Source organism: Haliotis rubra, unplaced genomic scaffold (genome assembly GCF_003918875.1).
Source record: "Haliotis rubra isolate DU_JTF1 unplaced genomic scaffold, ASM391887v1 Scf674, whole genome shotgun sequence".
Lineage (NCBI taxonomy): Eukaryota > Metazoa > Mollusca > Gastropoda > Lepetellida > Haliotidae > Haliotis > Haliotis rubra.
This window is the reverse complement of record NW_025767384.1, coordinates 474,935-547,023: the sequence shown is the minus strand read 5'-3', so window position 1 is coordinate 547,023 and position 72,089 is coordinate 474,935. Positions and strand designations below refer to the sequence as shown.

At 41.5% G+C, this 72,089-nt stretch overlaps 1 protein-coding gene across 1 annotated transcript; it reads right to left on the bottom strand.

The window, feature by feature from the left end:
* Positions 1–39,888: 39,888 nt before the first annotated feature.
* LOC124257823 (dopamine beta-hydroxylase-like) lies at positions 39,889–66,443 on the bottom strand. Its single transcript, XM_046691963.1, has 9 exons — positions 66,430–66,443; positions 66,237–66,369; positions 58,172–58,304; positions 48,624–48,722; positions 47,648–47,827; positions 46,584–46,750; positions 46,109–46,361; positions 42,311–42,407; positions 39,889–41,321 (listed from the first exon to the last, which is right to left on the bottom strand). The coding sequence occupies exons 1-9, from the start codon at positions 66,441–66,443 to the stop codon at positions 40,628–40,630; spliced, it is 1,770 nt and encodes a 589-aa protein (XP_046547919.1). The 3' UTR covers positions 39,889–40,627.
* Between the last annotated feature and the right edge of the window lie 5,646 nt (positions 66,444–72,089).

Genomic DNA, 72,089 nt, shown 5'->3' with positions numbered 1-72,089 from the left:
GGTTGAAGGGATGGTGTAAATCCAACTAGGGTCCATGCAGGTAGCAAAGGCACTGTAAGTCCCCATGGTCCCTAGTATGGTGATATACCTTCAGTTGTTGGCGATCTATAGCCCAATTTTACATTGTATTGTCCAGAAATAATGTTCTACTTTTAAAAACATATGCTAGCTAGTTTTAACTCAATCTGTGATAATCTAGTGGTTTTACTGTCCTTCGTTGACAGAGTTTTATATATTATATGTATGTACTATACATTTAAAACTAGTTTTAGTCACGATATGGCTGAAATATTGCCGATGTGACTTTAAATCTTAACTCACTAACTCACTCAAGCATGTCCTGCTTGACTGCATTGATTTTTCCATCACGAGGGATAAATACTTTAATGTCAAAACAATTACGGATCTTTTTTACAATGTTAATCATCATTTAGTAATTGAATTTTTAAAGGAAATAGAATTATTGCATAAATTTTGAATAATATGTTCTGTAAATAGATAAATGGTATTTTAAACATGGTAGTATGAATTTGCAACTGCGATTGTTAGTGGCTGTATCCTCAAAGGAGGTTAAAGTATCGTAAAATTATTGTCCTCCTGAGAGGGTACGTAAGTCCCAAACACTTTCAAAGTCAATTTCGCACAACCATACTTTTTAATCGTAGTATTTCTGTTATTTTAACTTTCGGCTAAGTCTTCCTACATCGCCAGCGGCTGAAGGGATGGTGTAAATCCAGCTAGGGTCCATGCAGGTAGCAAAAGTAATGTAAGTCCCCATGGTTCCTAGTATGGTGATCTACCTTCAGTTGTTGGCGATCAATAGCCCATTTTTATATTGTTTGTTCAAATATATTTTTCTGCTTTTAAAGATATATGCTAACTAGTTTTACCTAAATCGTGATAACCTAGTAATTTTACTGTCCTTCATTGACAGGGTTTTATATATTATATGTATGCATTATGAATTTAGAATTAGTTTCAGTCACGATTTGGCAGAAATATTGCCGATGTGACTTTATATCTTAACTTAACTGTAACTGTAATTATATGTTCACAGTTCTTCCAGTTCGCACCTTGTGGAATATATTCGTTACAGTATCTAAGAGTTTGGACCTTAAAACTGAGAATTCTTTTTCTTGTTTTCTACTTAAATACAATGAAACAAAATTTGTCAAGGATTCCACAAAGAATCATCTACGGAGAAACCTGGAGGCAGAGTTTGTTGAATCACTACATTTCTTTACAGTAGGTAGACGTGTATATGTCAGATATATTATTGCCTGAAACACTGGCATCTGATAATGTCAACCTGAAGAACCAACTTGATTCCACAACCGAACGACAGAATATCAAAAACAAAATGACTGATATATAGCTTTGTTCATGAGAGAAGAAATACGTAGCAGTTTTCAGGACAGTTTTGACAACATTGATAGACAAGAAGAAGTTCCATCTGGAGCAGGAACAACACATCGCGCGAATGGGATAATTGTCCAGCCACCATCTATGTCATGCACACCTCCACGACCTGTACCAGTCACTTTCAACAGAGAGAAAAGGCATGGCATTGAGCCTTCTAACAAGCTTCTAACTATCTACACTGTTGGAAAAAAAGTGTTCCCCTCCCGTGAAACCTGATCTCAATCTTTCTCAAACTCCCCATGACCCAACCATCTCAGCACAACAACACAATCTGTTATGGATCCTTGTTAGAAACCTTGAACCATCTGATCAGGTAGTAAAGTCATGGACAATATACTGTGAAGAGAAGAACCTGAAAACTGACAATTTAGGCTATTTACCTACAATCAATGCTTCAGCAACAGACATGTCGACAGTATAAGAGATTCTTTGACAGTCTATTGCTATTCAAACATCGTTTGAGTTTCCGAAAGTTGCAGTGGTTTTGGATCAAGTCCTATTTGCAAAGGCAACTGAGATAGTATCGAGAGACAATACATGCTTCAGAAATGTTGTGGTATTGGTAATGATGGGCAACTTCCACACACTTTGCAATTTGATGTCAATTAGTGGAAAGATGCTGGACTTCAGTACCTTGTTGTAGAGTCAGGAATAGTTGCTGAAGGATCGATTAAGAGTATATAAGAAGGCAAGCACTACAACCGAGCCGTTCGTCTTCACAAACTTACTCATGAAGCAATGATGAGATTGATGAGGCTGTAATTCGTGGAATGGCTTCAGCAAACACACCCTGATGTTCAAAAACTGTAACTTGTCATTGAAAAAATGGGTGAGCTCCATCAATGTATGAGTCATGAAACCCAAAGAGAAATTAGTGAAACGATGCTTGACTTCAGTACCCAAAGAGAAATCCTTGAGAGAAGTTCCTGGATAGGATGTAAATCTGCAAATTGTTCACAACCTATCTCAGTGTTTTGCGCCACGAAAGGGGACACCTAGCAGCCATTTGGGTGACCAATATCGATTTGGTGGAAATCTTGTTTGGGCTCATACGTGTAGCTAGAGAAGGCAATTGGTACCTCCACCTCGCTTGTATTCGTGACATGATATGTTGGTGCTTTACCATGGACAACACAAACTATGCAAGATACCTTCCTGTTTACTATGCACAGATGACTCGGTTCCAAGAAACATCTCCAGAGTTGCACAACCATTTCCATAACAGAGGATTTTCAGTTCAGCTTAGCAATACAAATCCTTTTGGACGATTTGCTGTTGACCAAGCCACAGAGGAAACAGTCGACAAAGATACGCAAACGGCCGGTACAACTCGAGGCTTCAGCATGAAACCAGGAACTGTGTCTCGATACTATCTGACAGCAGAGCACAGAGCCCTGCGGCGACTTCGTCATCAAGTGCCTTTCAAATCGCAAAACATGTGCCATGCAGACCTGGAGAAAACACGAACACAGAAGGACGAATGTGATGTCCAAACACTTGTTGACATTTTCTGTAGTGTTTGGACCAATCCATTTGTTGGTAATCATACAGAACTGATGTGTATATCATCAGGGACTGCAGCAACATCTCAAGTATCACTGGATCTTTTGACTGCACACCAGAAAGGACTAGATGCATACAACAAATCCCAGGAAAAACTAGGGAAGGCTTTCATAGCACACTAAAGAAACTCAAATTGAAAACATTCACCGACATGAACAAGAAATCACCAAAGGTTCCCGACAAACACATTGTGTGGAAGGCAGACAAAAGTGTATTTAGAAATATGGTGCTCATTGCCAAAAAACGAAAATTGGACATGAGGAATGTCCCCTGTCATCTTCTCGCACCGTTGTCATGGTCACTGGCAAATGGTGATGGAACACTTAAAAACACCCAAAAAGCCATGCTGGCAAGCAGTCTTGAAACCAAAGTGTCTTTAGCTGAAACCACTCCAAAACAAAGTGCTGCACTTATTGATACCATGGCAATCCTCCTGAATCTTCATGGCGACTGCCATACTATTGATGAGCTCCCCAAGCATTCCAGACATCACAGATAGACATCACTGTGAGAAAGATACCATTAGGAATCTACTTAAGCGGATGGCAGGACCTCCAGCTCCAGTAATTGTTTTGGAACTCATTGGAATGTTTAAGAAGCTGTCGACCATCGGATTGTGCATGTCTGTTGAATGGTATGAAGTGTTCAGCAGCATGCAAGCTGGTAGACTGCTCCGGTATGGCAAATTGTAATGACAACCATGATGATAATGACAACAACAATCATGATGATAGTCAGTAACCACCCATGGCAGTGAGCAAAGAATCCTTAAAATTCATGTGTAGGTTTTATTACATTGTAAACCTCAAGACTCATGAAGTAATTCAATATCTATATATCAACATCTCTTTCAATGATACCACTTGTTGAGATTTTGTGACTATTTGGTATTTAGAGAAAGGTATTTCATCGGAGTGAGTGAAGGAGTATGCTTTTCACCGCTTTTTAGAAATGGGCTTCACACATTGTACCCAAATGGGGAATTGAACCAGTGCCTTTGATGTAACAAGCGAACACTTTGACCACAAGGCCGTATTTGGAAGGAAGCACAATCATTTGAAAAACATGAACATTTAAACCTTAAGACAGAACCATAATGTTTGAATGTACAGAATCTGTAATCTTCAGAAATAAATCCTGTATGTCCAAGAAAGTTATTCTTATGTCTATTTTTTAACAGTTTTTCAAACACTAATATATGCAATGATCTACAATTCTTGCAATTAGATATAAAAATGTGTGAAATTCAATACTGAACACATTTTACTCTAACATAACCTTCTTCAAGCTTACAGTTTGAGCCGGGTCATTGTTTTCAGAGGGTGATGGTCATATTTTACTGAAAGGCTACCATTTAGTGAAAATTGGAACCTGCGTTATAAACCTGATTAAAAGTCCATTTTAATTTAGATTTGAATATTAAATGGAAACAAATGTATACTTAGAGACATAGACTTTCTAATTTGTGTAAGTTCTCCTCTAGGTGATCATTATTTACCCCCGAAAATAACAAAATATCTGCATTTTGGGTGGAAAATCCTATTTTTTCATACATTTATCCCAAATTTGTAAAACGAATCATGCTGAAGCCCCACAAATTACATAAAAATGTAGGAAATTGAATACCGAACATATCCCCCTTCTTCATTTCTTTGTCTAATGCTTATAGTTTTAGCTGTAGCATTGTTTTGTAAACAGAAGGTCCGGTTCAAGAAAATGGCGGTCATCTATAAAAATGGCCGCCAAAAACCTATTTAGCTGGGCATGGGAGGTGTCCATCACGTAATTTCATTACATACCTTAAGCTATATGAAAATCATAGTGACTGTTTGCCCCTCAATTTGGTAGTCAAATCTCATCTGGCTCATGGACTAATAGCCGGTTCGGCTTGGGGCCGGTTCGAGTGTATCCCATGTCGCCTCAAGCATACAGTCACCGTGTACAGTCCACAGCTGTTTCCAGAACCTTTCACTGGCATCCATGGGAGGCCGTTTATCATGCTTATCATCACCCTTTGTTTTTGAGTTGCCTGTAGAAGTGCTTTTCATTATTTCTAAAGAGTTTATTCTGTTTGATGAATTTATTTTTCTTTCCCATTTTTTTCTTTCTTTCAGTCCAAATATTTAAGTTTGCTTTCAGAAAATAGACAATTTGAAGCCGTTTTTTTTCTTTCGTTGTCTTATACTGTAATTTTGATTTTCCTCCAAATTAACTTTTGTCGTTTAGGCATGGGGTTCCCTGACGATCCTATTTTAAGGCATAGTTCTATCCAGGAAATGTTTTTGCTAGTTTCAGTAAGTTGTACTAGAAACCGGGTTTTCTTTGGCGTCTTGAGGTGTGCATGTTTTTTAACTGATGATATTTTCAATAATACAGATGTTAAGCACTGATGTTTTCCTATATATTCTATGTGAGTGAGTTTAGTTTTAGGCCGCTTTAATATTCCACCAGTATCACTGCAGGGGACACCAGAAAAGGGTTTCACACATTGTACCCGTGTGGGGAATTGAACCCGGGTCTTCGGCGTGACGAGCGGATGCTTTAACCACAAACCTATCCCACCGCCCCAGTTTAAGATGATTATTTCACGACGGTAAGCCAAACACTAACTACCTGAATTTTTGCAAGACCATGGAACGCATGATAAATAATCGACTTGTTTGGTACTTGGAAACAAATAACCTTATAAGAGACATTCAATGTGGTTTCAGTAAAAACAGAAGTACTGTCGATCACTTACTACGTTTGGAATCATTTGTTAAAAACGCACTAATTAATAAACAACACGCTGTGTCTATCTTTTTTTGATCTTGGAAAGCATGTGACACTACGTGGAAAAAGATTTACATGGCTTCGAATTGCGAGGCCGCTTGCTTCAATTTATAGTTAACTTTTCAATGACAGACAATTTCAAGTCCGTGTGGGATCTACCCAGTCTGATCATTACAATCAGGATCAGGGTGTCCCATAAGGCAGTAATTTGTCTGTCACATTGTTTAGTATCAAGATCAACAGTTTATCCAAGGTTTCGTAATGATTCAATAGATGGATCACATTTTGTGGATGATTTTAATATTTCTTGTCCTGGTAAAAAACGCCGCACTATTGATAAACTCTGTCAAAAACGCAACCCTGTATTTTAGAGATTTTGATCTGAAGTTTTAGGACGACACGGCATTTTTATTATTTAAGACAGAAGTCTGAAATTTGGCAGAATAATAACCCAGATGGGCATGTTTAAAATTGTCATTTCAAAAGTCATCTCACAGACACCAGTTTGTCACCAGGGGGCGTCTTTCTCTCAGTATCTCGTATGAGCACCACGCGCTGCAATCACTGCACGGCATCTCCTTGGACAAGAACGGATAAGACGCCGGATTCTTTCCTGGGGAATGGCTCTCCACTCCTCCTGCAGTGCAACGGCGAGCTGTTGCAGCGTCTGTGGCGGCGGCTGACGTTGACGTACGCGTCGATCCAGAGTATCCACAGGTGTTCAATAGGGTTGAGGTCTGGTGATTTAGAGGTCATGGCAAGACATTGACGTTGGAATTCTGCAGAAAGTTCATTGTTGCACGTGCAGTATGAGGCCGGGCGTTGTCCGTTGAAAAAATCTGTGTCTGTTGGTCAATAATCGGGAGAAGGTGAAGCTCACGTGGTTGATGTAACGTTGGGCTGTCAGGTTCCTGGAACGATCACCAAGTCTGATTTCTGGTTGTATGAGATGGTTCCCCAAACCATGACGCTTTCTCCGCCAAATCTGTCCACCTGTCGGACGCAGATGGGCGCAAAACGTTTATGACGTCTCCTATACAGACGCTGTCTTCCGTCGTGACGTTGCAAAAGAAAACGTGATTCATCAGAAAACCAGATTCGCCTCCAGTTTTGTAAAGTCCGTATCCTTACGTTGTTGCACCACCTGAGTCGTCGGCGTCGATGTAGGGGCGTAGTACAGGTCCAACAACTGGTCTACAGGCACGTAAACCCGCTTCTTTCAGACGGTTCCTAATCGTTTGAGCTGACACTCTCCTCAAACCTGGTATTTGTGTGGCAGTCACGGTTGGTAGGGCATGCCGATTACGCAGGTGATGGACCCGGATGTACCGATCTTGAAGGGGTCGTGATTCTTGGCCTTCCACTTCTCGGGCGATCGTTGGTCAAATTGAAGTTGTTGTAGCGGCTCCAAAGTCGGGATATCGTTGTTTTGTGAACATTTAGGTGCCGTGCAACAGTTCCAAAACTTTCTCCGGCTTGAACACGACCAATGGCGATATTTCGGTCGGCAGCACTCAATCGTGGCATTTTAACACAGCTTTTCGGCGACAAATGAATGAATATAATACGGAAGCACATGGGCTTTTACACCCCTACATTAACTGCCATTTTCATGATTTGCATGTGTTTTTTGTGCGAAGTCACCATGAGGGTCATTTCATGCGTTGTGACGGAATAAGCAATAAAATACACTTATGCGTACAAATGCAGTTGTTTGGATGGTAATCTTCATTAATTACGTGTATCATTTCAATACATTCGAATAAAATTTGGTTTGGAAGCAATAACTTCATTCAAACGAATTTTCATATCTGAGGACAGGGGTTGCGTTTCTTTTGACAGAGTTTATGTATTGGCGACAGAAGAGAATCTAGCCATAAATTAAAAGCACACATATTCTATGATTCAACACGTGGCAAGCCTAGAATTACTCTAAATGTGTTGGGACTTACGTACCCTCTCAGGAGGACAATAATTTTATAAGACTTCAACCCCCTTTAAGGGTACAGCCACTAACAATCGAAGTTAATCATCTAAACTACCAATTATAAAACCTTATCTATTTACAAAACATATATCAAAATTCATTTAACAGATCTTTTTTTAAAAAATCAATGATTAAATGATAATTAACATTACTAAAAGGGTCCTTTACTGTTTTGACATTAAAATATCTATCCCTTATGATGGAGAATTCAACACAGTCAAGCAGGAGATGCTTGACTGTGACTCTCTCATCACAAGGGATACAAAACGTAGGATCCTCACCTTTTAATAGGTACTCATGAGTATATCTTGTGTGGCCAATGCAACATCGTTGCATGATGACCTCTTCAAGTCTGGATTGACAACCCAAGTAGGTGTAACCAATATAGGGTTTTATTTCATGTAATTTATTAATACCCACCTGGGTGTCCCACTTCTTCTGCATCAGATCCCAGATGTAAGTTCTAATGCTAGCTTTGTAATCAGAGTATGGAATAAGAAGTGGTGTCACAGATTTGTTGAGTGCTGCCTTAGCAGTAAGATCAGCCAGTGTATTCCCAGAAATGCCAACGTGGCTGGGTAACCAACAAAAGACGATGTCGCATTGGCCAGTAGCAAGCTCATTATACCATTCAATAATTTCTAATAAAAGTGGATGTTTACAAGAAAGATTTTTAAAAGCCTGAAGACACGAAAGAGAATCAAAAAAGATGATGTATTGTTTATATTTACGGTGTTTATTTATATATTGAAGAGCCGTTAATATGGCGTTAGCTTCTGCTGTGAAAATAGAGCTATTATTTGGTAGTCGAGAAGATATTGTTCGGGATCCAATGACAGTGGCACAAGCCACCGCGCCACCATCCTTGGATCCATCTGTAAATAAGGTTTTATATGCATTATATTTATTTCTTAATTGACTAAATTCTTGTTTATACTGTAAATCATTAGCAGTAATAATGAATGGTTTAATTCTGTGTCCAAGAGGCGGAACAAGAGAAGACTTCTTGTTATACAAATCCTCATAAAGAGGATTGAAGACACAGTTAAATGCAGGGTTAGATTCGTTAGAATATAGTTTGGTAATATATTGTAAAGATAATTTTATACGGCGTTGGGTAAGAGAAGGCTCATCTGCCTCGACGTAGAGACTATCAACTGGAGAAGTTCTAAATGATCCAAGACAAAGTCTTAGTCCTTGGTGGTGGATAGAATCAAGTAGTTTAAGGTTGTTCTTGCAAGCTCCGCCATACGATGGAGCCATAATCAAGTTTAGATCGCACCAGTGATCTGTATAAGTGAAGGAGTTGAGTAGTTTGATCCACTCCCCACTTTGAGATTGGAGACAACCTTTAACAAATTGAGTACCTTCAGGCATTTAGCTTTAAGGGATTTATTATGTTGCAGGAATGTTAAATGGGAATCGAAAAATTAGGCCCAAGAATTTGGCCTCCCTTAACACTTTGATAGGAGTACCATTTAAAGATAAGTTCTGAGTCCTTGCGAAAGCTTTATATTTCACGGCAGAAATGTATATAAAAATTAGTTTGGATTTTAAAAATTCTAAAGCCGTTTTCAAGACACCATGTATTTGATATCTTGTGCTCCTTTAACCGTAGTTGCCGTTCAATAGTACGCATATTTTTCCACGACAAGAAATAGTTAAAATCATCCACAAAAAGTGATCCATCAATTGAATCGTTTAAGACCTTGGATGAACTGTAGATCTTGATACTAAACAAAGTAGCGAATAACATACTGCCTTGAAGACACCCCCAACTCTGATTGTAATGATCGCGACGGGGTTGAACCCACTCTCGGACTTGAAAAATGCCTGCCCCTTTAAAAACTGTGATATAAAGAGGCAAGCGGCTTCTAAAACCAAAATCATGTCAATCCTTCAAAATGCCATGCTTCCAGGTCGTATCTTAAGCTTTCTCAAGATCAAAGAAAATTGTTACAGCATGTTGTTGTTTATTTACTATAACATTTTTAACAGTTAGATTCTAAACGTACCAAATGATCAATGGTACAACGATTTTTCCCGGAAACCGCGGTATTGAATGTTTGTTATAAGGTTATTGGTTTCAGAATTCAAGCTAATCTATTGATCACCATATGTTCCATGGTTAACAAACACAGCTAGCTAGAGAGATCGGCCTGTAATTCGACAGATCTGTTTGATCCCCTTGCCAGGTTTTGGCATTACAGGACTACAATGAGCATTACGCCATGAAGGAGGAAATTCTCGAGACGTCCATATTTGGTCAAATATATCTAAAAGTGCCATCAACCATGAAGTTCTTCAGTAAGCGTCAAAGTAGCTGGTAATGTATATTGTCATCACCCGCAGAAAATATCATGAGCTTGCTCAAGAGCAGTATGTAACTCATGTAAAGAAAAACACTTCGTTATATCTTCACTGTTAATGGTGATTCGAAGAAATTAAGTTTTGTCTTTCCACTGTTGTTTCTGATATCTCTCTGAAACTCAGGACATATTGTTGCCGATGATGAATTTTTGGCGCAGCTTCACCAATTTTATTTGCAATGTTGCATTTGTCAGTTATTAAGTTGTCACCATCTTTAGATGATGAACAGCAGCAGATTTGAGCCTTTGCCTTTTATTCTTCGAACCATGTTCCACACTTAGGATGCAATTAATTCTTGGCGGTTACAGTTTCTCCATGATTAGCTCTTGTTTCGCTTTATAAGTTCGTCGTGCCTTGCAAGACTGTTAATAATGTTAACATTGTTCAAATTATGAATAGTAGGATGCTCGGTGAAAATACATTTTTGCCTTCTCCCTACATTTCCCTGCGTTTGCATTCATCGTTAAACCATGGTTTACGAATGTGAGGGATTTACAGAGGACCTGAGAATTGTTTGTTGTTCAGCAATTACATTCAGTTGAGCGAAAACATGTATTGGATCTGATACATTTTAAAATTGTCCCGTATTATTTTCTCCACTATCATATTAATTCATATAAGGACCAGTTGACCTTGGTGATGAAGGTGGATCATCATCGGTCTGGATAGCTTTCAGGACAGTAGGGAAGTGATCGCTTCCACAAAAGGTCATCATGAACAAGACCATTCAAACTCGTAAACATTCGCATCCTGCGAGGGACAGATCAAGTGAAGAATAGGTTCCTGTAGCAGGGTGCAAATAGGTGCTTGATTCATCATTAAACACACACATAAATTATTATCCAGAAATAATATCTTCAATTACATTACCTTTGTTGCTTGTACCTGTACCAGTCCTGCCAGAGGCTTGCAACCACTCAAATCGCCCATGATGATGGTGGGCTTAGGTAGTTGATCATATATAGATTCTGGAAGACTGGATTGTTGAAGAGCAGATGAAGGTGGAATGTACAGCGAGCACAAGGTAAATGCAGTATTGCAATGTAATACTTGGATAGCCACGTCGAGAGATTAGTATTTGGGTGAACGTCACCATGAATGACATTATTTCTGGACGAATATAGAAGCTAACTCAGAACCTTTGTCCCTGGAGGAGAAAAATGAGTGGTGACATGTGTGCTGCCTTAAATCAAATGTATCGTTAACATTTAAGATAAGTCTCTTTGTGGGCATAATGCCGGACGGTTCCAAAGTCTTGAGATATCAGCTTGTATCTCAATTCAGAATTATTTCTAAGTCCTCTGCAGGTTCCATAATTGAATTATATTTGATAAATGATTCATGGTGGGTCAATAGGGTGATCGTACGCACGCGAGATTTTACGACCAAGCACTCTTCTGAGAACTCTGTGATGATCGAGTGACTTCCATGTCCAGAGCACTAAAGGGAGCTCTGGACAGGCACCTCTCGACTCGAGTGAGAGTCTTGAGGGGCTTGGTTTGTATTAAGACTGCTTTCTTGGTTTCTTTTCTTTTGCAAAGATTTGTCGCGGATGATTGCTCCGACGGTGGTATTGACTGTGTTTGACCCGCTGCACATGATGTGTTGAGGCTGGTGGTGAAGCTGATGCCTTAAATTATTAGCTCAAGCTCGACATTATCGGTTAAGTTGACAAAGGGTTGGTGGAATTTGACCCATGTCAGCTCCAGTCTGCGCATGACTTACAGATGATGAAGTCTGAAGTTGGTCTCGAAGTTCAACAGTGAGAATAAGTACGTGTAGATGCTGATAGCCGATTGAGAGTTTAAAGAGTTTTTCTTGCTTCTCCAAATGCGATATTTCTTTTGCACTTCAGTCTCAGGAATTTTCGATTCTGTTTGACAAATGTGACAGAGAGTTTAGAGGATGCCATATGCTGGCCATCACAGTTGATACATTTCATGACCCGTTGGCGGTCAGAGTTTTCATGGCCGTCACCGCAGCGATGACAAACCCTTGGAGCGATATACAGGTCTTAGAACCATAGCCGCCTTTTGATATTTAAAACATTCGGAGCGGATTGGGACATACACCTCCACTCCGATGTTTACATAGCCAACTCCTTGATTTTGTAACTCTTCTGCAATTTCTTGTTCTGACATGTCGGACAAGGAACGGATTCTGTCACGAACAATGCCTCTGCAGGAGTTGAGTGTCCGGTGTTCCAACACAACAACCTCAACATTGGCAAATTGATGGATTGATAACAGGTTTATGGACTGTTGTTTCTTCAAACACTCTTCAAGAAGGGCACCAGAACGAAGTCGGGTGCCATTTTTGACTTCACCACAATACCCATGAATAGCTTTTGATGTGGCAAATGGATTTAGTCTAATAGTGAAGATGGTCTTTTGCCTCGATCACCAGGAATCGAGCCCAGGAATCAACATTTGGACTAGTGTCACCAGATGAACTTGATTCTAAATGTCTTCTTTTTGAACCAGATTGATTGTAAGCCATGGTGAAAGAAAAAACATTCAGCAACCCTGCCCCCCACCCACCAGAGTGTCAACAAGGACAGTGTTAAATTGCATCGGATATCCAAGACGCAAACATCAGGGATACAGGGTTGATATACTACAGCAAATATGACATGAATGGGTATATGTGTCTACTAAGTTCACTATCAGGCTGGTACTGCCCATAACAATTACTTAGAAACATACAGAATTCAGCGGTCAACATTTCCAGATTGGCCCATGAGCCACCGCCTTCTGGCATAGGACTCTAGGCAAAAATGTATCATATAGCATTCATTCATTAGTAGCATTCCAAAAAATGCACATATGCACAGGGCTTGGCGTGACCAGCTGATTGATAGAACTGGGCCAGTTCTACCACCCGTCTAGGTGAAGTAAGGGTCGAAGTGGTGTGTTGGGCAATAGGAACGCGGTTTCTGGCTCCTTTACCCTCAACCACCAGAATCCCCTCCTCCACCGACACAGGGGCGCAACCCACAACAAACCGGTTGGTGGACCTAATATACCCCCGGGTCCACAACGGGGGATTGAAGAGCGCTTAGCGTTACCCAGCACCCACCACGAGGAGGTGGCTCTTCTACAGGTGCCGATATGGTGCGAAATATTGCCGATGTGACTTTATATTTTTAACTCACTCACTCATTATTATATTTCAGTTTGAGAATTTTAGTCTCGCGTAAGAAAAGCAGGAGCTGACTTTAAAGAGGATATGCTCACCAAAGCTGCAGACGGCAATATGATGGTATCGGTATCGGTGCTGATATTTCCTTACGTCGCGGGCGCAAACTGGCGAGTTATGACAGGATTTAGCCCCACGGCCGAACTTCGCTGGTACAGCAAAACAACGGAGTGGGATGAGGTATACACATATCTACCCCTCATGCTGAAATATCCAGCTTTGATCGAAGATTGGATCTGTGTAGTTCTAAAGCGAAAAGATGCGTTGGTCTGGAATAATATTTTCACCATCCTTTCTACTCAAAACGCTCTCACAGACGTTGTGATTACTTTGACTTCAGGTCCTTCCTTACAGGATCCCCATCTTTCAGACATAACGGAGATAGTACTTTGGCACGACCACGTACAGCGCCTCTACACGAACTGAGTTGCTTTTGGATCGATACAGAAATATCTGTATTGGCAAATGGATGAACCCTGGCGAAGGGTTCAGGAGGTTGTTGGTTCTTTGAACACCTCCATACATAAACCAGAGTATAGAAGAGTTACATTTTTGATAGCGCACCATCGCTTCCATTCACAACCAGAAATCGTGGCCAAGAATCAACAACATTGTGAAAACACTCTTCATCAGCTGACGTTCCAGTGCCAGTGCCAATGTGCCGCCCTTTAGCTCTCTGACCGTAACCCAGTGAGTAATTTGGGTAGCCGTGATAAAAAAGCAAATTCAACCTCCCTGCTCCCCACCCACCATCGAGGCTTTTCCACATGGACGGAGCTGTAGTGGAAACCGACTACAAACACCAAAGCTATGCTATGCTATGTTCCAGCGAAAAGAAATCACAGGCAGCAATAACAGTCAAACAGTGTAAAGGTCAGGGCTGGAATCCGGCCCTAGACAGTCGAAGTTAATCATCTAAACTACCAATTATAAAACCTTATCTATTTACAAAACATATATCAAAATTCATTTAACAAGATCTTTTAAAAAAATCAATGATTAAATGATAATTAACATTACTAAAAGGGTCCTTTACTGTTTTGGACATTAAAATTCTATCCCTTATGATGGAGATTTTCCTCAACACAGTCAAGCAGGAGATGCTTGACTGTGACTCTCATCACAAGGGATACAAAACGTAGGATCCTCACCTTTTAATAGGTACTCATGAGTATATTCTTGGTGGGGCCAATGCAACATCGTCGCATGATGACCTCTTCAAGTCTGGATTGACAACCCAAGTAGGTGTAACCAATATAGGGTTTTATTTCATGTAATTTATTAATACCCACCTGGGTGTCCCACTTCTTCTGCATCAGATCCCAGATGTAAGTTCTAATGCTAGCTTTGTAATCAGAGTATGGAATAAGAAGTGGTGTCACAGATTTGTTGAGTGCTGCCTTAGCAGTAAGATCAGCCAGTGTATTCCCAGAAATGCCAACGTGGCTGGGTAACCAACAAAAGACGATGTCGCATTGGCCAGTAGCAAGCTCATTATACCATTCAATAATTTCTAATAAAAGTGGATGTTTACAAGAAAGATTTTTAAAAGCCTGAAGACACGAAAGAGAATCAAAAAGATGATGTATTGTTTATATTTACGGTGTTTATTTATATATTGAAGAGCCGTTAATATGGCGTTAGCTTCTGCTGTGAAAATAGAGCTATTATTTGGTAGTCGAGAAGATATTGTTCTGGATCCAATGACAGTGGCACAAGCCACCGCGCCACCATCCTTGGATCCATCTGTAAATAAGGTTTTATATGTATTATATTTATTTCTTAATTGACTAAATTCTTGTTTATACTGTAAATCATTAGTTTCGGATTTTTTAAATGTGGTTAATGTTAAGTCAACGTCTGGCCTCACCAATTGCCAAGGAGGAGAAGAAAGAAGACGAGAAGGTAGATATATTCTCCAGTTCAATACCGGCAGCAGCAATAATGAATGGTTTAATTCTGTTTCAAGAGGCGGAACAAGAGAAGACTTCTTGTTATACAAATCCTCATAAAGAGGATTGAAGACACAGTTAAATGCAGGGTTAGATTCGTTAGAATATAGTTTGGTAATATATTGTAAAGATAATTTTATACGGCGTTGGGTAAGAGAAGGCTCATCTGCCTCGACGTAGAGACTATCAACTGGAGAAGTTCTAAATGATCCAAGACAAAGTCTTAGTCCTTGGTGGTGGATAGAATCAAGTAGTTTAAGGTTGCTTTTGCAAGCTCCGCCATACACGATGGAGCCATAATCAAGTTTAGATCGCACCAGTGATCTGTATAAGTGAAGGAGGGTAGTTTGATCCACTCCCCACTTTGAATTGGAGACAACCTTTAACAAATTGAGTACCTTCAGGCATTTAGCTTTAAGGGATTTAATATGTTGCAGGAATGTTAAATGGGAATCGAAAATTAGGCCCAAGAATTTGGCCTCCTTTACAACTTTGATGGGAGTGCCATTTAAAGATAGTTCTGAGTCCTTATGAAGCTTATATTTACGGCAGAAATGTATAAAATTAGTTTTTGATTTAGAAAATTTAAAGCCGTTTTCAAGACACCATATATTTATCTTGTATAAACACAACTGTAGTTGCCGTTCAATAGTACGCATATTTTTCCACGACAAGAAATATTAAAATCATCCACAAAAAGTGATCCATCAATTGAATCGTTTAAGACCTTGGATGAACTGTAGATCTTGATACTAAATAAAGTGACAGACAACATACTGCCTTGAGGGACACCCTGATCCTGATTGTAATGATCAGACAGGGTTGAACCCACTCGGACTTGAAAATGCCTGTCTTTTAAAAACTGTGATATAAAAAGAGGCAAACGGCTTCTCAAACCAAAATCATGTCAATCCTTCAAAATGCCATGCTTCCAGGTCGTATCATAAGCTTTCTCAAGATCAAAGAAAATTGTTACAGCATGTTGTTTATTTACTATAACATTTTAACAAAGGATTCTAAACGTACCAAATGATCAATGGTACAACGATTTTTCCTGAAACCACATTGAATATTTGTTATAAGGTTATTGGTTTCAAGATACCAAGCTAATCTATTATTCACCATATGTTCCATGGTTTTACAAACACAGCTAGCTAGAGAGATCGGCCTGTAATTCGACAGATCTGTTTGATCCTTGCCAGGTTTTGGCATTGGGACTACAATGGGCATTACGCCATGAAGGAGGAAATTCTCCAGACGTCCATATTTGGTCAAATATATCTAAAAGTGTCATCAGCCATGGTTCCAGTAAGTGTTTCAGTAGCTGGTAATGTATATTGTCATCACCCGCTGCAGTGTCATGAGCTTGCTCAAGAGCAGTATGTAGCTCATGTAAAGAAAACACTTCATTATAATCTTCACCGTTATGTGATTCGAAATTAAGTTTTGTCTTTTCCTGTTGTTTCTGATATCTCTAAAACTCAGGGACATAATTTGCCGATGATGAATTTTTTGGCAAGAGTTTCGCCAATTTTATTTGCAATGTTGCATTTGTCAGTTATTAAGTTGTCACCATCTTTAAGATGATGAACAGCAGATTTGGAGCCTTTGCCTTTTATTCTCTGAACCATGTTCCACACCTTAGACGCGAATTAATTTTGGAGACATAGTTTCTCCATGATTGGCTCTTGTTTTGCTTATATGCCCGTCGTGCCTTGGCACTGGTAATATTAACATTGTTCAAATTATGAATAGTAGGATGTCGGTGAAAATATTTTTCTGCCTTCTCCCTACATTTCCTGGCTTGTTTGCATTCATTGTTAAACCATGGTTTACGAATGTGAGGATTTGCAGAGGACTAAGGAATTGTTTGTTCAGCAATTACATTCAGTTGAGCGGAAAACAGATGTATTGGATCTGATACATTTTTAAAATTGTCCGGTATTATTTTCTCCACACATATTAATTCATATAAGGACCAGTTGACCTTGGTGATGAAGGTGGATCATCATCCGGTCTGATAGCTTTCAGGACAGTAGGGAAGTGATCGCTTCCACAAAGGTCATCATGAACAGACCATTCAAACTCGTAAACATTCGCATCTGCGAGGGACAGATCAAGTGAAGAATAGGTTCCTGTAGCAGGGTGCAAATAGGTGCTTGATTCATCATTAAACACACATAAATTATTATCAGAAATAATATCTTCAATTACATTACCTTTATTGCTTGTACTTGTACTGCCCCATAGAGGGTTGTGTCCGTTCAAATCGCCCATGATGATGCAGGGCTTAGGTAGTTGATCATATAGATTCTGAAGATCAGATTGTTGAAGAGCAGATGAAGGTGGAATGTACAGTGAGCACAAGGTAAATGCAATGTGCAAAGTAATGCGGATAGCTACGGCTTGAAGATTAGTATTTAGGTGAACGTCACTATGAATGACATTATTTCTGACGAATATAGAAGCACCCCCAGTTGCTTTGTCCCCTGGAGGAGAAAATGAGTGGTGACATGTGTACTGCCTTAAATCAAATGTATCAGCACATTTAAGATAAGTCTCTTGTAGGCATAATGCTGACGGTTCAAAGTCTTGAGATATCAGCTGTATCTCATTCAAATTATTTCTAAGTCCTCTGCAGTTCCACTGAATTATATTTGATAAATGATTCATGGTGGGTCAATAGGTGATCGTACACGCGAACGTGACGACGAAGCACTCTTCACAGAACTCTGTGATGATCGAGTGACTTCCATGTCCAGAGCACTAAAGGAGCTCTGGACAGGCACCTCTGACTGAGTGAGAGTCTTGAGGGGTTGGTTTGTATTGAACTTCTTTCTTGGTTTCTTTTCTTTTGCAAGATTTGTCGCGGATGATTGCTCAGAGATTGGTATTGACTGTGTTTGACTCGCTGCACATGATGTTGAGGCTGGTGTTGAAGCTGATGCCTTAATTAGCTCAAGCTCGATGACTGGTTAAGTTGACAAGGGTTGAACAGATTTGACCCATGTCAGCTCAGTCTGGCATGACACAGATGAAGTCTGAGTTGGTCTCGAAACAACAGCAGAATAAGTACGTGTAGGTGCTGTAGCCGATTGAGAGTTTAAGAGTTTTCTTGCTTCTCCAAATGCGATATTTCTTTTGCACTTCAGTCTCAGAATTTTCGATTCTGTTTGCCAAACAGGACAGAGTTTAGAGGATGCCATATGCTGGCCATCACAGTTGATACATTTCATGACCTGTTGGCAGTCAGGATTTTCATGGTTGTCACCGCAACGATGACAAACCCTTGAGCGTGTACGGGTCTTAGAACCATGGCCAAATGTTTGACATTTTAAAACATCGGAGTTGATTGGGGACATACACCTCCACCCGATGTTTACATAGCCAACTTTGATAGACTCTGGTAATTTAGATAGCACAAAAGTGAACAGGTAAGTGTTTGTGGGTTCAATAGTTGAATCCTCCTTTTTTCATGTGAAACGTTTTGATGAAACTCCTTGATTTTTGTAACTCTGCTGCAATTTCTTGTTCTGACATGTCGGACAAGGAACGGATCCTGTCACGAACAATGCCTCTGCAGGAGTTGAGTGTCCGATGTTCCAAAACAACAACCTCAACATTTTGGCAAATTGATGGATTGATAACAGGTTTATGGACTGTTGTTTCTTCAAACACTCTTCAAGAAGGGCACCAGAACGAAGTCGAAGTGACATTTTTACTTCACCATAATACCCTTGAATAGCTTTTGATGTGGCAAATGGATTTAGTCTAATAGGAAGATGGTCTTTTGCCTCGATCACCAGGAATCGAGCCCAGGAATCAACATTTGGACTAGTGTCATCAGATGAACTTGATTCTAAATGTCTTCTTTTTGAACCAGATTGATTGTAAGCCATGGTGAAAGAAAAACATTCAGCAACCCTGCCCCCACCCACCACGGAGTGTCAACAAGGACAGTGTTAAATTGCATCGGATATCCAAGACGCAAACACCAGGGATACAGGGTTGATATACTCCAGCAAATATGACATGAATAGCTATATTTGTCTACTAAGTTCACTGTCAGTCTGGCTCTGCCCATACCAATAACTTAGAAACATACAGAATTCAGCGGTCAACATCACCAGATTGGCCCATGAGCCACCGCCTTCTGGCATAGGGACTCTAGGCAAAATGTATCATATAATTTCAAATTATAACATTCATTAGTAGCATTCCAAAAAATGCACATATGCACAGGGCTTGGCGTGACCAGCTGATTGATAGAACTGGGCCAGTTCTACCACCCGTCTAGGTGAAGTAAGGGTCGAAGTGGTGTGTTGGGCAATAGGAACGCGGTTTCTGGCTCCTTTACCCTCAACCACCAGAATCCCCTCCTCCACCGACACAGGGGCGCAACCCACAACAAACCGGTTGGTGGACCTAATATACCCCCGGGTCCACAACGGGGGATTGAAGAGCGCTTAGCGTTACCCAGCACCCACCACGAGGAGGTGGCTCTTCACGGGTGCCCGATATGGCTGAAATATTGCCGATGTGACTTTATATTTTAACTCACTCACTCATTATTATATTTCAGTTTGAGAATTTTAGTCTGCGTAAGAAAAGCAGGAGTTGACTTTAAAGAGGACATGTGTTCACCGCTGCAGACGGCACATAAGATGGTATCGGTGGAGTCGGTGCTGATATGCTCCTTACTGCCGCGGGCGCAAACTGGCGAGTTATGACAGGATTTAGCCCCATGGCCGAACTGCTGGCATAGCAAACAACGGAGTGGATGAGGTATATACACATCTACCCCTATGTTGAAATATCCAGCTTTGATCGAAGATGGGATCTGTGTAAGCCCAAAAGCGAAAAGATACGTGTTGGTCTGAATAATATTTTCACCATCTTTTCTACTAAACCGTTTCACAGACGTTAGACATTGTGACTTCAGGTCTGATAGGATCTCGTCTTCAGACATAACGGAGAGGCATTTTGCACGATCACGTACAATGCCTCTACACGAATTGAGCGTTTTTTGGATCGATACAGAAATATCTGTATTGGCAAATGATGAACTTTAAGAAGATTCAGAGGTTGTTGTCTCTTTGAACATTCCACAAGCAGGGAACCAGAGAGGAGAAGAGTTACATTTTTGACAGCGCACCATCGATTCCATTCACAACCAGAAATCGTGGCCAAGAATCAACATTGTGAAAACATTCTTCATCAGAAGACGTTCCAGTGTCAGTGTCAATGTGCCGTCTTTTAGTTTTGGATCGTGAACCAGTGAGTAATTGGGTAGCCATGATAAAAAAGGAAATTCAACACCCCTGCTCCCCACCCACCAAAAAGTCAACAAGGATGGAGTTGTAGTTGAAACCGACTAAAACACCAGAGCTACAAGTATGTTATACTACAGCTAAAGGACACAGGTAGCAATAACAGTCAAACAGTGTAAAAGGTCAGGCAGGTCCGGCCCTAGACAGTTACCTAATGACAAATAGAACCCGGAGGTCATTAATGCCATGTTGTCCCATGAGCCACCGCCTTCTGGCATATAACTCTAAGCAAAGATGTAATATATATTCAAAATTTGTTGGTTTCCATATTAACCACATGGGTGAGTGATTATATACATAAATTGGGGGGTGACCAGCCGATTAATAGAGTCGGGCCAATTCTACCAACCGTCTAGGCGAAGTAAGGGCCAAAGTGGTGTGTTGGGCAAAAGGAACACGATTCCAGGATCCTACTGCTCTCAACCACCAGACTACCGTCCTCCACCGACACAGGGGCGCAACCCGACAGCAAACAGGCTGCCCAATTCTGTCGCTCCGTGCGACCAGCAATGGGGTGCTATGAACCTAATTGACCCCGGGTCCACACGGGGGGCGGAGAGCTCTTAGCGTTACCCAGCACCCACCACGAGGAGGTGGCTCTCCACGGGTGCCTCAAGAACTGGAGTCACCGACTCGAACGTAATATTATCCCCTGATTTCCTGTACATCGCGGATAAGCAAGAGTGTCTATGTGACTTAATCTGTGTCGGCAGATTGGATACGGGACAGAGGAAACCAGGAAAATACCTATACTTGTCCACATTTTTGTCATTGAATAAATGATAATGTCATAGTTAAGTTAACAGTTGACATTTGTTTGCAATTTAATTGATATCGCCATGACTCTACGTCATATTATTTGCAAACATAGACATACAGTAACATAGTTTGAACGACGATCTGAGTGTAAGGTATCTGTCTTACAAGTGTACATGAACGGCTATCTGAGTGTAAGGTATCTGTTTTACACGTGTAGATGAACGGCTATCTGAGTGTGAGGTATCTGTCTTACACGTGTAGATAAATGACTATCTGAGAGTAAGGCATCTGTCTTACACGTGTAGAAGAACGACTATCTGAGTGTAAGGCATCTGTCTTACACGTGTAGATGAACGACTATCTGAGAGTAAGGTATCTGTAAACGACTATCTGTCTTAGACGATTATGTGAGAATGTATCCTTCTTACACGTGTAGTTGAACGACTATCTGAGTGTATCTGTCTTACACGTGTAGATGAACGACTCTGTCTTACACGTGTAGATGAACGACTATCTGAGTGTAAGGTATCTGTCTTACACGTGTAGATGAACGACTATCTGAGTGTAAGGTATCTGTCTTACACGTGTAGTTGAACGACTATCTGAGTGTAATGTATCTGTCTTACACGTGTAGATGAACGACTATCTGAGAGTAATGTATCTGTCGATTACAAGTGTAGATGAACGACTATCTGAGAGTAAGATATCTGTCTTACAAGTGTAGATGAACGACTATCTGAGTGTGAGGTATTTCTCCTACGCGTGCAGTGTTACGATTATCTGTTAATTTGAATACACGCAAGTATACATTTGAAACACTTGCTACCCGCAAATTGCAGCAAAATAATTAATGGGACGTTGCGTGTTGGCTGACCCGTCCACACACTACATAGCCTGGTCGGCATTTAATGATGCAAGTCTTCATGCAAAGACGTTAACATCTTTATTTCAGTTTGATGGGTACATACATAACTTCGAGAAACAAGTACGACGTGACCTTCAGAATGTCACTGACGGGATTATTATCAACCATCACCTTTGGAGTCTCTGCAGCAGTGGTGACAAAAGATTTCACTAGAATTACGACATGTGACGAAATTACCACATCAACGTCAGTGACGGTGCTGACGCAGACAAAGTGTGCCGCGGCATGTACCGGACAGGACTGGTGTAAGTCATTTTCGGTAACCACAACAGCGCCACGACTCTGCTACCTGCACAGGGTATACCTGAAGGCCGGCGTGTGTGAAGGACACTTCAAACACTATAATGACGTAAGTAGTTCTCAAGTACAAATACTATTCCTTTAATGAGTGGGTGAGTATTCAGCCTGCTTAATATGGGATTGTTTGATTTTGGCTACATCATGAGTATGCCTAAATGAATCACTGACAGAGAGTGATGATACCGAGTGTTTGCGAAGTGGTGAGTGTTTCCTGTCCTAACCTACAAATTGTGGGTCACAATAGTTTTTCCCGATGTGACGCTCTGTAATACACCATATAGGCAGAGGTAGTCCACTCTTTACATAAAAACAATGGCGCCAAGACGTGCAATCAGGTTACTATTTGTGTTCGTTGCAGTTTCGTTCATGAGAGCTCTCATACAGGAAGCCATGCCATCTTAACAGCGCTTAAATATATTCAAAAACACCCTAAATATAAACAATTAATCATTTTTCGAGCCTTCAGGCTATATAAAATATCCCTTGCAAACATCCACTTTTAATCGAAATATTTGGATTATACATGTACACCATTCACAAAACGTAGAGGATATTCCATTTTGTGTGCATACCACAATGCCAATATATTTGAGAAAATGTAATATATATCCATACAGATAAAACATTTCCAAAGGAATGGAATAAATTGTCACATTTTACCCTAATTTCTCTTCATCATCTGTTTCCACCTTGGATTCATCATTTGCATTTTATCAATCTTGTACATCCAATATCCCCTACCTTTTTTAATGGTATATAATGATCTTGCTACTGGCCAATACGACATTGAATCTAATCATACAGGTTTCGATATTATCCTGTCGACAGTTAAACAGTTATTAAGGAAAACACCACAAATCATTCTACTATCTTTTTGCATTAAAAATGTTATAACATCAAATAATGCACAGTTACTTTATTCCAGTAGTATATATCGTTTTTGGATTTTCCGTCCTCTGAGGGCTACAGGATGTCAAAGCCAAAGATGTCCATTGCATCTTAGATTACTCCTGGACACGTCGTTTTTTCAATATGTTAATGCATTTCCATGACCATAGATCACAGTGTAATATTATCACCGCGTTGATGGTATCAATCAAGCGAGGATCCATGCAGGCACTGTAAGTCCTCATAGACCCTAGTATGGTGATCTAGTCCCCATGGTCCCTAGTATGGTGATCTACCTTCAGTCGTTGGCAATCTATAGTCTGTTCTTATATTGTATTGTCATTTATAGTTCCTATATTTTAGATTTAATTACAAGTTTCAAATGGATATCTGTTATAAATTAGTATTTTTACTGTTCTTTGTCAACAGGGTTTTAATTTCTAACAATATTGATCTTTCATATAAATATAAACTGTTCTCGTCACGATATGGCTGAAATATTGCCGATGTGACGATAAATATTAACTCACTCACTCACTAGTATGGTGATCTACCTTTAGTTGCTGGAGATCTATAGCCTGTTATTACAATGTGTTGTTGTTTACTAATCTATTCTTTTAACTGTTATCAATTAGTTCTTAACTTTTACCTGTGATACTCTAGTAATTCTACTGTTCATGGATGACAGATTTCTTAATCCTAATATATCAAATATTTGTATTCAAATTCTCGTCACGATATGTCTGAAAAATAGCCGATGTGACATTAAATTTTAACTCAGTCACTAACACTGCGTTGCAGTCTATAGTTTTGATCTTCAAACATCGAATTGAATGTATTTTGTCATTCACAGATGAACAACCCTTGTTTTCATGGTGGAGACTTTCACCTTTATAGAAAAGCCTGCACCTGTTACGGCGGCTACGTTGGAGATTATTGCGAGAGACTCATGCAAGGTGCGTCTAGGGTCAATCCATTTCAGTATCCACACAGAGTTAATCACAGTATACGGACAAAATACTCACGATTGCATTTCATCAGTGTTAGTGCATCTAGATCAGTGCAAGACCACTAATACCAGTAGCACTGTCTGTAAAAAGGGAACGTGATCTACTGTATTGTTTTCTTGTCAAGACTGTGATAAATGCCCTACGTAAAACTGAGGACTATGGTCCACTGCCTTTTGTGATGTCTACACAGTGCTATGGATCATTATACTCCACGTAAAAGATGCAATCGTCGTCGTGAGTGAATGAGTGAGATAAAATTTACAGTCACATCAGGAATAATTTCAGCCATATCGTGACTAAAACAAGTTTGGATTTCACCATAAATACATTTACATTATAATAACCTGTCATCGAAGGACAGTACAACCGTCTAGAATATTACAGTATCAAGACATAAAACTAGCATCTCCCTCTAAAATTGGATTTTAAATTAGGATACAACAGTACAAAAATGGGATATAGATCGCCAACAACTGAAGGTAGATCACCATACCAAGGACCATGGGGACTTACAGTGCCTTTGCTACCTGCATGGACCAGTCGTAGTAGTGGTTGTTGCTACAGCAGTATTTTATATATACTAATACTATTCACTTTGTACTTTGCAGACTGCAGTGATGGATTTCTCAACCGTTACTATGTCCGACACCACGGTACCTACCTTTCCCACCCGAAGGGTGCCCCTAAGCCGATCAAGGTCCACTGCGGCATGGAGTATAGGGGAAGGACGCTACTCATGAACCAGACTTCAGGAACAGAGAACTTTACCAGAACGTGGGAGGACTACAAAACAGGTTTCGGCAGTCTGTCAGGTGACCATTGGCTGGGCAATGACAATATACATTACATAACTAGTGGTAGACGACACCACCTTGTTGCTGAAGTTTGGACACCCGGTAATGGCCTATATACTATACTCGGGCAGCGGTTCTACGATGACTTCCTTGTTGGTCCGGAAGTAGACAAGTACAAGATGACCTTTTCCTCCACTAGCCTAAGCCATAAATGGGAGGCACTTCCAGCAATATGTTTTAAGAAAGACACGCCCTTCAGTACCCTAGACGTGGACCACTCATCCGGAGCAGTTGGGTTGACACGGTCTGGCTTCTGGCATGCCAAGACTCCAGAGTGTAATCCAACCGGACAGCTGAAGCTAACTGACAAATCATGGGAAGGGGACAAAACTGACGTGTTCTGGGAGTATGGTATTGGTGGAGAGGCTGTCAACAGGATCCAGTTTTTCCTCATCTCTGGTTCACGTTCTCATCATTAAAGGCTATTCTCCTACAGTCTATTTCATTTTATTTGAGACCGACGAATTGCTTACTAACACAAAATCTAATAATTGCAACAAAACTAGTCTTTGTGAATTCGTTTTTACATTTTTGCACGTACATCTAAAATAGGCGTGAAACAGATTCTATATTTATACATAACACTCTTAATCTTTCGAATTTGATTTCGCAATTGAGTACATGAACATAAATGTCTACCTTAGAATTTGTCTACAGCAACCCATGATGGTCGTAAGAGACCACTAACAGGAGAGGGTGGTCAGGCTCGCTGACGTGGTCGACACATGTCATCGTATCCAAATTGCATAGATCGATGCTCATGCTGTTGCTCACTGGATTGTCTGATCCAGACTCGATTATTTACATACCGCTACCATGTAGCTAGGACAGTGTTGAGTGTGGAGTAACACAACAAACCACCATCCAACCAACATAAATGTCTGTTCATAAGAAGTATGTTGAATACTGGTGGATGTCCGCAGGTATGATGGATACTTGCAAATAGAATCTAGTATTCTTTTCCCTTTGATTATGTATTGACTCGAAAATCCAGACGAAAATAAAATATTTTTCAACAAGCAAGCAGCAATGCAATTTGGTGACGTCTACCGTGGTATACAGGTGACATGTTCATTGGTTTCAAAACGACATTTGTACACACACTTAATGAATTCCAACTTCTTGTTTCGCACTGGTGTAATAACTATTTTAGTATAGATCCTACCGCCGCAAGCACGATGGAATATGCGTTGTCAAGAAGGACTGATGTGAATGCGTAGTAAACACATTTTGCACCAAATCCAGGCTCCGATCCTCAATTGATATTGGTACTCACAACTGTAGGACTGCACAAAACATACAGTAACGTCAAGCATTCGCTTCTGGCAAATGAACCCATTAAAATAAATAGCACCGCAGCCATGATTGAGTCTGTGTTTGGCCATATCCAATCATAATCGAAATTGCTACTTTTTTATAGCATGGTTTAATCCGATTCTGTGACATTTAATCTCACGCCACACTATAATGGAATCGTCTGACCTACTTATTTTCTTCGAAGTAGACAGTTACGCAACAGTTTGAAATGGCGGACGAGCCAGTGTTTACATTTTGCGAAAGGTTGAAATTTGAAGTGACAGTGGACAATACCTGACTGACTGTCGAATCTGAACCCTGCAGAATCGAAGAATAGATCCTTTCCTGGTCAACCTATAACTCAGCAAAGACTGTTGATTTTTATGACCGGCCGATCATGATTTCACGTACGTGCCTCCACCCCGGCATGCGACGAAAGAGTGACAGTGCTGCTGCTTAGTGTACGTGCGACTAACTTGTGATTCCTTGGAACATTGTTTTCATCGTTTGGGACTGGATTGTGTCCAAGAATTTTCAAAGTATACGAACATTACAGTGACAGCCTTGCTGGGAAGCTGACAGAGAGCAGAATTATTTTGTGAACGATGCAACGGGGTATGATGGAGTATGAGTGGCATAAATGTGGTGTTTTGCCAGACCGTTATCTTGCGAATTTTCCATTCTAAACGGAAACAAACATACCATTTACCAGGTAGGTAAATGTTTACTTATGTTTTGCTGCACATTTTGTATAGATTTCGAGTTTAAATAAATGATTTATAAGGATTTCCATCACGTCTGTTGTGTTGATATTAGTCATGTTGGTGGTCAAGCTGAAGTAGTGCAGCAGTGTTCTATACGTGCGCAGTGAAGCGCAATAAAATCAAACACATTTTTAATCCAAAAATTTCCAATTGCCTATGTGGAAAATTCCAAAGTCAGCGTCAAAATCCATGGAGTTGTTGTTATGATCCGCCATCATTGTGGTCAAACGGAAGTAGTTCTCACAATAAGATGTGTTAATGCGCGGAGAATCGGCCTTAAAATCAGATGAGCGTCAATCCAGAATTGATGCCGTCTGATTTTTCTGAACAACCAATCAGAATCTAGTATTTTCTTGATTCATGGTAGAACTTTTTATAACATGGTTTAATCCGATTCTGTGACATTTAATCTCACGCCAGTTATGTTCGATTTTCGGTTCATTGCGTCTATGTGTAACTTTACGAGACCTTTACGATATTATTGTAGGAATATTTAGTACGGATCGCTCCTTTGTTTTTGGTATGTGTTTCAATGAGACATTAATGTTAGTCTGTCGTCCAGACCCTGAAGCAAATATATCCAAGAAAGCCCACGCAAGTCTAGAAAATGTGGCAAGCCTAGATTTCCTCAGCTTCAGGGTCTGTACCAATCTGCTGAGTTCACAAGCCAGAATATGGCTTGTAATTATCAGTTGATCTCTAGCTGTCACTGGTGTTTAATATCAATTCATGGGGAATCTCCCCCACCGCTCCCCAAGACCCCACACTAGGCCAAGACCTCCTGCCCTGTCCTCTCACCGCCAGCTGGCAACATGTGTTATTGCACGTACCACAAACATAAAGACTCACACATCCCTATGTTTTCTTAGCTGATCAATTGTTACACTAGTGATGAGAAGGGAGGATTCCGAAAGGTTTTGCATCTCAAAGTAAAAATGAATTGGAACATTGATGAGGTAACTGCTTCCTCACTTATGAAAGCAAATGCACAGAGCATTCGTCCAAATCAGAAGACAAAGATACTTAAGTGGTAAGGATGTGTTGGAAATCACTGACTTTCGAAATTTCTCCCTATTTATATAAGACAGTAGAAAATACAAGCCATGCTGCTGTCATTGTGGTGTCACCCTTGATTGCTCTGATGAAGAAACAAACAGAGAAATGTTTGTCATTAGGGCTTAAAGCAGTGTACCTGAATGATGTTACACAGAGGGAAAATGATGACAGTTTGGTATCTACAATAGAGAAAATGTCTGTGGAAGACATAAGATATGGAGCAGCTGATATCATATTTACCAGCCCGGAATCCATTCTTGAACATTATCGGAATCTAGTGACTGAATTGGACAAAGAAAAACATCTGAAGGCAGTTTTCATTCATGGGGCACATTGTATTTCTAAATCGTAAGTATACAAGATGACATATATATACATATCTCAAACAAAAAAACTCAAAAAAGGACATATTTTCAATGACAAGCTAATCTATGTGTGCTCAGGGAAAGCAATTGTTTGCAGTACCTTGTTGTTCAGTACAATTTTTCTTTTGCTTGTATACCACCCCGAGAGTGAGGGCTTAGAGGAGATACTGTATCAACATGATGTCATAATGTTAGGGAAACTAGTGTATAATTAATCCAGTGATTCAGTGTAAAGTGATGAAGGCCACCAGCAATGATGTAGGCAGTTGTAACCTTATCCATAAACTCTGAAGAGGCGTAGTAGTTATTATGGGGATCTGATGGTACATTCCTTGAATTCATTTTATTGAGTTTGATGAGGATGTATCATAAAGAAGGTTCCAAATTAATTTAAGAAACTCTGCCTGAGTGGAATTTTCTACTTTGGGAATTAGTCCTTGAAGTGGTTTTGATGGTGTTCTGCCATTTAATTTGCCAGTCTGAGCTTGTTTATGTCTCTCAAACGTAAGGTAGTCCCCACCACTCAGAACATTCTGTGGCTTTTCTGTGCAGCTTTCCCCCTCGTGGTGACCGGGAACAAATATGTGAATAAACTCACAGATGTCAGTCATTTCATCATTATACTATTTTTTAGCTGACTTCTAGTGCGCATATCCGCTCATATTCACAAATGCCGGATGTTTACGTAGTCTCCTCTGCTGCAGGCGGTAGGGCTCTTCACGTGTATTACTACGTTCTTCCAGGGCTTGACTGTTGTTAACTTGGGCTGTTGCAACTCTTATCGGGCGTTTATGAGTATACAATGTATAGTTATCAGCAGCTAATGACTGTTGTAACTATGATACTGAACTCAGCCTGTTCCCCACTTCGGTGAAATCTATGGCAATGTTTATACACAAGCTACACGTCTCTTGCCAATTTTTAGCTGACTTCTAGTGCGCATATTCGCTCACAATGCCGGATGTGTACGTAGTCTCTGTCCTGTAGTCGGTAGGGCTCTTCAAGTGAGTTACTACTTTCTATGAGAGTATAAAATGTACAGTTATCAGGTGCTAATGAGCGTTGTAACTATCAAACTGAGCTGAGTCTGTGTCCCAGAGACTGAAGCTGGTTTTATAGTGCTAGCCCACTGAGATACCATGCCGCAGTGAAGCATGAATACCCCACTCAGAAACATTATACCGACTCCGAGCCGACCAGTCCCTGTTGTACTCATTAATGCCGAGCGCCATGCAGGGACCAACTAGTACCATATTTTAACGTCTTTTGGTATTCACATTTGGTCGTTAAGGCATTCAATAATTTCTTCTGATAGCATCACTTTGCCCTCTATATACTTGTTCCAGACAGGCTACTGCCAGTCTGCAGGTAATTTCAAACGGAATCTCACGAATCACAACTTTGTTTGAGGAATTTATGATAGGATGATTTGCTTGAAGATTATAAATGGTTGGTCAATTGCGTTCTATAGCTAGTATATAGTACGCATATGTGCCTGTTGTATTGAATACATATTGTTCCCAAGCTGCTTCTACATCTTGTGATATTACTTGGTCAGTGTGTAAATAATACCCATGTCTGTTTCCTCATGTTGTGGTAAATGAAAGCCAAGAACTACTCAAGACTGCACAAAGTATTCATTTTCAATTCATGGACGTTGTCCGAGATTTAGTGGTTAGCTAATCTAATATGTCAGTTGTTCGTTATAGCATATTAAGAGTCCCTACCCTTCCATTCCACCACGATCATGTTCAGTACCTTTTCAGAGCAACAAGAAACAGTCACCTAGTCTTCTTTTGAGGGTACAATGTGTGAAGCTCATTTCTGGTGTCCCCCGCCGTGATATTGCTGGAATATTGTTAAAAGCGGCGTAAACCAAAACTCACTCACTCACTCTTCTTTTGATATTGCATTGGGACGTTGTGGTCGTCCAGATAAAGGACCAGCCATGTCCCAGAAGCGTTTAGTCCTCCCTTGTAGTCTCACCTATTGTATTAGTTTTGTGGCTTGTGTTGTTGTCATCTTAAGCCATGGACGTATACCCAGTGTCATTTAAGACTATTGTACTTTGGTAGAAATCTCTGCCGTGTGTTAACCCGTGAAGGTCCGGGTTAGAATTGATCTTCAGTAACCCATGCTTGTCGTAAGAGGCGACTAACGGGATCGGGTGGTCAGGCTCGCTGGCTTGGTTGACACATGTCATCGGTTCCCAGTTGCGCAGATCGATGCTCATGCTGTTGATCACTGGATTGTCTGGTCCAGACTCGATTATTTGCAGACTGCCGCCATATAGCTGGAATATTGCTGAGTGCGGCGTAAAACTAAACCCACTCACTCTGTAGTGTGTTGTAGGCGTTGTGATATATAATACAAGTATAACCTACACTTCCCACATTCCTTCATCTCCCACAGATTTACCAGTGTTTCCATGGTGGAGAGTATAACGTTTCCAGCGGCAACTGCGTCTGTTATGACGGGTACGTTGGTGACCATTGCGAAAGGCTCATGCAAGGTACGTGCAGGGTCCAGTGGTGGTTTGTATTCTTCATCGTTATTAATCAAATAATTATCTTCAATGATGCATTGATCGGTGTTTCAGTTATGTTAAGGCGATACTTTGTGAGGTATTGTAGTGAAATGGGGTTTAAGGTCACGTTCAAGATTAATGCACTCATATGTGTATCTGTAACATTTCTATACCTTCTGATTTGTTACAGACTGCAGTGAGGGGTACCTCTACAGTTACTATGCCAAACAAAACGGTATCTTCCTGTGCCATCCGAAAGGTGACCCCGGACCCATCATGGTCCGCTGTTTCATGGTATATAATGGACGGACAGTACTCATGACCCAGACTTCAGGAAATCTGAATTATACGAGGACGTGGGAGGAATACAAGAGAGGGTTCGGCAGTCTGTCAGGTGACCACTGGCTGGGCAATGACTTGATACATTACATAACTAACTAGTGGTAGTTCACATTACCTCACAGTTCAACTTTGGACACCCGGTAATAGCCAGTCAAATACACTCGCACAGCGATTGTACCATAACTTCCATGTAGGGCCGGAAGTAGACGACTACAAGATGACTTTTTCCTCCAGTTTTCCTAACACACAATTGATGCAGCTTCCAGCAGGATGTCTTGTGAGCGCCACGCCCTTCAGTACCCTAGACGTGGACCACTCACCCGGGGCAGTTGGGTTGACACAGTCTGGCTTCTGGCATGCCAACACTCCAGAGTGTAATCCAACCGGACAGCTGAAGCTAACTGACAAATCATGGGGAGGGGACAAAACTGACGTGTTCTGGCAGGATTGTATTGATGGAGAGGCTGTCAACAAGATCGAACTCTTTATCGCCAGTGATGTTGCGTGATCTTAAAAGTTATCTCCTTGGGGCAATGACACTTTTATTCTGGTCTGCGTCAATTCATAACTACAATGTTTTATACGTGAATATGAAACTGTTAATCGTCCCTGAAGCATTCAGAAACTCCAGGTGGTGACGGAAGTATGTGTCAGATCGTCATCACCGGCTGTCCTACTCTATAAATGTTTTTTTTCCATCCCAAGGGATAAATATTTCAGTGTTAAAACTGTTTAAGGATCTTTTTTATTTTGTTAATTCTCATTGTATTATCGAATTTTTAAAATAGATAGAATTGATAGAAACATTTTGATTATATGTCTTGTAAATAGATGTACTTTTATGATTGGTAGTTTAGATTAGTAACTGAGATTTTGTGGCTGTATCATCAAAGGGCGTAAAACTACTGTACAACTATTGTCCTCCTGAGAGGATACGTAAGTTCCAAAACATTCAAAGAAAATTTAAACCTACCACATTATTTAAAAGTAGGATATGTTATTTTTAACTTATGGCTAGATTTGTCTACAATCGTTAACATCTGAAGGGATGATGTAAATCCAACTAGGGTCCTTACAGCTAGCAAAGACACCGTAAGTCTCCATGGTCCCTAGTATGGTGATCTACCTTCAGTTGTTCTATAGCCAATTTTTTTACTGTCTTGTCTAATTTGAAATCAAATTTTAGAAGGAGATGCTAGTTTTAATTCTTCATACTGTGATATTCTAGTTGGTTTTACTGTCCTTCGGTATTTTATAATTTACATGTATTTGTGGAAAATTTACAACTTGCTTTAGTCACGAAACGGCTGAAATATTGCCGATATTTTTTAACTCACTCACTCACTCCAGAATGTGAAACAGTTTTAATGTATAAAACTTCCAACCTCACTAAATTTTGAGAAATTGATCTCACAGTATAGTGCAAGAATATGTACGTAAATAAAACGCATGTGATGAATGCTAAGGTCTTATTCGGTTTGTGACGACAGTAGACACATATTTTAACTTACAATTCTTGTTCACGCTATAATAGCTATTTCAGTAGAGATCCTTAGCATGCACTTATTGCAGACTGTCCATCCGTTGTCCGACAATATCTTACTTTTCAGTAGCAATTCTTAATCTGATTCTGCGTTGTGGATAAGAACTTTTATTTCGAGAGTGCGACATTTTCTATACAGATTCTTGTACCGTTGTCAAGCAGGATTCTGTATCGAAATGCAGGAATAGTTGACCACACAAAAATTTGAAACGTCAAAAAGTAGTTGTTATCCATAAAGTTTGTCAATTTTGTAACTTGCCAACTTTTAAAATGTCACTCAAAAATATGACGAATTTTATGTCTGCCCTTGAGCCTCGCGTGTGATATGGACGGGTTTCGGATAGTGACGTGAAGGACGTCACGTTCACAGGTGAAGAATGTAAAGCCGAGGCCAAGTAAAGGTGAACTATTTTCCTGTTGTTGAACATTATAGTCCTGCCTCTACCTAGCACTTGATCTGATCTGTATCATCATTTTGTTACTTTGGGATTTTGTGTCGAGACGAGATGATAATTTCATGCAAACGCACATAATTTGTTTAATGAGCCTGAATTTTCTTTCTTATTTGTTTGTTTTTTCTCTTTAGTTCTTTAGTAAAAAGCATTGCAAATATTCCTTGGACTGAGACTATTCAGCAGTCTGAAGCATGTTGAAACAAAACAATTGCTTCTATAATTAGTTGTTTCGTCAAAGCCATGCCCCTTTCTATGGTGATCTACCTTCAGTTGTTGACGATCTATAGCCCGTATTATATATTGTGTTGTCTTCTTTGATTGGAATATTTTAACTTTGCTCGCTAGTTTTATATCTGTGATTCTCTAGTCTTTTTACTGTCCTTCGTCGACAGGTTTTAATCTTCAAAATGTTTCCACTTTTTATTGTATGGATTGTTTTCGACACGATATGGCTGAGATATTGCCGCTGTGACGTTAAATAGTAACTCACTCACTCACTCACCCATGTCCCTTTCCTGCTCTGATACGCACACGCACGCACGCACGCGCGCACACACCTTCAAAACCTTGAAGAGAGTCTCTGTTGGTAAATGTAAAAGATGTTTCGCAGTATGTTAGGTGTTTGCCATTGTAGGAACGCCATGAATGCAGGGTGAGGTGAGGTGAAATTGGGTTTGACGTCGTGCTTGAGAATATTTCGCTCATATGACGACGTGCATGCGTGTGTATGTGTATGTGCGGCTGCTTGTACTAGCCCACACTTAAGCTTGTTTTATAGTGCTAGCTCACTGAGATACCATGCCGCAGTGAAGCATGAATACCCCACTCAGACACAGTATAGTGACTCCGAGCCGACCAGTCCTTGTTGTACCCAATAATGCCGAGCGCCATGCAGGGGCCAACAAGTACCATATTTAAACGTCTTTTGGTATGACGCGGTCGGGAATCGAACACGCGACCTTCCGCTCTCCGGGCGGACGCTCTAACCACTACACCACAGAGGCGGTCCATGAATGCAGGGAACGATGTGTGACATATTGCATGTTGTTTGGTTTTGCGGTGAGCAACATTGCGTCCACGCTACCTCTTGTGCAAGTATTTTTCTATATTTGCATTCAGACATTTGAAAAACAAAATCGTGTACCGGCTTGGTAAAATAGATGACTATTAAGACAAGGCAAGGCAAGACAATATATTTAGTGTAGAGGCCCACTACCTAAAATACAGACATAAAGTACCTTCAGTTGTTGGCGATCTCTAGCCCATTTTTGACATTGTATTGTCTTCTTTAATTGGAATATTTTAGCTTTGGTCGCTAGTTTTATATTCATATCTGTGATTATCTAGTATTTTTACTGTCCTTCGTCGGCAGGTGTTTATAATATCTATATATATTCTATTTCAATGTCAAATGTTCTCGTCACGATATGGCTGAAATATTGCCGATGTGACGTTAAATAATAACTCACTCACTCACTCACAGACATAAAGGCTGCAATGAATGGCGGGATCCAGTGGAGGATACCGAGGATGTTTTTTGTAATCCGTTTAATATACGACAGACAACTACATGCGTGGAAATACACATTCACACATAGAGTGTAGACGCACATATCATTTATGGTATTCGGGAAAGAACGTCCATCTTAAGTGCCATTTGCAGTGAAAACGCACCGATTAATTTCACTTTAAACACAAAAGTAAATCAAATAAAGTGAAATTAAGATTGCGAATCCTCATAATTTTACCTTGCCAATTGAACATTAAAATCTCAGAATTTTATTTAACTTCGGTTAACAAATGTTTAAAAAAATATCATAGATCCAAACGCTATTATTGGTTTGTATTACAAGGGGCTAAGCGCTACAGATGGAACAGTGAAACAAATGCACGTGCGGTACGTGATGAACTTTAACTTAGACCAACTTTGACAAACTTCGGTGTTCTCGGTGTTTCATTTGATGTGCATTCCCTATGTCCCTTCAGGGACTCCATACAAAACAGCAGCCTAAGGTACGAACGGTTTTTATCACCCAATGCAATTTCAATTCCGTTAAAAGGAAATGAGTAATAGAATTTTCTTACTGTGTGTTTATTTTATACATAGTAACAAAGGCGTATAATAAAACTGATGGGTGCGGAGGTATTAGGAATGTTATAACCTATTAACTGTGCGACACAAGTTAAACTACAATTTTTAGTTGGACAATATCTCGATTTTAGGATATTATGTTTTAATAGGAACGGAAATTAAATGGTCCGTTTATTGATCTTGTTCGGCGGCTGTTTAACACTGTTGCAAATAAAATGTATTTTGAGTACACACGTCACAGGGATGCAAATAGAATTGTCCTGGAAATCCACCCAATTAAACAATTCCTAAACAAGATTGTCATAACTGACTTACACTGCGTGACGTCTTGTAAACGGGAATCAGAAATTATTCATAATATACCAGTTGTGCTTTGAAATTGTGAAATTGTCTTGTCTGCATGTCATGAGTTGCTTGTCTGCTTTCAAATTTTCATATTGGGCATATTATATAACGGATTACATTAATAATCAAATATTTATAGATGTACATGTAGTACACAAGGATTATTGATTTTATGGCATCACTTACTCAACTTATGTTGTTGTCAGCCTCGGCAGAAGAAGCAGGTGAGGTTTCTTTTGTTAACATTGTATGTTTTGTTTTTTTCAAAATGTGATGTTTGATTTTGTTGTTGTGTTACATGTAATTAAATAGTGAGGTGTTCAATAACCTGGAAGACAATATCTGCACAACAGTAACTGTTGAGAGCGCGGACAGAAAGGGCGCGTTTACCGCTTGCGGGGGCTTTTATATGCTAGTTTACGCGGCGTCAGCGTGACGTCAGTGTGACGTCAGTTAGCATTGAAAGAGAGTTATCTCCCTTAGACCGTTGATCTCAGGTCCAAACCTGATGCAGTCTAGTCAAATCATTCTTGAGTTGAGATTGTCTTTATTGGCGCATATAACTACTTGTCTGTAATACAAAGAACGCATTCTGGACTCTGGCTTAGAATTCAGTCCCAAGTTGGGGGCATAAGAAACGACGTATTGGTCAGGTGAGCGGTCACTCTGGTTGGTTTGATAGCATGCCATCTATATACTAAAAGTACCAATGCTGTACACTGTGCATGTTAAAAGAGAACCACGCCCTTAATTCTTTAATTGGGAGTGGGGTTGGGGGGAGTTGGTGACATAATTGGGGTCATAATCGTGTACACAGACAGGGTATCACGGATTCCACAAGCCATCTTGAATCGCCGACTCGAATCTAAAGTCCCGTCAAGAAAGAAGTCTATCATAATATGACCACCGTCGATTAGAAATCACGGATTCATCTGACACAAATTAATGGTCAAAATAGAGAATTGCAGAAGAAAAACACAACAGTTAGCTTAATTTCGGAGCTGAGTGAATCTTGCCAAATCATTCTGGACTTGAGTTGAACAAAATATTTAACATATTGTCTAGGTGCTGGTTGTCAGACTACTTTGGTCTCTGCAGATGAAATGATAAACGGCCAGCTTGTATATTTGTGAACGTTAACGAGATTGTACGACGCCTGATGGAAGTCAACATCTGTCTCGGCAAATATACAGCAATAGGTTACACGAAAATGTTTGTGATGAGGATTACATTTCAACTCACTCTGGAGAATAGTCTAATAGTTCGAAACCGTAGAAAACACTTAATTAACGGTTTAAAAAATATCTACCTTGTCTGTGTTGACACATTAAAGAGATTTTCAGAAATAAAAATAATAAAGCACAACTGTATGCTTATAGTATAGTCAACAATAACATTCTGTTTGTTCTGTTCTTGTACCTTTTGTTGTTGTTTTGTTAATGGATAGACAACGTCTTTATTGCAGTGGATGCGTAGATGGTGTAGATCCTAACACTGTTATCAAGCAAATGACACACAACATATGCACAAGGAGAAATATATACGGGTATTTGAGTTATACAATTGAAGATGTTGATATACAGGGTGTTGACATAATGAGGCTTGTTGTGATACAGACATGACTGAAGCCAGATAGACAAAGGGTGGGTTATTCTTGATTTGGCAAGATAAGAAAACCCTAAGAGGGATCTCAACAGAGATCAAGGTTATGACATCCCTACGATCAACTAATCAAGCCTAATCAAGAATGGGGTAGTCAAGTGGTTAAAGCGTTCGCTCGTCACGCCGACGACACGGGTTCGATTCCCCACATGGATACAATGTGTGAAGCCCATTTCTGGTTTCCCCTGCCGTGATATTGTTGGAACATTGCTAAAAGCGCCGTAAAACCAAACTCACTCACACACTCATGATGAAGAACATGACAAAAGGCGTTGTATGCATGCTATCTGTCTGTGGGTGAGTGTAGCTTTACGCCGCTTTTAGCAATTTTCCAGCAATAACACAGATGGATTACATCAGGAATGGGCTTCACACATTGTACTGGTGTGGGGTAACGAACCCGGGTCTTCTTTCTGTGAAGCCCAGCTGTAGTTTATCAAATCAGTTAATGATAGTGTATAACAAACAACATTTGGAAAAGTATAATATTTATCTGAAATAGTTCATTTTTACAAATACTTCATACATTAGAACATGTGATGGTGTAAGTGGGAGCAACGCCAACACTCATCTACTCTATACTACACCTTCCATGCACTTGACGTCGAAACGGAGGTATATTGTTCATCACGAAAACGTGGGATGCGTGAAGGTATGTACATTGATCACTGACACAGACGCAACCAGCCGACAAAACCAGTCAAGACCACCTCCACTTCCGGCTTGTGATGGTGAACGGAAAGGCGAGTGACGGCTAATGTTGATCTACAGCGATTTTAACACCAAATAACCATATGACATAGGAATGGGTTTCACACTTTGTACTCGTTTGGATGCGAACCCAGATCTTCGGTGTGGCAAGCAGGCATAAGGCAAGTCTACAATGCTAACTCACCACTCTTTACTATACTAGCGTTATGATGGTGGCCGATATTGCTAGGAACATTGGACATCAGTAATTCATTAATATCGGGGTAGACAAGGGGTGTGTTTAGAGACAGAACGTTTTTCACTACTTCCAAACACACAATTTTAACCGTTGACTAAATTTAGCCGAAAAACGTTATTTTTACATTTTCAGCGAATAGCAATTTCATTTAGATATTTTTCTATCTATTTTTCTATTTAGATATTTTACAAATAGTTACAGCCCTTCCTTTAAATGATGAGTCGTTGCTGACTCATATACAATGGCGATTTATAGAACATTTCGTTATCACTGGCAATGTGACAGTGGTGATATAAATGTCACAGACAGTGGTGATTTTGTCAAAACTGAAATATTGATCACAGATGTGATCTTGTCAAACTGGACACCAAATAGCCAATTGTTGATTCACACAGACATATAATAAACCCATAAATATTACAAAAAACAAAAAGGCACATCGAATATTCCCAAGGGAACTCAAAGCAATGGACCCTAACAGCAAGCACAAGGTGAATACTAACACCAAGTCTGGGCTATATTATTCCAGCTTGTCTTCGAGAACGCTCGGGACATGTCAATGACACTCTTCTTAGCTGAGGGAGCAGCACCACAACCCTATATGTGCCCCGGCCAACAGCGGCACATTTCAAAGTAACAAAAAACAGAACATACAAACGTGTGTGTCATACTTATTGTCCTTCATGACCAACAGGCCGAACAGGGACTCATGTCCTTCGCGAGGCAATTTTTATATACATTTCTGCAACTGGGTACCGCCTTAGCACAAATGGGCACAGTTAAAAGAGTCGTCATCTCGTAGGAGTTTCTCCAACGTATATTTTCCAACGAGCCATTCCTTCTGATCCACTGATATAAAGTGAGATTAAACCAAATTAAGTCTATCTCAACATTTTTCAATATAGGACCTAAGTAAAACACAAAATGTCTTCTTGAAGTATACTATGACCGAAGTGTTTGAAGTCGTACGTACATTCTGACTGGCCTCATAACTTTTAGCGACAATGGGCACGAGTCTTCTGTCATGTTATGGAACAGGGCCAGCGGTGACAAATACATTCTTTTGTCAGAATTCCTTTTATGCAAGAGGGAGGAAAGTACATGTTTCTCACCAATTTCGTAAAATGAATACGAGACATATGCGACTGCATGGATTTCATTATTACCTATTATTCCTTTTGAGCCACTCTTTAGGAAACTGCACGGCTCGTTTTACGAATGACGGATAGGGACGTTGGATTGAGTAGCCCTGAAGCGAGAAGAGTGGTGGTGTCACTGACATCGTTTTGTTGTGCGTGTGTATGTGCTAATGACGAGCGGTCTGTGAAGTTACTATTGTTAACTTATCTATTTACACGAATTCTCTTCAGTTTCTACACTGGATGCACACCGTTATTCACGATGATTTCATCTTTGAACAAGGATGTCGTTATTTTCGATGTTTGCATGACGCAAGTCAATTCTAACACATCCTTTTCTTTTTAGCATGCCAAAGTTAAATGATAGCAGGTGCTTCTAGAATGACGTGTTATAGGTCAGTCACGAAGCAGGAAGTTATTTGCAAGTGACATTTATTTATGTGAATTAGGAATGTGTTATGTGTGTACGATTTGCCCTCGTATAGCTATGACCAGGAAGTAGACATGTACATCACATTATATTTTAAAGAAAACATTATTTCGTTGCAAAAATGTATACGGCATAGGATAACAACGGCCTTGCATGGTATGTTGCATAGTAGTGTTTTGGTATCATGTTGGACATATCTTGGACATGTCATTGACCAGACCATCTGGTCGTGCCTCTGTGATCTCTCACACAGCACATCCAGGTGGTGGTCACTCGATGGACGTCATGAGTTGTGAGCAAATTGATTCATTGTGATGCCGTTGTCTTGACGATCAAGAAGGTGTTTCAAACAACACCGATATTATTGAAACAGAAACCAAAGTAAGAATTGTCAATGATGTCAAAGTCGTAGGTGGAGACCCATTATATGGCGATACCGTCTTGATCGATGTGTATCTTGCAGCGCACATCTTTTGGGCACCTTCACCCAGCGTTCCTCCTCTGTACCGCTTATCGCAGTAGCCATTGTCAAATCTGTCCTCACAGTCACAGGTAAATAATGCATTCAGGAACTGAAACCCTATCGATGTATGGCGAAACTTTGATATTATGTAACTTCCGATATCTCCCGACAGACAGGGGTGTTTCCGAGCTGATTTAATGGCAGCTAAACAACTATCCGTGCAGCTGTTTTCTTCTGTTTTGGCGTCAAAACAATGACCGAGCACAGATTTGAATATATTTATCGTATCCTGATTGGTTGGTTGGAGGAAGGCTAACCAAAAGCAGCCGTCGATGGAGTTGTTCCGGAACTTCGGGAGGTATCGGTCACACTTCTGGACCGACTTCCTAGCGGTGCACCATGGTATGGGAAGGTTCTGTTTTGGGTAGTACGTCATGAATCCGTAGCACATTTCGTCCTGTGTTCCATCGCCAAAACACATGGAGTTGCCAGACGTAGGTGTTTCGTAAACGCAGGTTGTTCGTATCTCGTCGCCAGGGCGCACTTCGACTGGGGGGTTAAACCTGACGGGGAAAAGAATGTTCATGTATAGCACAAGGAAGTCATTCTTCCACGTCATCTCAATGCAAATATGGTCATTAAAGGCTAGGTATCTCTTTGAGGTCAAAGAATATCGCATACAGTCATGAGGTTGTTTTTTTCAAAGAAAATGAGTTATTGGCTTAAAGGCGACTAGCGGGACTGGGTGAACAAGCGAGCTCATTTGGTTGAACCTGTGACATACATCGACGTTTATGATGTCAGTCATAATTGTCTGATCCAGCCACCATTATTTAGAACCTACATTCATACAGGTGGAATATTGCTGAGTATGGTGTTAAAAAACACAGACATTGAAGACCTTCACTTAACTATGGACAAACCTCGAACAACCTCATCTCACTCTGACTGGAGGATAGTGACTGGTATCCCAGGGTATGGGTGCTATTCTACTGCACGTTTAGACAGGTAAACAATCTCAAACCACAGGAATACATCACTTCACACACCTTGATAACATGACATCAACACGCCATTGCTTGACGGTACTATTGCCATATACTGGACACTCGTGATTAGGTTCAAAACTTGTTTTGATATATATAGGTGTGCATATATCTAGATCTTCCAGGGTTTAAGGTTCATCAGAGTTTCACAACTATACTGACAGATGTCTCCGTAGATACCCCATTAACAGAAACAGATCAGAAATGTAAGGTATGTACACAGGAGTCGATTTAATGATTTTGTGAGTAGTTATGTTACTGCGTATAAGTCAAAATATTATGGATGTCAACTTCTTCTTTGTTGTATACAATGTTGTTAAATATTTAATATTTTGAATTTGATGAGTGTACAAATTGTGTTGAAATTCATTCGCCGACATTTTTATTCAAAACGCGACGCTTGTTTGACCGGCAGTGTAACATTACGACACATCGAGTTCCGTCCTGACTAGTTTCATATCGCTCTTAACACTTTCAATATCGATATAAATTTGCATAAAACTCACGAGTAGATCACTGGATTGTCGTAGTGATAGAATCTGTCGTATGTGATGTCGCGCACCTTGCTGCCGTTCCGGTAGAGTTCTATCCTTTGACTCACACCTGCAAGACAAATGTCATCTTTACATAATAGTGATAGTTGGGATGCTTCACGGAATTCCATACTCTGCTCTGTGGCCAAGTCTGGGCGGTGCAATATGCACTTTGTAAAGATTATACAAGAGTGTGGACAGTTATCACCATTGTCACGTAACACATAGCATTGTAGTCCACGTATTTGTGTACGTAATATATCTACATCAAATTGAATTATATTGATACTATTAATATGTCACATTCGATATGTCTCTATGTGTGATAGCGCCCGTGTTGAATGAGGAATACAATATGTAAACACTGTCACCTACCCTGATAATGTGTGTGTTATACCGGCAGCGTTGAATGAGGAATATAACATGTAAACACTGTCACCTACCCCGGTAATGTGTATGTTATACTGGCAGCGTTGAATGAGGAATATAACATGTAAACACTGTCACCTACCCCGGTAATGTGTGTGTTATACTGGCAGCGTTGAATGAGGAATATAACATGTAAACACTGTCACCTACCCCGGTAATGTGTGTGTTATACTGGCAGCGTTGAATGAGGAATATAACATGTAAACACTGTCACCTACCCCGGTAATGTTTGTGTTATACTGGCAGCGTTGAATGAGGAATATAACATGTAAACACTGTCATCTACCCCGGTAATGTTTGTGTTATACCGGCAGCATTGAATGAGGAATATAACATGTAAACACTGTCACCTACCCCGGTAATGTTTGTGTTATACTGGCAGCATTGAATGAGGAATATAACATGTAAACACTGTCACCTACCCCGGTAATGTGTGTGTTATACCGGCAGCGTTGAATGAGGAATATAACATGTAAACACTGTCATCTACCCCGGTAATGTCTGTGTTATACTGGTAGCGTTGAATGAGGAATATAACATGTAAACACTGTCACCTACCCCGGTAATGTTTGTGTTATACTGGCAGCGTTGAATGAGGAATATAACATGTAAACACTGTCACCTACCCCGGTAATGTGTGTGTTATACTGGCAGCGTTGAATGAGGAATACAATATGTAAACACTGTCACCTACCCCGGTAATGTTTGTGTTATACCGGCAGCGTTGAATGAGGAATACAACATGTAAACACTGTCACCTACCCCGGTAATGTGTGTATTATACTGGCAGCGTTGAATGAGGAATACAACATGTAAACACTGTCACCTACCCCGGTAATGTTTGTGTTATACTGGCAGCGTTGAATGAGGAATATAACATGTAAACACTATCACCTACCCCGGTAATGTGTGTATTATACCGGCAGCGTTGAATGAGGAATACAACATGTAAACACTGTCACCTACCCCGGTAATGTGTGTATTATACTGGCAGCGTTGAATGAGGAATATAACATGTAAACACTGTCACCTACCCCGGTAATGTGTGTATTATACCGGCAGCGTTGAATGAGGAATACAACATGTAAACACTGTCACCTACCCCGGTAATGTTTGTGTTATACTGGCAGCGTTGAATGAGGAATACAACATGTAAACACTGTCACCTACCCCGGTAATGTGTGTATTATACCGGCAGCGTTGAATGAGGAATACAACATGTAAACACTGTCACCTACCCCGGTAATGTGTGTATTATACTGGCAGCGTTGAATGAGGAATATAACATGTAAACACTGTCACCTACCCCGGTAATGTGTGTGTTATACTGGCAGCGTTGAATGAGGAATACAACATGTAAAACATGTGCATGTCTCACAGCACCAGTGGTTAATGAGAGCAAGTTGTTGAAAGTGTCTGTGATGAATGAAGACTCCCATCCCTGCTACCTATCCCAATCCTGTATGTGTTTGACAGTGTGTATGATAAATGAACACTGCCATCCCTGCTACCTACCACGATAGTGCATGTGTTTCACAGTGTCTGTGATGAATGAAGACACCCAACCCTACTATCTGCCAAGATAGTACATGTGTTTCACAGTGTCTGTGGTGAATGAAGACTCCCATCCCTGCTACCTACCACGATAGTACATGTGTTTGACAGTCTCTGTGGTGAATGAAGACTTCCAGCCCTGCTACCTACCAAGATAGTGCATGTGTTTGACAGTCTCTGTGATGAATGAAGACTCCCATCCCTGCTACCTACCACGATAGTACATGTGTTTGACAGTGTCTGTGGTGAATGAAGACTCCCATCCCTGCTACCTACCACGATAGTACATGTGTTTCACAGTGTCTGTGGTGAATGAAGACTCCCATCCCTGCTACCTACCACGATAGTACATGTGTTTGACAGTGTCTGTGGTGAATGAAGACTCCCATCCCTGCTACCTACCACGATAGTACATGTGTTTGACAGTGTCTGTGGTGAATGAAGACTCCCATCCCTGCTACCTACCACGATAGTGCATGTGTTTGACAGTGTCTGTGGTGAATGAAGACTCCCATCCCTGCTACCTACCAAGATAGTGCATGTGTTTGACAGTCTCTGTGGTGAATGAAGACTTCCAGCCCTGCTACCTACCAAGATAGTGCATGTGTTTGACAGTCTCTGTGATGAATGAAGACTCCCATCCCTGCTACCTACCACGATAGTGCATGTGGTTGATAGAGTCTGTGGTGAATGAAGACTTCCAGCCCTGCTACCTACCACGATAGTGCATGTGGTTGATAGTGTCTGTGGTGAATGAAGACTCCCAGCCCTGCTACCTACCACGATAGTGCATGTGTTTGATAGTGTCTGTGGTGAATGAAGACTCCCAGCCCTGCTACCTACCACGATAGTGCATGTGTTTGACAGTGTCTGTGGTGAATGAAGACTTCCAGCCCTGCTACCTACCACGATAGTGCATGTGGTTGATAGTGTCTGTGGTGAATGAAGACTCACAGCCCTGCTACCTACCACGATAGTGCATGTGTTTGACAGTGTCTGTGGTGAATGAAGACTCCCAGCCCTGCTACCTACCACGATAGTGCATGTGGTTGATAGTGTCTGTGGTGAATGAAGACTTCCAGCCCTGCTACCTACCACGATAGTACATGTGTTTGACAGTGTCTGTGGTGAATGAAGACTCCTAGCCCTGCTACCTACCACGATAGTGCATGTGTTTGACAGTGTCTGTGGTGAATGAAGACTCCCATCCCTGCTACCTACCACGATAGTGCATGTGGTTGATAGTGTCTGTGGTGAATGAAGACTCCCAGCCCTGCTACCTACCACGATAGTGCATGTGTTTGACAGTGTCTGTGGTGAATGAAGACTCCCAGCCCTGCTACCTACCACGATAGTACATGTGTTTGACAGTGCCTGTGGTGAATGAAGACTCCCAGCCCTGCTACCTACCACGATAGTGCATGTGGTTGATAGTGTCTGTGGTGAATGAAGACTCCCATCCCTGCTACCTACCACGATAGTACATGTGTTTGACAGTGTCTGTGGTGAATGAAGACTCCCATCCCTGCTACCTACCACGATAGTGCATGTGTTTGACAGTCTCTGTGATGAATGAAGACTCCCATCCCTGCTACCTACCAAGATAGTGCATGTGTTTGACAGTCTCTGTGATGAATGGAGACTCCCAGCCCTGCTACCTACCACGATAGTGCATGTGGTTGATAGTGTCTGTGGTGAATGAAGACTCCCAGCCCTGCTACCTACCACGATAGTACATGTGTTTGACAGTGTCTGTGGTGAATGAAGACTCCCATCTCTGCTACCTACCACGATAGTGCATGTGGTTGACAGTTGCAGTAATGAAGATGGCCTCAGTCAGCATCTCCCGGGTGCATCGCCCTGGGCATTCCTGTGAGAAAGTGACTTGTTTTGAGGGGGCCGGCTGGGGGGTTATCTCCAGATATTCTTGGCCAACCAACAACATCCCCGCATCGTAACTGCGTCGTGATGGTGTGAAATACATCTTGAGTCCAGAAGCGTCCGTCGTGTTGGCCAGCAAGGAGGGATTGTTCCAATGTATCTGAGATAGTTAACAATAGCAATGACGTTACCGAAATAAATATAAGAACTTATATACATTAGAACTAAACGGTCAAACAAACATTGATCACAGCCTGTGATATGACTCAACATATTTTTGAATGACCAATCTTGCGTACTGTGCATCAGGAGGTTTGAGAGGTTCCCCAGTAGCAGTATTCTCCCTATCATATTACATTAAGGAAAAAGAAGACATTCTCACCTGTAGAGCAGCCTTCCTGTACCCTGTCTTGCCAATGCTAAAACCCACATTGTCGTGGAGACAGTCTCCATGACTACCCACTGTCCAAGTGCCGATGATGTCCAGGCAACTACGGTGCGCCAACATGGCACACATGAACGGCTCGGGTGTTGCTTGGACATCATCATCTGCAGCAACACAATCAAACATTAGGCGACACCAAACACATCGTACTCAAGTACGAGAACTAACTTTGGCCCATTCGGTACGACAGTCGTGGTGCTTTGTGGCATAAAGTCTAATTAATATACTAGCTAAGGGGCAGTGGGGTAGCCAAGTGGTCCAAGCGTCCCAGAGGTCGATTTAAGGAAATGAAGCCTACTTGCATCCAGTGCAACCTAAGACAATCACCTTTTTGCACCAAACAAAAACAGGTTGCACCTCCCGCTTAATGTAAAATCTGATATAATGCTTGAGTTTTGGTAAAGACGGTTTTAGAACAGTATTATAACAAAAGAAATCTGTAGTTATCTTACTTCCTTAACTTTCATGAACATTAAGTCCTTCAGTGACTGGTCCTACAATAATCAGAGTCACTGTTCCAAGCCAGTTCTTGTTTTCCAGGTGAAGTCTGTGTTCTTTGTACACACAATATTAACATGCACTGGGTGCAAGTTGATATACATAAGAGGTTGCATTTAGCAGTTTCAGGTTGCACCAGTGCAAGTTCTAAATGCTTAAAGAAGTACAGTGTAAGAACCCCATTTTGACTACCAGGGTCAGCCATGAAACTCAACGGCCACTGGGACCGTTGGGCACCCGGTCAGCGCCATGCATTCTGAGCTACGTGCATATTCTGTAAGTTCTGCTTCTTGTGCACCAGCTATGGCTACTCGACACCAGGGTACGACCCACAAAACGTTCGTAACGTTACGAACTATCGGAACTCGATACTGTATCACTGGCTTACAAATGACGTAGTGCTTCGAACGCTTTGTGGGTAGGGCCCCGGGGTTGTCTCTGTAATGTGCTTAGTGACGAGTATATTTTTTAAAATGGGTTTTTCTAAAACATGATGAACCCACCTGACGGGTCACAGCCAAACAAAAGTATGTGATGGACAGTATCCGTGTTGACCAATATAGGCTCAGTGGCCACGAGATGATAGTCATCATCTACCGGAAGGTCAAACAGTTGGCAGTAATAGGTTGTCTCCCTTGCCGGAACCGGTGTCTCTGGGAAGGTGAAGGACAGACTTCGTGTAGCTGGAAGAGAGAAACAGTGAAAAAAAAACTGTGGTCGCGTTGATCAACATCGATAGATTGAGCAGTTTCATTGATTTCTTAATGTTTTCGGAAAACAATACTGCACCACGTGTTACAGTAATAACTGTTTTCAAAATATACGCCCTCACAATGAACGGGATACCATAAACTGTATCGTTAATAAATCAAACAGATGTATATCCCGTCCGCTGATTCAAAACAAATAGTTAAGTTGATTGATATACAGCAATTTCTATATAGTCAGTGTCATTATTGAGAGATCAAGCAGATAATAAGAGATAAAATTATGCACATTTTCAAATTCCAAGAATGCAGTTCAGTTGGACCTGAAATGAATACTGTTACTTTTCATGTGTTAAACATGCATGTATATTCCCAATAGTTGCGTTCAGGGGTGTGTTTAGGGTAGAATTTTCCATAACCTCCAATCATGCACGTTTCGACATCCAACCAGCATAGGCTACCCTTCAGTTATGACACTACTTTAATAATCTATGTTTGTTAACCAAGGCGATTAATCTGATCGGGTGGTCAGGCTCGCTGACTTGGTTGACACATGTCATCGTATCCCAGTTGCGTAGATCAGTGTCATGCTGCTGATCACTTGATTGTCTGGTGCAGACTCTATTATTGACAGACAGCAGCCATATAGCTGGAATATTGTGCTGCGCTAAGCACCAAAATAATGACGTTGAGTGTATATATTGGTAAACTGGGGAGGTTTCCCATGGAACTAGAACACTCGTCTGAGTCATGCAGGGTCAGTAAAACTCACATGGTTTCTTGATGACGGGACAGTGGAGTCCATTGTGGTCACACTTGAGCCAGCCGTTCCTAGCCTGGCACTGGACTGAGTCCCAAGGGTCACAGACACCTACAAACCACGAACGTGCATTTATATACATGTTGACATACATACTGTCAGAGTCCAAAATAAAGGTAACGTTAAAGAGATACACATAGATCCTGAATATGTGCCTCATATCACTTCACAAATTTAAAATATTTGATGTGAATTCAAATAATTGCAAAATTTAAATTCACTAAATGTCTGTCAAAATCGTTTTGCTTCTACAAGCATGTTATTCGGGTTTCAGTTAGTCTGTCTTTCCCATGTGTGCCTGAAACTTCAGGAGGCTTTTCCTCAAAACGTATCAACATCATTTTGTAGGTAGTGATACATTTGTGCAGATATATACAGTTGCCTTATTGATACATTATGGCCACATTGCGGTAGGAAAACGACATCAAAGTTACGGGACAGGTGTCCTGTGACAGTGCGGAGGGCGGTGGGGTAGCGTGGTTAAGTGGTTAAAGCGTTGGCTTGTCACGCCGAAGACCCCGGTTCGAAGCCCCACATGGGTACAATGTGTGAAGCCCATTTCTGGTGTCCCCCCGCCGTGATGTTGCTGAAATATTGCTAAAAGCGGCGTAAAACCAAACTCAGTCAGTCAGTCAGTGTGACAGTGCGGAATCTACGGAAGCGCCATAAAATCCCACAACTCAGAGAAAACAACGTTCTAAGTCTGTAAAGGTTGTGTTCAAGAATGGGTATGTGTCTCATTTCAGACAAACATAATTCGAGTGAGTGAGTGAGTTTAGTTTTACGCCACACTCAGCAATAGCCAGCTATATGGTGGCGGTGTGTAAATAATCGAGTCTGGACCAGACAATCCACTGATCAACAGCATGAGCATCGATCTGCGCAATTGGAAACCGATGACATGTGTCAACCAAGTCAGCGAGTCTGACCACCCGATCCCGTTAGTCGCCTCTTACGACAAGCATGGGTTTCTGAAGATCAATATTCTAACCCGGACCTTCACGGGTCAAACATAATTCGAACCGAATAACTGGCTTTAGAATGCGACCGGTCGTGAAAGTTGTATTTCATGACAATGTCTAACTACTATTTATGAACAGTGCAATTAAGATACCAGTTCAAAGGTTTATTGACTGCTGATTTTGCAAGTTACAAAACGGTTACATCTGTGTATCGACAGATGATGGTAAACATGATGTAGAGTGTACCAACTTTGATCTGCAGGCCATTCAGTTGGATAGTCATTGGGTTAATGCCTTTGTTACCTGTGACCGCTCTGACTGATGATCATACTACCCGTGAATATATACTTAGAATTGTTCTCCATCAAAACATTTTGTCGTAAGAGGGAATGAGTGAATTAGGTTTTACGCCGCTTTTAGCACCAACATCACGGCGGGGGACACCAGAAATGGGCTTCACGCATTGTACCCATGTGGGGAATCGAACGCAGGTCTTCGGCGTGACGAGCGAACGCTTTAACCACTAGGCTACCCCACCGCCCTTGTAGGAGGCGTACCAGGTGGTTAGGCCCGCACTCTTGGTTGATGCATATCATCGTATCCCAGTTGATCGATGCTTACAACGTCACTCTGATCCAGGCTCGATTACCTACAGACTGCCGTCTTATAGCTGGAAGATTGCTGCGTGTAGCGTTAAGCAAAAAAAACCTAAAACACATATAAGCTGATGTCCCCGCCCTTGGGACTATCCATTCAACACCGCGGTGACTCTGCGTTAATGTCTGTACGTTTATACAAGTCGTTGTCATGTGCTCTTGGGCTTTGGCCCTTTGATCAACTTGACTGTTTTAGAAGAACGATGTTTGTATAAAACAGTGACACATTCCTTTAATGCCTTTAGGAATCGGCATCTGTCTCAGCATTAACTCTAGACATGTGACAAATTTCAAATAACCTGTTTTCATGTTTTAATTGATTTATTAAGAAATATATTGCTCGATGCAAATACCTGATTAACCTGACACCCTGCTACGAACGTCATATATATCGACATAAGGACTACCAACAGGTGCCCTCTTTCACATATAAAGCTACACACACAACCAGTAAGCTATGTTTCATATCACTCAACTCAGATAACCATTCCGCTTGTTCTGTCACATAACGCCACATATATAACCAACCCAAAACGTCAGTGAAATTACATATTAAGAGTGTGAGTGAGTTTAGGTTTACGCCGCATTCAGCAATATTCCAGCCATATGGCGGTACATACTAAGATAATGTGAATTTCAAAACATATTTGCTAAAAACAAAGACCATTGTATATTATGACTCGAATGCCCGTATTTGCTTATCACTGTTAACTAAGGGTGATTCTTATTGTGATGTGCAGTTCAGGTGAGTAATTTATGTAAAGTTATTAGCTTTTTGACCACAACTGAACGATATCAGATCATCAATGTACCTGAAACACGTTCAACCTCTGGGACGAATTCCCGTGTTTTGATTTTGTCAGTCCAAGAGGGAATTCTAGTTCATGCTAAAGAGGAGCACAATAGCAAGGCGGGTGGGGCAGGGGGTGGAGTGGAATACAGTTGGTGCCCATTAGGATTTTTATTTCTTGTTTAAATGTCATATCTCAAAATGTCAGATAGATGTTGTCTATGGGGACGTCAAATAGTTCAAATGAAGGTTCTCAGTAAATTTCAAAGACAACTGCGTTCATGTTTGGCAAATTGTCTTGAGCCTAGCTGTGATTACTTAGATCCAGTCATAATATATGGCTGTTTAGGACCGCGTAGGACAACAAACAGATTGCTATACAATGTAAAGACAACATGGGTTGTTGAGAGGGTAGACGTTTTGCAACGTTTGAATGCAATCACAGCATTGCTGAGAGGTAAGAAGGTGCTTAGACCTTTTCAGCGATATCTTGGAAGCGGGGACGTTTTCACGTCGACAGAAGCCACCTGGTAAGGCGTGTTGAAAAAAATGTAAACTGTGATTTCAGTAGATCGACGATGAGAAATGGGGATACTTATACGCATATGTCCTTGCAAGGATGACATCTGTTGGGACCTCCCAAGAACTGGCTAGATGCTTATCTGGTGATAATATAGACTCATCGGAATCCAGCAGTACGACCACCGTCAGCCATACAGGCTTAACGTCGCTCATCGGTCTTACATTGTTAACGTCACTGATCAGTCTTACATTTTTAACATCACTGCTCAGTCATACATTCTTAGCGTCACTCTGATCAGCCATACAGGCTTAAGGTTACTATAATCAGTAATGTAAGCTTAACGTCACTCTGATCAGCAATGTAAGCTTAACGTCACTCTGATCAGTAACGTAGGCTTAACGTCACTCTGATCAGTAATGTAGGCTTAACGTCACTCTGATCAGTAACGTAGGCTTAACGTCACTCTGATCAGTAACGTAGGCTTAACGTCACTCTGATCAGTAATGTAGGCTTAACGTCATTCTAATCAGTAATGTTGGCTTAAAATCACTCTGATGGGTAATGTAGGCTTAACGTCATTCTGATCATTAATGTAGGCTTAACGTCACTCTGATCAGTAATGTAGGCTTAACGTCACTCTGATCAGTAATGTAGGCTTAACGTCACTCTGATCAGTAATGTTGGCTTAACGTCACTCTGATCAGTAATGTAGGCTTAACGTCACTCTGATCAGTAATGTAGGCTTAACGTCACTCTGATCAGTAATGTTGGCTTAACGTCACTCTGATCAGTAATGTAGGCTTAACGTCACTCTGATCAGTAATGTAGGCTTAACGTCACTCTGATCAGTAATGTTGGCTTAACGTCATTCTGATCAGTAATGTAGGCTTAACGTCACTCTGATCAGTAATGTAGGCTTAACGTCATTCTGATCAGTAAGGTAGGCTTAACGTCATTCTGATCAGTAATGTTGGCTTAACGTCACTCTGATTAGTAATGTTGGCTTAACGCCACTCTGATCAGTAACGTAGGCTTAACGTCATTCTGATCAGTAATGTTGGCTTAACGTTATTCTGATCATTAATGTAGGCTTAACGTCACTCTCATCAGTAACGTAGGCTTAACGTCACTCTGATCAGTAATGTAGGCTTAACGTCATTCTGATCAGTAACGTAGGCTTAACGTCATTCTGATCAGTAATGTTGGCTTAACGTTATTCTGATCATTAATGTAGGCTTAACGTCATTCTGATCAGTAAACCTTAAGCTTAACGTCACTCTAATGTAGGCTTTAACGTCATTCTGATCAGTAATGTTGGCTTAACGTCACTCTGATCAGTAACGTAGGCTTAACGTCACTCTGATCAGTAATGTAGGCTTAACGTCATTCTGATCAGTAACGTAGGCTTAACGTCACTGATCAGTAATGTAGGCTTAACGTCACTGGCTCGACTTCGCAAAGATCAACCACACAGGCTTAATGTCGCGTTGATCGGCCACACTGACCACATTGACCACACATACTTAACGTCAAACTGATCAGCCATCAGTGCTACATGCGTCACTCTGATCAGCGAAGCATAACGCCATGTACACTATCCTATGACAAACCTTAACATTTATACCAACGTACATAGCATTATCGCATATTTTATCTCAGTTGTGCTCGGAAGTCAGATGAGGGGGTTATGGGAGCAGACAGGTGGTTTTACTGAACTGAACAACCATAGAGAAGATTAACTCCAACCCAATGGCTGACATCACCTACGCACTGATTGCACACGACCAGAAATCTGGATTTGCTCTCCAACATTGCTCTTCTACGTTGTTTCTTATAAAACTCCCTGTCTTGGGAGATCAATCTAACAATCAGTGTTAACAATGTATTAAACATCTGTCAATTCACCTGTCTGGCTTTACGAGATGAACACGTGTAGATGTTGACGGTGAGTTGGGCTATCTGTTCAACTGACGGGGCGGCGGGGTACTCTAGTGGTAAAAGCGTTCGCTCGTCATGCCAAAGACCCGGGTTCGATTCCCCACATGGGTACAATTAGTGACGCCCATTTCTGGTGTCCCCGCCTTGATATTGCCGTAAATTGCTTAAAACGGCGTAAAACTAACCTCATTCACTGTTCAACTAGCAGTGTAAGATGCCAAGACGTCACTACCGACACTGTATCCGGTTATTTGGAATATTAATTCAACGAACAGTGGGAGATTCAGAAACGTACATGAACGACCCGAATAAAGCCATCGTCAGTTCAGAAGACTTCTATTAGTAGAAACTGGAACATGTGGTGTGTCCAATAAGATGAAAGAACAAACTGCTTTTTTTTATCAGTTTTTCGAAGCGCACTGAAAGGGCCCTCTGAAAAACTGGAGGAAGGCTTGTCCTCAAATTAGCTGTGTATAAAAGCAGAACGAACTAGTGTTGCACAGGGCGATACATCCTATCACAGTTTAGTGTATTTATGTGGAGACATATAACAGTCATAGGTCGCCAGACATCTGCAGAGGGCAATTAAACATTACACACTCCCTCTTGTTAACATTACTGACTGATGTGTTTATCAGTACTCGAAAAACGATCTCAGAGAAACGAAATTAGATGGATATAAATTACTGGAAGAATTAACAAGATGACAGAAAGGCGGGACCGGCATCGAGCCGAGAGTTGTCACGCTGGACGTAATTACCCCCAACCCCTAGCAGGAAACACGTGTACGCTTATTGATATAAGGATCGGTGAACTGTTTCAATTAGTAAGGTAATATGATATTTTAAAAATTAGTCCTGGGCCCCGCTGCATAAAGCGATCTTAGTGTAACAACATCCGTAAGCTTATAGTAAAGTATGGCCGTTACGATCACCTTAGAGCTAAAGATCGCTTCATGGAACTGGACCTCCTTTCACAAAGCACTAAGGTGATCGTAAGTCACTAAGGTAACCTTAGTGCAATGTCAAAGAATGGGAGTTAAGGTTAACCTTAGTACAGGCTGCTTCGTGAAAGGAGCCCCAGGGCCCTGATCCTGCTCTGACGTCATCGACTCTACAGGGCTGATGGGTACACACCCGAGCACCGTGAGATGGAGACTGACTGTAACACGAAGCGCTGGATGACGGGATATATGAGGCGTATATAATCAGATATACTGTGTCGGTATGTTGCATGGAGGATATGAGCTTATAATTACCTTCGTCTGAATCTATTAATAAGTGGATTAGCCATCACTTGCAACTGATAGAAGAACTAGTTAACTTATCGTTCAGTTCCAGCACTGATCATAGTTGGGCGGGTGGTGGCAGTATTTGACTTCAGCAGGAAACTGGTATTTTAATGTTCCGCGAGCTGTGGATGCGGTGTTTTTCAATGACTCCTGTTCTATGATTGCTTGCTCGTTCTAGTGAGTTAGTGAGTTTACATTTACACCACTTTTAGCAATATTCCAGCAATATGACGGCGGGGGACAGCTGAAATGGGCTTCACACATTGTACCCATGTGAGGAATTGAACCCGGATCTTCGGCGTGACAAGCGAACGCTTTAACCACTAGGCTACCCCCGCCGCCCCTGCTCGTTCTAGACATATTGACAATATTAGATCATGAACTGTTTCAGATCTTGTTCTGAATAAATTGTCAAAGTGAGTGGCAGTCAGCCATGCTCACTCCCACGTACTTGTATACCAAAGTGGAAGAGATCTCCTTGGATCTGCATTACTTTGTGTTTCCTCGTACATAAAACTTACACTCCTTTGTAGTCCTTTTGTACTTACTGTTAGAAGCGGCTTTAAGTCCAGCTCCCTCCCTCAATAGTATATTATTATCAGTATCAAGCATACACCTTGGCACAAAGCCTTACCCCCAACGCTCACAGAATGTTCAGTCTGTTCACGTACAACATTGTTTCCTTCATAATAGATGTCTACCTGTGAAGATCTGGGTTAGATAGATCTTCAGTAATCCATGCTTCTCGTAAGAGGCGACTGACGGGATCGGATGGTCAGGCTCGCTGACTTGGTTGACACATGTCATTGTATGCAAATGTGTAGATCGATGGTCATGCTGTTGATCACTGGATGTTCTGGTCCAGACTCGATTATTTACAGACCGCCGCCATATAGCTGGAATATTGCTGAGTGCGGCGTAAAACAATAACTACACCAAAACAAAGCCGTCGTCCAACGCTCGTCGTGATAGATGTCTAGATGAGGGACGTCAGTGTTTTATATGGACAGTTTTATCATTTACGTCACTAATAAGTTACAATTTATTCTAATAATGGGAACTGCATGTTGTTATTGTTCAAAGACTGTATACTTTTGAGGTTATAAACTAGTTAGAATTGCCATAGAGACGTGGGCAAGTGTATACAACACCCACTCACAAATACTATCCTAAGCCGAGAAAACAAGACGACCAGATTTGCTCAATTTAGAAACAGAAATCGATAGATTGTCTGAAGAAGCGCGAAGAAAACAAATTCCTCTGTCGTAATAAACAAGAACGTGTGGAACCACTCGTGTTTGTGACAGGTACATAGACAACTTGCAGCACAATTAGTTCAATAACCTGCCTTAACTACCATCCCAATTCCATCCATCTTACTGCCAAGAACCACTTCCACCCAGGCCGCGACCCCAGGCCCGAGTGGCATGCAAATGACGTGCATCTGGTGCCAGAATTCATATCTCGCCAGAACTCTGTATACATACGTGATAGTGTATAGGTATCTATGGGAATCCTTGATACAAGATATATATTAACGTCCTTCGATAAATGTGTTAGTTACTGAAATCAACCTTATTTCAACTCAGTGGTGAATTTTGTTTATTCAACCTGATAATTTCCATTTACTAGAATATCAACTAAGGACGCCAATGAATCTACAGTTAAGCGAGAATTTATATCAGATTGGTCAAGGGAGGAAAGGGGTGGCGGGTTCGGGGATGGGGGATTCGGGAAGTACATTTGGGATCAACTCGGTCAAGGAGGTGATGGGGATGCCGGATGGGGGCAGTGTCGGGGATTCGGATCGGCAAGGGAGGAGGTGCCAGGTGTTACGAACTAGTTATCATCAGCTGTGCTTCATGTTTTAGCCTCGAATGTGTAAATAACAGCACATCTAAAAACATTTCCCACTTATCAAACAGCCATGAACTCCATTCCGTGTCTGAGATAACAAACAACCTCCGTGTTGTATATATACACATAACACTGGCTGCATTGTGCAAGCAGCACCTACCGCGTCGACTACATACTCGACTACACCGACGACGATCCAAAGATGTCAAATGACCTACAACACAGGAACTATCCCTCTCCAGTGACGCCAGACGGACGGCAACACATTCTGCACAGACAACGTTACATAGACAACGTAAAACTACCGAAGACATTCTTCTACACCAACAACGTTATACACTCACGTCAAAGGACGCCAACACTTTTTGGTAGTCACGTCAGACGTAAAGCGTCAACACATTCGACTATACCGACACAGTTCCGGATCCACAAACCAGACGACGAACACATTCGACTACACCGACGACGTTCGACAGACGTCTGGCTGGCAACGAAATACCGCTCACAACGAAGACCGTACTGACGGCAACCTCTCCGCAACGTACCACACCCTCAACTCCCCACTTACTCTGGATGACCGACAACACTTGAATACAGACATTGACAGTCCCGAACATACACACAACAGACGCCAATCGCCGGGCAATCCACTCGACTAACGTCCACTACTTCAAACAACGTCAAACTCCCGACACCGCATTCCACTGACGACTGTCCACTGTCATGCGAGTGAATGAGTTGGGTTTTACGCCGATTTCAGCACTATTCCAGCAACATCATGGTGAAGGATACCAGAAATGCGCCTCACACCACTGTCTTGGGAAGGCCCCGGAAATTCAACTATATCCACAACGTTTAAAGTGCCGAAAATCGACAACAGCGACAGTTGTTCTTCAGGCGGCCCACAATTCACTCAGGAGACGTTTTTGATCAGATAGTCGTGTTTCACTATACGGAATGATCATGACAAATAAAACATTTTAAAACTATATATCAATTACAAATATGTATACTTCTCTTCAAAAGTCTAGACTCACTTAAAAAACCCACTGTATGTTATGTATATATATATGGTTACATCGAAGATTGATTTCTCCACTAACTTGGGGGAACCAACTGCAAATTTTAGGCAGATGAATTGCACGAGGATCATGCATCAAATTGCTGAAAAGCATGTGCAAATATCGTGCATGTGAACAGCTGCGTTTTGGTGTAAACGTTTGTTAAGAATTCGCCAATTTTCACTAGTGTCATCATTGATTGACCTCATGAAAATAATTTTTGCAACGTTACGAATTTGTTTTACAATGCATCAGTTCATGTGTAAACAGTACCTTCAAACAGTATGGAATATTTTGCAAAATTTAGTTTAGAACAGTTGCCTGAAGTACGTGGCTATGTTTACACTAATGAGTCTAAACTTTTGATGAGAGGTATATATACCTGTCACAAACGTGATGTTGGATGTGCATAATTTACATACCTGGATGGGTGATGTTAGTTATCCGCTGTAGCCGTCCCCCGGAACTCCACGCACAGTTGGGATCGCCAAGCTCCTCACCGTTCGTCCTTCCGTCGCCGTCAGAATCCATGAGACACAACCCTTGTGTCCATTTCTGAAAACGAAAGTAATGACGACTTGCGTAACCGTGTGAGTGGTCTGTGACTGGAGAGAGTGCTTATGCAGGATGCAGTGGAGGACATGGGTCAGTGGCCGTGTCAAGCAACAACTGTATACTTCAGTCAGTGAGTGAGTGAGTTGGGTTTTACGCCGCTTTTAGCAATATTCCAGCAATATCACGGCGTGGGACACCAGAAATGGGACTCGCACATTGTACCTATGTGGGGAATCGAACCCGGTCTTCGGCGTGACGAGCGAACGCTTTAACCACTAGGCTACCCAACCGCCTCCTGTGACTGGAACTCGAGCGTGTAAATGCCAAGAACCAACAGCTCCTACAGAGCCATTCTGCTTGAGGAGTCAATCGTTATAAAGTGACCGACAGTCCCAGTGCTGGTATCAAGAAGGATCGTCGCCATTCAGTGTGGGGTTTGTCGAACCAGAGAGAACGCTTTACCCTCAAGAGTTGTGTGTGTCTTATGTGTAATTGAAAAGAGGAGGAGTGAGTTTAGTTTATTCAGCAATATTCCAGCTATATGGCGGAGGTCTGTAAATAATCGAGTCTTGACTTTTTGGGTGTAACATTGGTTATTCGGTCCTTGTATGTCGGGTTTAACGTTACTTAGAGGAGTGAGTAAGTGAGTGAGTATGGCTGTACGCCGCTTTTAGCAATATTACAGCAACATCACGGAGGGGACACCAGAAATGAACTTCACACATTGTACCCATGTATGCCAGGAAACGAACCCGGCCCTTCGGCGTGACGAGCGAACGCCTTAACCACTGGGCTATCCCACCGCCCCTAACATTACCTTGAACAGACAAACTAAATGCCATAACGAATCCGGCATTGCAGACCACAATCATATGAATCACCGATTTTGAACACCTGTTTCCTTAAGCTTGTTTGTTAGCTTTTAATCGCGTACTTTTGCCTTGCTAATGTTATTTACTGAACGCTGTCGTGTAAACCTCTATTACAGTCCGTTTGATTTCACTTGAGACCGATGGATTGGTCACTCACACAAAATCTAACAAATGCAACAAAACAAAATTTTGCACAGTCACATGAAATCGACAGACCAACTCTGATGATCTGTCTCAAAAAATTCGGACACCCGAATAAGATAGTAGAACAAGCCAGGTAATCAACAAGCGTGTAGTGAAAATTTCAATTCACACGTGCTAATCGCACACGTGGCCGTTCCACCAGCGAGTGGTCCCCTCGTAAAAATAGCAAAGTGACAACAAAATAATTCTCGTTTGTTAAACAACAACGACTGTGCAAAATTTGTTTTGTTGCATTTATTAGATGTTGTGTTAGTGAGCAATTCATCGGTCTAAAATGAAATGAAACGGACTGTACCTGTTGTGTTTAATTTAATCTAAGTTTGTGCTGAGATAAGTAAAGAAGGAATGTATTACATTTGGTATTCAGTAGTTCACATATAATGACTTCAAACAGTAGTCTCGTATGGTGTTAGGTCGTTACTGTGTTTAACAGCTTGGGATTTGTCTCTTCAATGAAAGAATTTTTAAGATTTGTTGCTTGGAGCTTTCCCGATATTAGACTAACTCTTAGTCTCGGACTATAATTATACTTTTTGATAGTGAACAAAATCCCATATAAATTGACAAGGAGACGGGAGATTCAGACGAAATCTAGACTTGGTTCAGTTAGGGATTCAGCATTGCCAGGAGGGCTAGGCAGTAAGGAAATAATGTCGGGGTCTGTCTCCACAAATAATCCCGGTATGGACGAGACACTATACGCGCCCCTCACATCTAAACATTAGTATTCAAAGACGCTGGGCCACGTTGGTCATTCAATTGCTTGATATTTATTCCAAGAAATGGCGGGAATTCTCTCGTGCCAATGCGCCAATCGGCATGTCGATTATACCTGTTCCCTGCTTCATAACGGTTTATCCGACAACTGATCAGACAGACCGGTGCTTCTTGCTGTGAGACATCTCCAGTATCAGACAACACGGGGATAACCGCGATTGGACCAATAATTGAACTTCGTGTCACGCGACATTATCTGGATACACCGGGACAGTTGTGTGTATCAAACTAGTATCAGCGAATAGCCGACATTTTCTCCGAATTCCGTTATGGTCAAAGGTTTCATGCCGCGCCTCACACGTCAGTTGATGGCCGCCATGAGAATCGGCTTAGAAGGCTGCATGGTCTTTTACTCCCCGCTTGGGGGTCTGTTACCCTTGGCAACCCAGTGAAATTATGCAGGCCATCAAACTGACCACAGGTGCTTTGAGTTCATTACTGTGCGGCTGACCTGTGTACCAATAGGGATCACCTGTAGGAATCATTTCATTGTGACTCACCATCTCTCACACATCCACTTTCTGTCTTTTGTCTGGCACATCCGGTCACTGTTCATGACTGCCAGGATAACATCAAGTACGGGTTGATCCCTCAGAGTGTATTGCAGTCATGAACGCTATAAGGTGGACGTTTTAGAAAGGTTACATGGGGCAGTGATCCACAAAAATTAAAACTAGTTCTGCAAACCCTGCGTGTCGTAAGAGGCGACTGACGGCATCGGGTGGTCAGGCTCGCTGGTAGCTTGATGCGTGTCGTAAGAGGCGACTGACGGCATCGGGTAGTCAGGCTCGCTGATAGCTTGATGCATGTCGTAAGAGGCGTCGTATCCCAAAGGCGACCAGCGACGGCATGTAAATCGCTGTTCATGCATGTCAGTCACTGGGCATTGTCTGATCCGGGCGTGATGGGGTGGTGGTGGGGTGGTGAGGCGAGGGCATCGGGTTTCGCTGGATAGCTTGGGCATAATGTAAGGGCGACTGGGCATCGGTGGTGGCTGCTGATAGCTTGATGCATGTCGTAAGAGGCGACTGACGGCATCGGTAGTCTGTTGGTGGCTGTCGTAGTTGTGACTGGACGGCATCGGATAGTCAGGCTCGCCTTTTGTCGTCGTATCCCAAATGTGACATTTTCAATACATTTTAATCAGAATATACTGGAGACGGTTGTTTTGGTGGTTGAAATAATGAGGACAAAAAACCTATATCTGTCAATTTTTTTAACAGGATAACATGAGACGTTGATAATGAGGATAAAATTTTGTTACAAAAAATATGTTGAACTAACCCAACTCCATGCCTAACGTAAAACCGAAAATACAAAACAGCACCCAATAACGAAGGATCAGTAGCGGGATTCGAACCCTCATCCAAATACGGGATGCGCCTCCGCTATTCTACTACTGGGCCACCCGTGACACAATATCACTGACACACAAGAAGATCTTGAAATCTCCTCATACTGTGTAATTGTTTACAATTGACTTTAAGGAGCAGTTGGAGTGATATCACTTGATGATCTAGATTGACTCTCGCTTCCCGACCCTCATCTGGCCAGGGATAATTTATTTTAATACACTACTTCCTGAGTAAATCTAAACGTTTTCAAAGAGAATCAAACATAAACATCTACATGAACTAAAATACGTTTTAAATTACTTATCCAGAATTGTCAGAAAGCATGGAATAACGAGCTGAAGGTCAAACCTATTACCGCAGAGTCTACATACATATCAAGTTCCGAGCCCTAAATTCCCGTACAACTGACGTTTATGTACGGTAGCTACACATATACCAAATTCTTAAGACGTTTGTGCCATAACGGACTGATGTCTCAAAGCCCAGCCTATCGCACCAGACAGATATGGTACAGGGTTTATTGATACACGTGACCCTGAGAATTCTGCGTGGAGGTTTCCCTATTTTCGTATACGATGTGGCTGCAAGATGGTTGCTGATTTAAAACACCACCTGCAGGTACCACTGTAGTAGCAATCAAACACCACCTCCAGGTACCACTGTAGTAGCAATCAAACAACATATACAGGTACTACTGTAGCAGCAATCAAACACCACGTACAGGTACCACTGTAGTAGCCAGACACCAGAAATGGACTTCACTCATTTTACCCATGTGGGGAATCGAACCCGGGCCTTCGGCGTGACAAGCGATCGCTTTAACTACTAGGCTACCCCACCGCCCACAACGTTTTAGAAGTACATAGTGCTAGCAGTTGGGTGCAAAACTGCGATTGTTGTGTTTAACGTCGTTTACACGTAATTTGCACAGGGGAATCTGCCACTACTTTGTGTTAGTTTGTTTAACGGCGGTACTCAGCAATATTCGAGCTATATCGGCGGTCTTTTTTTTGTGATTTTACCAGGAAAAATGTGAACAGCAAGAAATAGTAAATTGAATGCCGTATCATTAAGCAAATACACTACGTTGTGTGTGAAAGTGTACAGGAAAATAGGTTGTCTGGTGGAAATTGTATTTCTCTTAAAGCCAACTTCTTATAGCCAAAGTGGCGCCCCTTGTGGAACACATACTGTAGGAGGAAGGCCCATCAGGAACTCACGTCTCTCCCGCCAGAATGTTATATCACTTGCCGATAATGGTTGCAGCAGTTAAGGCTAATCTCACCCAAAAAGCGGATTTCACGGTGAACGCAATTAATGAAATCTTTAAGACCCAGTCAAGGAGCCATGTCAGCCATATTATAAACTCTTTTATTTGGAATATTTGGAGACCTTACGAACGTTATCGCATATGTGCTTAAATAACTGAAAGTAAGCTTATCCAATGGTGTTCTCACATAATCGGCCCTGCCTCCTAAATAATCACGCTGCGTAGTTATTCAGTAGCAGATTTCTTTAGTCTTTCCCTCTCTTTCCCCCAACGCCCTAATCTTGAATGATAAGAGTGTTTCGTTATCAAGATATTCTGTCTGTATCAGTAGACTGGGAGTCTGCCGTTACACAGTTAAATAGTTTTGGTTTTTAAATAGGTTCACAGATTTGTTCTGGTTTTATGTATGCTAATTTACAACCCTCAGAGTCCTTAGTCCTCGGCTATGTCCTTTTCGTGTGGGGTGTCTTCACGACGACTATGTCCTATTGACGGTCGGTGTCCCCTTCATTGTGGCTTTGTCTCCCTAGATGGGGAATCCTCTATGTTCTCACCATCATTTTCAATCAACGGTGGGAGCCCTCGACTTATGGCAATGTACTTCACTTGGTGGGCACCCATATTTCCGTTTAAGGTGGCATCTACACGTCATGTCCTCCAGGGTCCGCCTCCTCAACAGTTTTGTCTTTCCATGGGCGATGTCCTCCGCCATGATGTCCCCTACCTGTTCGAGGTCATCCACACTTAAGTCCCAGGTCATCCACAGTTAAGTCCCCCACTTGGTAGATGTCCTTTGCAGTGATGTAACATCCCTGATCTGTGTCCTCCAAATGGTTGGTGTCCTCCACAGTTAAGTCCCCCACTTGGTCGAAGTCCTCTGCACGTGCACGATGCAACATATCTGATCTTTGTCCTCCAAGTGGTTGGTGTCCTCTACAGTTAAGTCCCCACTTGGTCGAAGTCCCTACAGTGATGCTAACACCTCTGATCTTGTGTCCTCCAAGCGGTTGGTGTCCTCCACCACGTACAGTTAAGTCCCCACTTGGTCGAAGTCCTCTACAGTGCACGCGATGCAACATATCTGATCTTTGTCTTCCAAGTGGTTGGTGTCCTCTACAGTTAAGTCCCCACTTGGTCGAAGCCCTCTACATGGTTGGTGTCTCTGCAGTGACTTGGTCGAAGTGTAACATATCTGATCTTTGTCCTCCAAGTGGTTGGTCCTGATCCCTCCAAGTATACAGTCCCCACTGGTCGAACTTGTGCACGCGATCAACATTTCTGAAGTCCCTCCAAGGGTTGGAAAATCTCACATACGTCCCCCACTGGGTCGAAGTGTGTTGTAACATCTGATATGGTTGGTGTCCTTACATTTAAGTCCCCCATCTTTGTCCTCCAAGTGGTTGGTGTCCTCTATAGTTAAGTCCCCCACTTGGTCAAGTCGAAGTCCTTATCACAGAGTTGTAAGCCGTATCTGATCTTTTGTCCTCCAAGTGGTTGGTGTCCTCTACAGTTAAGTCCCCACGCTTGGTTGAAGTCTTTGTCCTCTACAGTCCTTGTCGAACATATGTAACATATCTGATCTTTTGTCCTCCAAGTGGTTGGCGTCCTCTGCTCTTTGTCCTCCAGCGTTGGTGTCCTCTACATACGTCCACTGGGTCGAAGTCCTCTTAGTGTTGTAAAATCTGATCTTGCCCGACATTTAAGTCCTCCAAGCGATGCAACATTCTGGTGTCCTCTGTTCTACGTCCCCCACTTTGTCGAAGTCTCGGCTAAAGCGTTGTAACATATCTCATCTTTTGTCCTCCAAGTGGTTGGTGTGTCCTCTACAGTTAAGTCCCCCACTTGTCGAAGTCCATAAAGGTGTAACGGTCTTTGTCCTCCGCGATGTCCTCTTACAGTGATATCCGTCTATAGTGTTGTACATATCTGACGATGTTGGTGTCCTGAAGTCTTGGTCAGCGTCTACAGTGTTGTAACATATCTGATCTTTGTCCTCCAAGGTTGGTGTCCTCACAGTTAAGTCCCCCACTCTGAAGAAGTCGTCTATAGTGTTGTAACATATCTGCTTTTCCTCCAAGTGGTTGGTGTCCTCTTACAGTTAAGTCCCCACCGTCCTATAGTGTTGTAACATATCTGATCTATCCTCCAAGGACAGTTAAGTCCCCCCACTGAAGTCGTCGTATCGTGAGATCGTGAGATTGCTGTTGTGTCCTCGTGGATACTGGAAGACATTTCGAAGGCATGAGCATGCAACAACATTATTGATGTAAGATCTGAGGCCTCGCAAATGTCAATTTCTGAAAACATACACATCGTCATATTACATTGGTAATGATGGTTAGTCATCTGTCCTCGGCTATGTCCTTTTCACTTGTTATGTCCCACTTAAGGTCTTGTCCACGGCCATGGCGGCTAAGTCTCTGTTCTCTAGGTCACTGATGACGAAATACGGAATCACTTTAAGCTAGAACATTAGAGAACGTATTGCTTGGACACATCCCCAAGGAACCAACTGGTTCATTATTCGGGTTCCGAGCTAGAAGGATCTTTTAAAGACATATTTACCCCAAGGAAGTTCGGTGTTTAATTACGCTTTCTCCCACAGGTTTTACAAAACCTTCCCACCAAAAAAAAACCCCGAAATAAATCTTACCATAACCCCAGACACATTGCAAGAATTATTCGACAATTTTAGCACCACATCATTCAACGTAGGAAAACTCCCCACATCACATGAAATAATCTCACTGATTCATAAATACATTTTTGTCGGAATCTCCGGTTACATTATTCATGAAACCGGCTTAGTATATATTTATTTTCAAATGATTCTATTTTATTACGAAGAAGGAATCTACATTTCTATAAAGCATAACTACGAACCCTTCAACAGGGTATTTGCATCCACAATACTGCTGAAGCCTTTAGATGCCCTTCAGAATAGTTTCGAAAACACATATTCCTTTCTTATGGTTCGTGGTTTTCCTGAGACTGAAGTGGTCTAAAATTATTGTAAATTAATTTGACGAACTATGCTGTTTCTTATACAGGCGCGCGTAGCGTTTTCATTTGTTTCTGTGTTAGCCCGATATAGGTTGCAAGCTTTATATGTAGACAGTATTGAGGGCTTGCGCCAACCTTTTTACCAACAGTTATGTGTAAGTCCGGGCTTTTTTCATAATGGTAGCTACGCCCCTTTATAATATTCATAACTACGCGTTGTTAACTTGCACGGGTTATTGGAATGAAACAGCGGTTGTTTACCAGCCTCATGGGATCAGAGCAACTTTTCACCTCTTCCGCATACCCATGTGCCAAAGGTATGCGCACGGTATTTGTGTCGAGTTAGGGCAGACGCATTGTCATATATGTCTGTATTGTTCTCCTGGTTATTAACCTTCCGCGAGGAACTGGGTTCAAACTCGTTCATGTGAAACGTCAACAATTGGCATACCTTTCCTTCACTGTGAAAATCCTCTCCAAATGGATTTCTACGCCCTTGTCCACCGGGAACAAGGTGGCCGACCCCACCCCACACCTCCCCGGGGTTGCACGGGTTGGGCACTCGGTTGCCGTTGGTAGTCGCTCTTTGGGAACATCTTGAACGCTGTCGTTAGCTGCAATACTAGTAAGTACGTGACTGTCACGTGATGTATTGCATCAGCTTCACGTAGGCACTTCCAGCTGAAAGTAAAGATGTAAGATTTTGGGTTATATAGAAGCTAGTCTGCCATACAGACCCCTGAAGCAAATATATCCAAGAGAAAAAAAAAACCCACGCAAGTCTACAAAATGTGGCAAGTCTAGATTTCCACAGCTAGATGAAAGTCTCGGGGCTCCTTTCATTATATTTTATTTCACCATGAGCTTTTTCTGTAAAATATGTCACTTCAGAGACTATAAAATAGCTAATCAATAAATACTCGGTAAATCACTAATCAATAAATACTAAAATCACTAGATTCTAACAAAGGGTGAAGGGTGCAACAATGGTGGAGACGAACAATCAGCAAAGACAAGACTTGACGTTAGTTGGCAAGAATGCACAGTAACAACCAGCAAGTATGACTCTATGACGCACGTCATTCAGCAGTGAAGACGCACAGTAACAATGGTGGAGACCTCTATAATCAGTAACAACTGACAAGACCTCTATGACGCAATTTAGCAATAATGCAAGTATGTCTATGACGCAACAATCAGCAAGTATGACCTCTATGACGCACAGTCAGCAGTGAAGCAGCAACAATGGTAGTGACGAACAGTAACAATCAGCAAAGACAAGACTTGACGTTAGTAAATAGCAGCAAATGACCTCTACATAGTAACAATCAGCAAGTATGACCTCTATGACGCACAGCCGAAGCAACAATCAGCAAGTATGACCTCTATGACGTCATTCAGCAGTCAGAAGGATATAGCAACAGTAAGCTATATTACGCATAGTTATAGGACGACAGTAGCAAAGAAAGGGCTTCGGTGAAGTCAGCCATCAATGACATTGTCAACGTCATTCAGAAGATGGATAGCATTATAACAATGGAGCTTTGGTGTAGACCATGAAGTCTAGGTGAGTTAGTCAACGCGATGACATTATCGAGCTTGGTGTAGACCAACTCTGGAGCAACGAGAGTGAGTGAGTTGGTTGTAATGCCGTATTTAACACTATTTTAGTCATATCACGGGACATGTTGTGGAAGGAAGTCTCATGGCCTAAATGATAATCGTCCATGGAAAACCAACGTACATGTGTGGGGAATAAATATAGATACAAAATCAGGTTCAACCAATGACCGTAGGTTACTTTCATGCACCTAAGGGACGCAACTATAACGAAGTCTCAAGCTTAGGCGACTGGGCGAACTGGACGACCTTACAAAATACACGGGAAGAAATTTAGGTGGTTCGGCGTTTAGCACATGTGTCTTTACGTGAATGTGCACAGTTTGGGGACTAGTATTCTGCCCTAAGTTATCAAAGGTTGAAAATACTTCATATACAGTACAGCCGTTATCAATCCTGAGTTTCTCTTCCCTATCTTCAAGTTACTTTTACGATGGTAAGCTGAGCCCGTTTGAGGTCATATTTTGCTGTATCTCTGCTCATACAACGAGACGAAGCTGTCAGCGCACCTGCATATGCCATAGTCGTAACAGCTCCATCCGCTGTTTAGTGGCTATGTGACTGTTCATGTGGCAACAGTGTCATTTTAGGTAAATTGAGACATACAACAATGAACAAACTCTTTATGGATAACAACTTCTTAATTTCGTGAGTGCGACGTTTCCATACAGAATCTTGTAGACGACGGATAACTCATACCTGCTTGACAACGGTACAAGAACTGTATGGAAACGCCGCACCCCGAAATAAAGAAGTTGTTATCCATGAAAAATTTCATTATAGTATTGAAAACCGTATTTCACGTTTTGCTGCATATACAACTTCCTACGCTTCCGTACAACTCTGCTTTATAACGTCAACTATTTTCTGTCACCTACATCAGCTAATAAACGATACGGGAGAGTCAGTTGTATCTCTCTTGAGATTCGGAACTTGACATCCTGGTTCAAGACCAACACTTCGCCCACACTGCTAACAATATCTGTCCCTTTAGATTACCATGGTGCTACAATAAGCGTTAACACTGTATGTCAGCCATTTTGAATGTTGATTCCAACGTTCCACATGTTTTAAGTTCTTTGGGTTTGTCGAAAAAGATCTCACAAAGAATATCAATAATCCTAACAATTTCAGTCCAACTGCGATGTGTCACACCCAGATCCGTGTCCTGTTCTCTACAGCCATGTGGTATTGATCAGCTGGTTGGTTGCGTACGTGACAGCATTACCAATAAACCACGTGGGAGGAAATAGTTCGATATTCCATCATATTTTGCGTTATTATATTCACATTTTGTCACAGGTGATGTATTACGCTCTTAGATAAAGATCAGTTTGTGCCAGTGTTTACAAATCAAGAGTGGACTGCCGTTCATATGTTCTGCGATACTTGTCTCAAATTCTCGAATTCCGTCACGAGTGGGGATCGTTCAATTATTCCTTTGTTAAGCAAGCGTTTTATTTATTTTAGATTATATCTCGGAGGGTCAGCTTGACTTAGCTGAAACACGAGTGCGGACGTCGTGTAGATGAAAAAGTCAGAAACAACCGGGACAAATTCAGATCCATGACATAGGCTGCAGGGCTCGGATTTCTAAGCAATTCAGGAACTTGCAAATTTCTCTATGTATATTATTCTTGCACCCAGTGCATAAAGTTAAGATTTTGTGTCTCAAAGAACACACTTCAGCTGGAAAAACAGAATGATGAGGAACTGACTTTACACAACAGTCTTGTTTCCTGTTGATTGGGTTTCGGGTCCTATTCCGCAACATAAGTACAAACTTTCAGTCCAGAATTATGAGACCAATTCATTCAGCTGATACCTAAATATTAATCAGTATTATTTGATGCATCTAAACACTTTGTATATTATTGCAAACACTATGCTCCTTCTAATCCTTACAAACACGTCGTATTGTAGCGTGCGCTCTTGTCGTACAGCGTGATTCTGACAGACGGAAATCTGGAAATCGGAAATCTCAAACAAGGGTCTGCCCTAGAAAAGTTTTGGCGGTCAGGTACGGACTTGATATTACATCAATCACACTGTAATGTCACACATCTACACTGCATAAGCTGCAAAAGAACACATAACCAGTGTGTAACCAGTGAGCCAGATGAATTGTGAATCATTTTACGACCCTTCATCAAACATCAGGGCAGTTTGTGACGCCTAAGTTAGAGGTCATGCTGCCTACACCTCGCAATGAAATATAGAAATACGATGTTATTTAGTTTAAAATTGAAACTAACTTTAAATACCATTTTCTCATAAAAGCAAAGAATTGGAATTCAGTGTAACCATTGTTTTTGTGGTGTCTCTTTTCACTTTCTACATGAGTAAATCCGGATCGGCTGAAAAGCAGGTCATTGTCTGAATTGGTTAATGAGACTCATGTTTCTGGTTTGGTGACTCTGATTATTGTAGAAACAGTGACCGAAGGAGTTACTGCTCATGGTAAATCCAGGAAGTAAAGATAATTACATATTTTTACAAGCAACACAATTCTAAAACTGCATTTACCAAAACCTACTATTATAGCACAGACATAGTGCCATGGAGGTACAGCCTGTTTTGCTTGGTGCAACAAGGTGATTGCCTTTAGGTTGCACCTTGGGTGCAAGCAGGTTTTATTTCCTTAAATTGACCCTGGTCCGACTGGTCCTGCAGGCTTTAGCAAGCAGACGAATGGCCTAAACTGTTCCTCACGCAAAAGCCGCTGCAAATGGGTTTGGTAAATGCAAATCAGTTCCGTTATAATATATGATTGTCAGCACGTTTTGCAAACTGTTGTCGACCAGTTACCCCCTCTCACCCTCTAATTGGACCTCGCACGAAAAGTACAGCATTCTATAGCACAGGTCGTCGAACTGGAAGATCGGTGAAAAACAGGTGCTCCCAAACCTCATGCTCTCCCTGGGCTATTTAAGACAGAACAGATATATCTTGCACAAACAATCGACTATTCATCTGTTGTGTAAAACAGGTGCCTCATGTCCCTAAAGAGGTACGGATTGCACCCTAGTCTAGATCTAAAGTGGGATATTCCTGTTATTTTCCGGTGCCCAGTGATGAGCATCTTCCTCATATCTCTCTGGTACCCAGTGTAGAGCACCTACATAGTTATATCGCTGGTAACCAGAGTATCCGTACAGTTCAGGGATAGAGTCTTTAACTGTGAGCTGGGTTGTGCTGTACACAGCTGTTGCTGCTAAATCGAGATGTTTGATGAAGTTTGATAAGGGTGAGATGGCAACCTGTCCACTAATTAACCCCAAGCTGAGATTTGAGCGAGATTCATCCCACACGCGAGCATTACATGTTTCAAGCGGTGCTGTACAGGTCTCTGACGTGTATCTGATTTAAGAGGCTGTACCACTTGGGTGACCAGTGTGCATTGTAACCACACGCCAGAGAAGTGGCCACAGCAATCATGGGGCGCTTTAACTCCGAGAGGCTATAACATCGGAATATATTATGGAAAAAAAATACACACAGAAGTGAGGTACAGCTCTCCCTATATCCCCTCTCTCACCCTCCACCCCTCTCTTCCACTCTCCCTCCCTCCCTCCCCTCCCTCTCTCCATGCCTCTCTCTCTCTCTCCATCGCCTTGCTCTCTCTTGCTCTTTGCTCGTACTCTTACTCTCTGACCATCCTCTCTCTCTCTACTCAGGACATGATCAACGCACAGATTGTTATTACACCCTGTCTGAATACAGACAGTGACATCCTACACCAATGCAACTCTTGTTCTCGATATGTTTAATCGACTACACGCACTTGAATAAGTCAGAGCCGCATATTACAGATGTCATATCAGATGTTGCTGACAGACGCCGCCTTATCAAGTTGGATCTTTCCAGTTCAGCTAGGACAAAGCGTTGGAGCTTGTTATTCCGGATTCCGGATGTAAACTGTTGGTTTGAGGGACTGTGATATACGTTCTTCCTTCCTCCACGAGATGAATCCCAGTAACACTGATAACCCTTTCTGTCTTCCAGCCTACAAGTAGGAGCAACTGATACCTCTAAAGCACGCCCATTCCACCCTCCCCACTCACTCGATCACATCTACTATACGTATTGTTGACAGAAAAACAGAGCAAAGTGAAACAAGCTTCTTCATATCTCGACGACACAAAGACGTGTTCCTGTTGTATGTTATCTGTATAAAAGACGTTTGGTCTGTTCTAATCAAAGATCGTTCTTACAAGTGGCTCCCCCTTGGATTATGCGTGGTTTCAGTGGAGGTTGTTCTGTGTGTAGGCTTTTAAACAAACGTATCTTTTACATTAAAGAAGCTATCATTTACGAACTGGATTTAGCGAAGTCGGGGGTTGTACACACTCGACAAAAAACATTAGAAATAAAGAGGCAGTGAAATCTGTAGTCTGTCTCAAGTCCCTGAACCACATTATTTCTTACAGCCTAGCCCTCCCCAATGCTAAATCACTAAATGAAGCAAGTCTCCTAACCTCACTCAGTCTTTCAATTTAGATGGCTTTATGTACTACTAAACTGCCCATCAAAGAAGGTTATATGTATGCTGCTTTCTTAATTAGTATATGGCCTGGGACTACGTGTTAAGTCTTGCGAATTCTGAGTTGCTGCAGCGAACCTCAAACATGCCACAATGGGATCTATGTGGTGGAACTGAATTTCTAGCATCCACTCATCCGAT

Coding starts and splice junctions, on each gene's coding strand:
- LOC124257823 (XM_046691963.1), bottom strand. Junction 42,408..46,108: donor CAACCACATGCACTATCGTG/GTAGGTAGCAGA, acceptor TTTGTCTTGCAG/GTGTGAGTCAAAGGATAGAA. Junction 41,322..42,310: donor GACAATCCAGTGATCTACTC/GTGAGTTTTATG, acceptor TTTCCCCGTCAG/GTTTAACCCCCCAGTCGAAG.